At 45.3% G+C, this 60,948-nt stretch overlaps 3 protein-coding genes, 1 long non-coding RNA gene and 1 pseudogene across 6 annotated transcripts; 2 read left to right on the top strand and 3 right to left on the bottom strand.

The window, feature by feature from the left end:
* Window positions 1–883: 883 nt before the first annotated feature.
* LOC110304899 (immunity-related GTPase family M protein 3) lies at window positions 884–8,565 on the top strand. The gene is made up of 3 exons (XM_021176570.3): window positions 884–1,125; window positions 2,787–3,014; window positions 7,020–8,565. Exons 2-3 carry the CDS (start codon window positions 2,976–2,978, stop codon window positions 8,250–8,252), a joined length of 1,272 nt encoding a protein of 423 aa, XP_021032229.1. The 5' UTR covers window positions 884–1,125; window positions 2,787–2,975; the 3' UTR covers window positions 8,253–8,565.
* Window positions 8,566–19,780: 11,215 nt separating this feature from the next.
* On the bottom strand, window positions 19,781–20,411 carry LOC147001514 (high mobility group protein B3 pseudogene; annotated as a pseudogene).
* Window positions 20,412–25,315: 4,904 nt separating this feature from the next.
* Window positions 25,316–32,338, top strand: LOC110304897 (immunity-related GTPase family M protein 2-like). 3 transcript variants are annotated; one of them, XM_021176568.3, is made up of 3 exons: window positions 25,316–25,529; window positions 27,398–27,439; window positions 29,944–32,338. In XM_021176568.3, exons 2-3 carry the CDS (start codon window positions 27,425–27,427, stop codon window positions 31,285–31,287), a joined length of 1,359 nt encoding a protein of 452 aa, XP_021032227.1. In that variant the 5' UTR covers window positions 25,316–25,529; window positions 27,398–27,424; the 3' UTR covers window positions 31,288–32,338. The 3 variants fall into 3 exon arrangements, with proteins under 3 accessions (XP_021032227.1, XP_021032226.1, XP_021032228.1); XM_021176567.3 differs by having other exon boundaries at window positions 27,394–27,439; XM_021176569.3 differs by lacking the exon at window positions 27,398–27,439.
* A 4,970-nt stretch (window positions 32,339–37,308) lies between these two features.
* On the bottom strand, window positions 37,309–40,310 carry Pgbd2 (piggyBac transposable element derived 2). The gene is given in 7 exon segments (XM_085829288.1): window positions 37,309–38,256; window positions 38,259–38,708; window positions 38,711–38,825; window positions 38,828–38,880; window positions 38,883–39,081; window positions 40,098–40,156; window positions 40,246–40,310. Coding segments are annotated over 7 exon segments (1,242 nt in total). The 5' UTR covers window positions 40,265–40,310; the 3' UTR covers window positions 37,309–37,909.
* Window positions 40,311–40,354: 44 nt separating this feature from the next.
* Window positions 40,355–47,267, bottom strand: LOC147001513 (uncharacterized). The gene is made up of 3 exons (XR_015044867.1): window positions 47,179–47,267; window positions 45,919–45,970; window positions 40,355–40,469 (listed from the first exon to the last, which is right to left on the bottom strand). It is a non-coding gene; the product is annotated as an uncharacterized LOC147001513 (long non-coding RNA).
* Window positions 47,268–60,948: the final 13,681 nt, after the last annotated feature.

Below are 60,948 nucleotides of genomic sequence, written 5' to 3'. Positions count from 1 at the left end.
GGTTGCACGGGTTCCAACTCTCTGCTCCCGACCTCCGAGGCTCATGCACACCTATTGAAGGGAGGGATGGGGGGAGGGAAGGGAGTCAGGATGTTAGGGACAGTGAGTGAAAAATGAAAGACCAGGTCAGTAAATGGCCTTGGGTCGGGGGAGCCCAGGGTGCATGGCCTGGGGTGGGGGGAGCCCAGGGTGCATGGACTGTGCAGATGAGCACACACTTCCCATCAGCCACTTACCCTGCTAAGCAATTACACAGGGAAACTAGCCCATTCCCCTCTACCTGGGCACTCAGTGGTCCAGGGCAACACTGTACACAAAAAAAGGATAGGGGGAGAGAGAGAGAGAGAGAGAGAGAGAGAGAGAGAGAGAGAGAGAGAGAGAGTTTATTTTTATTTTTTGTTTTTTGCTTTGCTTTTTTTTTAAATTTTTTCCTGAACTCAAGAGAAACCGGTGGGCAGAAGGAGACCACTTAAAGGTGGCATATTCTGCCGCATACTTTGATCCTGGGTAGACGACAGAATTGGAACAGGGCAGAGAGGTTTCCTAGCAGGTGGAATTTCTGCCCCTGAGCTGAGTGGGCGGGAAGGAGCGAGTAGACAATGCGAAGCGACAGAAGCCCCAAAGAGCAGCAATGAAGGGCGAGTAGTTCTCCAAGGACCAGGCTGACTGGGTCTCAACATGGTGCCATCATTAAGAGGGGCTCCGGAAAGGACCAGGCAGCTCTGACCACAATCTGGACGGCAGGCTTCCCAGGCAGACTTCTGACCTCTATATCTGGAATCTGGCAGAGTTCCCCCTCTCTTTGAAGAAGAACTTGGCGTCTGAACTGCTAACTCCCGAAAACTAGCCATTTCCAGGAACTGAAACTGAAAGCTGTTTGGGCACCAGGCCCCGCCCCTTGGAGAGGAGGCAGGCAGGGCTCATGCCTAGAAGTTGGGGACTTTCATCTGGGCCAAGATAAGATAGAGCAGGGTCTGAGAGGGAACCTAGGAGCCCAGGCTGCCCTTCAGTTGCTCCTGCCTCTTCTAATCGCTCTTCCCCACAGGACCTTGCCCCACCTCACTTCTCTCTCTCTCTCCTGACCGTCCTGAGCCTGGATTGCAGTTTTGTAAGGCTTCTGAGCAGGTAGGTGAGGGGCTCCTGCTTGGCCTATAAACCTGCTCAGGGCAGGGGAGTCTGGGGTCAGGTGTTCCTCTGGGGCACCCTGTGCAGCAGGCACCCTCCTGCACTGTCTTCAGGACCAGAGTGCCTGGTGTCTGGCTGAATCAAGTCCTTCCAATTCACCAGAGAGAAGCAGTGTGCTTTTTTACCTGGGTATCCCTGGGTTTGTGGGTCTTCTGAGGGGGCCTAGTTAAGAGAAAACAGGTAGGATTTTACTCAAATTCTATTGGCCACTGTTTCAATGACCCCTCTGGGGCCAGAGTCCAGGATCAGAACAGCCCACAGGCAATATTGGAACATCCTGGAATTGTGTAATGTGCATCTGTTCTCCATGTGCAACACGCAGGGGCTAGAACTCTGACTTGGAAGGCTGTGTTCGTAAGGAAACTTTTTATCTAACTCTGTTGGGCATTATTTATCTGCCTTGGAGACGCTGGTTCTTCACCTCCCAGCATTTAATCTTTTGGAAGAGAGTATAATGAAATGTAACCCGACGGAACATAGTAACGTAGGTGACCAAAGGGCTGCCACATCCACTGTGTATGTGACCTTTTTTTTGTGCAGGTGTGAGACTATTGCGTTTGTGTGTGTGCATGTGGCTGCGAGTGTGTATGTGCCCGAGTGTCTGCTTGCCAGTGTGTATGTGTGTATAATCCAGAGGCTGACATCAGGGTGTCTTCCTCAGTCACTCTCCAATTTATTTCATTTTATTGAAATAGAATCTCTCAGTGAACCTCTTGGCTAGACTGACTGGCTGGCCAGCAAGCCCTCTGGGATCCTCCTCTGGATCTCCACCTCTCCAGCTAGGGTATTTTAGGCATGAGTATTGACTCTGGCTTTTATGTGGATGCCAGGGATTCAAACTCCTGCTTGTGAGGCCAGCACTTTCTTCATTGAGCCATCTCTTTCCCCCTGTCCCCAGAGTATTTAGAGAGATCTGGATCTTTATGGAGAATTGTAGTCAGCTTTAGATCAACCAGAAGAGTGACCAGGAACTGCTTTGTGTAATTTGAGACTTCTTTCTTCTCTCCTTCCTTCATTTCTTTTCTTTTTTCTTTCCTTGTCTTTCTTTTTGTTGGTTTTTTTTTTTTTTGAACAGTCCACGGAGGCTTTTTATTTATGTTTTACATCTCTATAAAAAGGTGGCACACGCCTTTAATTCCAGCACTTGGGAGGCAGAGGCAGGCGGATTTCTGAGTTCGAAGCCAGCCTGGTCTACAGAGTGAGTCCCAGGACAGCCAGGGCTACACAGAGAAATCCTGTCTCGAAAAACCAAAAAAAAAAAAAAAAAAAAAAAAAAAAAAAAAAGAATCCCGGGATTTTCCCCTCTGTGTGTTTTCGTCTTGCTTCTTCATGGTCCAGTGCGGTGAAGCCACACTGACAGGTGGGAGCAGGTTGTTCTGCCGTTTCTCTAGGTCCTTGAGCTGCACGTCAAATCTAGGGCTGATCAATCCGCACTTGTTCAGCCTGCCTTTGGGGCCCACAGTAGTCCCCAGCTCTGAGATCATCAATGAATTAAAATTTTGGCAAGCTCATGAAGAGATGGCAGAAAGAGCTCCTGGTGATTTCTGACAATACATTTTCCCCATCTGTCATCAGTTGTTGTAATATCGTTTTTCTAATAGGTTCTGAAGGAGAGTAAAGAGTGCAAAGTCTAGAACAGACCCACAGAGTTCAGGCCCACAGACAAGACCTTCATACTCCATAAAGTTGAAGAGAGAAGAAAGAAGCCGAGGACCACCAGCCCAGCCATTTCAGCTAAGACTCCAGAGCGTTCACACAGACAGCGGAGAACTGTGGAGAGAGAGAGAGAGATGGATTTAGTCACAAACTTGCCACAAAATATCTGGAAGGTGAGTAGCATGGCTTGCCTGATGCACCATCAGAAAACTGAGACTTCAGAAACTGGTCGGCCTGGCAGGGAGTTGGGTGAGGCTTCAAACACAGGTTGAGGCTCTTGGCTGAACTCCTCCATTCTGAGCTTATGTCCAGGCCCAGCCACTGTGTGAGTAGCAGCAGTCAGTGCTTTGGGGGGAGAGCTGAACTGACTTCAGGAAGGGAACAAAGGGAAGAAACATCCCAGGAGAGAGGACTGAGGAGAGAGGCCACCCGGGACAGGAGGGGAGGCCACCGAGGAAAGGAGTGAAGAGAGAAGCTAGCCCAGGAGAGAACTGGGTGGGGCCACCCCAGGGAACTAATCAACATTCAGAAGTTGTTCCCTGGAAGTTGTCCCACAGCTAGAACGGTGGCTTTTTGGTGCAGACACTGGGCTCTTCAGTGTAAGGATGGGAAAAGTATCCTTCATGGGATACAGGTACACACTACATGAATCAAAGAGATGATCTTCAGTTTGGGAGGATTTTTTGTTTGTTTGTTTTGTTTTGTTGTTTTCGAGACAGGGTTTCTCTGTGTAGCCCTGGCTGTCCTGGAACTCACTCTGTAGACCAGGCTGGCCTCGAACTCAGAAATCCACCTGCCTCTGCCTCCCAAGTGCTGCCTCGCCAAGTGTGTGTCACCACCTCCTGGCGAGTTTGGGATTTATTTATTAAGGGCTATTTTTTTTTTTTTTGAGACAGGGTCTCACGAAGTCCAAGATATGCTCAAACTTACTGTGTAGGTGAGGATGCCTTTAATTTTCTTATCCTCTTGCTTCCAACTCCTAAATTCTGGGACTACAAGTTTAAGACACATGCCCAGTTTTCTGTGGTACTAGGGACTGAACCAGCACTTCGTGTGTGCTAGTCAAACACTCTTATCAACTGAGTAACACCTCTTGGGGTGTCTCCCCTCTCCCCTCTCCCCTCTTTTGAGTTTCCATGGCCTAGGAATAGAGATTTAAGTTACCCCACATTTATGTTCTAACATGGAAGCTTCAGAAGGTTTTTATAGCTTTACACAACAACAAATCCTAAATCAAGGTAAATTTAAATACATTAGTAGATACATCAGAGAAGCAGAATGGAGGAAGCTTTTCTTTTTCTTTTTCTTTCTTTCTTTCTTTCTTTCTTTTTTTCTTTTTTTTTTTAAGAGACAGGGTTTCTCTGTGTAGCCCTGGCTGTCCTGGAACTCATTCTGTAGACCAGGTTGGTCTCGAACTCAGAGATCCACCTGCCTCTGCCTCCCGAGTGCTGGGAGCCACCACGCCCAGTGGGGGAAGCTTTTCTATTGGCCCAAGATGCCATCTGATCTTTTTTTTTTTTTTTTAAGATTTATTTATTATATGTAAGTACACTGTAGCTCTCTTCAGACACACCAGAAGAGGGTGTCAGATCTCATTACGGGTGGTTGTGAGCCACCATGTAGTCGCTGGGATTTGAACCCGGGACCTTTGGAAGAGCAGTCAGTGCTCTTACCCATTGAGCCATCTCGCCAGCCCGCCATCTGATCATTTTAATAGATAGAATTTTCCTTTTCTTAAGAAAATAAGAGATAGTTTGTTCTGGAGCCATTTTGATCATGGTTCTGGAAGACAGATTTAGGTTTCCACAAATTCTATGTTCCAACAATCCCTGTTAATGGTGGCATTGTGAAGAAGGCCTGTTGAAATAATTAATTGATAATTCCTGGCGTTATGTTCCAGAATGAAAACACACACATAACCTTTGTGTTTTGTTTTGTGCCTTACTCAGCACAATAGCTGGCCACTGCCTGACCTCCACTACTGATAGAATCTACCTCCTACAGATAATTCCAAGAATTCTGTGTTCTGTTTTGTGCTCTGGACCCACTGGTCTGGGCTGCACTCTCCCGGTTCCTTCACATGGCGTCCATGCCTCTCTCGCCTGTACTTTTCTCTGACATGTCGTCTCACCTTTCCCCGACACTCTCCCTTCTTCTTCCTCTCTCCTGATCCCAAGCCTGGGAAATTCCAAAAGCCCACCTCTATATGTCCTTCCCAGCTATTGGCTGTTGGCATTTTTATTTACCAGTCAGAACCAATTGGGGGCAAGTTCCCAGAAACCTGTAAGCAGTTTTGGGGACCCAAATTAACATTAGAGTACAAGCAGCATTAGGGCAAACCCACTACACAGGCCTGTTACTTAGGAATAGTCATGTATCTTCAATACAACCCGCTCAGTCACCTCACCCAATTCTCATTGCAACCGAGAGGCTCACAATGCTTCGATCTCATGGTAAGGATTCAGCTAACCCGTTTGCAGAATCATCTGAATTCTTATATTAGTGCCATTATGTATATTATGTAGATACACTTGTGGGCAAAACACACATACATACAAATAAATCTAAAAACCAAACAAGCAAAACGCCAGAATCATTAGGTTGTTTGGGAAGTTTGATTTGACCTGTCTGCTGAAGTGGATGGGTTACAGATATTTCCCATGTGGGTAGTTACTGGTAAATATCATTCCAAATTTCATAATCTGATTATAAATAATAATTTTATCCAGGTTGGGGAGATGGTTCAGTTAACAGAGTACACGAGGACCTGAGTTCACTCCCCAGGACCCACATGAGGAAAGCTGGGCGTAGTGGCATACATTTTTAATCCCAGTCAGCATTCAGAGGCAGAGGCAGTCAGATTACTGAGTTCCAGGACAGCCAAGGCTACACAGAGAAATCCTGTCTTGAAAAACAAACAGAATGAAAAAAAAAAAAAAAAAAGACTGTGGTCTATATAGTGAGTTCCATAGCATTCAGGGCTACATAGTAAGACCCTGTCTGGGAAAAAAACCAAACCAAACCAAACCCAACCAACAACAACAAAAAAAGCTGGGTGTGTAAGCCCAGGGCTGGGAGGTAGGGACAGTTGGGTCATAGGGGCTCCCTGGCCAACCAATCTAACCTCATCAATGAACCACAGGTTTCAGTGAAAGATCCTGTCCTAATAAACAAGGGATGGTGAGAAGGCTCAGCAGTTAAGAGCACAGGCTGTTCTTCCTGAGGACCAGGGTTCAATTCCCATGACCTTGTACTGGCTTCCAAAAGTGTCAGCTACACACAAGGCACACAAATGCACAAATAAGCAAAAACACCCACACACATAAAAAATAAAGGACAAACAAGCAAGGTGAGAGGCTCCTGAGGAGTAGCAGCCAAGGTTGACCCTTGGCCTTCACACACAAACACAAACACACACACACACACACACACACACACACACGTATACACACACCAACACACATGCGCATGCATACACAGACATTTGTTGGCACACATACAAATACACAAAATTAATCTCTTTTTTTGGAGATAGGGTTTTACTAGATAGTTCTAGTTGGCCAGGCTGGCGTTGAACTCACAGAGATCCACCTGTTTCTGCCTCTTAAGAGCTGGGACTTAAGGTGTATGCCACCACTCCCAGCTGAATATTTGATTTTCTTTTTAAGATTTATTCATTTATTTTATGTATATGAGTGCTCTATTTGCATGTATACCTGTGTGTCAGAAGAGGGCATCAGATCCCATTATAGATGATTGCGAGCCACCATGTGGTTTCTGGGAATTAAGCTCAGGACTTCTGGAAGAGCAGCCAGTGCTCTTAATCATATCCTCCACCATCTCCCCATCCCTTGAACATTTGGTTCTTAAAGGAGAACCAGAGTGGGCTTTGGTCTGGAGAGCTGTGGTCAGCCCTGCCTACCCATCTTCCCACTGAAGAGCCCAGCAGATGTCCTGCAGCTCAGATCCAAACATCTTCAGTCCCACTGCAGGGTGAGCAATGTGAAGTGCTGTGCAGCTGGAGAGCAAGCCCATCCCAAAGGAGGTGCCACTCTCTGTTCAACTGAGGGACCTTTGCTCTCTCTGGTAGCAGATCTGAAAGCCATGGCTGGGGTATGTAACATCAGTGGATTTCTGTTTCATCTTGAGTCTGACTATCTGTCTCTTCTCTTCTGCAGACTTTTACACTTTTCATAAACATGGCAAATTATCTCAAGTGCCTCATCAGCCCGTCGTCTAAATCTATGACTGCTGGTGAGTCGATTTATACCAGCCAGAACTCATCCTCTCCAGAAGTCATTGAAGAAATTGGTAAGGCAGTGGCAGAGGGAAATTTACAGAAAGTGATAGGTATAGCCAAAGATGAAATTCAGAGTAAGTCAAGATACAGAGTAAAGATCGCTGTGACTGGGGACTCTGGCAACGGCATGTCATCTTTCATCAATGCCCTTAGGCTCATTGGACATGAGGAGGAGGATTCAGCTCCCACTGGGGTGGTGAGGACCACCAAGAAACCAGCCTGCTACTTCTCTGACTCCCACTTTCCCTATGTGGAGCTGTGGGACCTGCCTGGCTTAGGGGCCACAGCCCAGAGTGTGGAGAGCTACCTGGAGGAGATGCAGATCAGCACATATGACCTTATCATCATCGTAGCTTCTGAGCAGTTCAGCTCAAATCATGTGAAGCTGGCCATAACCATGCAGAGGATGAGAAAGAGGTTCTATGTCGTCTGGACCAAGCTAGACAGGGACCTCAGCACAAGTACCTTCCCTGAACCCCAGCTACTGCAGAGTATCCAAAGGAATATCCGGGAGAATCTCCAGCAGGCTCAGGTGAGGGACCCTCCCCTATTCCTGATATCCTGTTTTAGCCCGAGTTTTCACGACTTCCCAGAGCTTAGGAAAACACTGCAAAAAGACATCTTCAGCATCAGGTACAGAGATCCCTTAGAGACCATTTCTCAAGTCTGCGACAAGTGCATCAGCAATAAGGCGTTCTCTCTGAAGGAGGATCAGAGGCTCATGAAAGACCTGGAGGCAGCTGTCAGCCCCGAGGATGACACTGCCAACCTGGAGAGGGGTCTCGAGACCTACCAGAAGCTCTTTGGTATGGATGATGGGCCACTTCAGCAGGTAGCTCGGAGTACAGGGAGACTGGAGATGGGCTCCAGGGCTCTGCAGTTCCAGGACTTGATCAAGATGGACAGGAGACTGGAGCTGATGATGTGTTTTCCCGTGAACAAGTCCCTCAGGTTTCTCGAAAGCTCATGGTGGTATGGCTTGTGGAATGCCGTCATCCGCTACTTCAGACACCAGAGACACAAGCTCATCATTGAAATAGTGGCTAAGAACACCAAGACCTCCCTGAGGAAAGCTCTAAAGGACTCTATCCTCCCTCCTGAAATTCATTGAGAAGAGTCTGGCTCACCCTCAGGTGGAATTCAGGCTGCCTCAGGGTCTTTTTGCTTAGAGCTCTAGCTAGTCACTAGAAAGGAACAACAGCTGAGGCAATAGCTTGTAATAATGCTTAATAATTTTAGAGGAAATTGCCCATCTTCCTATATTCAATAATAGCCCATGCCTTCAAAGTGCAAGTATTTGCCAGGATAATCAGCCAAGGTTTCCTAGTTCAGTACCTAGATTATTTGGCTTTCAGTCTTCATTGTGATGCATGTTTAAATAAAAATCTTTTCCCTCCTAAAAACATTAAAGTTGCCTTCATCGATCCTGTTCTCTTCTTATCTTTATCTTGGTGGCAACTCTACTGGCATAGCATAGCACTTACAAATTTGGAGGGCGAAGAGGGTGATGGTGGCTGTCTCTTAAAATCTACTGCTTGTTGGGCCTGTGTGGTTGCCTGCATTCCACAACCTGTAGTAGAGTCAGTTATCTCCTTCCACCATGGAGGGTCTAGGGACTGAACTCACGTCATCAGGTTTGGTAGCAAGCACCTTTACCCACAGAGCCATATCGCTGGACTGCTAAAGATGTCTCTGAAACATGTAATCAATCAGTGTTCATGAAGATCAGCAAGGGAGTCGAGCTCTGTGCCAGCCTAGGGAAGAGAGGCTTCCTTAAGGCCTGAGCATCAACTTCTTAGTCTATTTTCTGGTACTCCAACAAAACAACTGAGTTTAGGTAATATAAAAAGCAAATAGGGTTTATTAACTGTCTTAGTCAGGGTTTCTATTGTTGCACAAACATCATGACCAAGAAGCAAGTTGGGGAGGAAAGGGTTTATTCAGCTTACACTTCCATGTTGCTGTTCATCACCAAAGGAAGTTGGGACTGGAACTCAAGCAGGTCAGAAAGCAGGAGCTGATGCAGAGGCCATGGAGGGATATTCCTTACTGGCTTGCTTCCCTTGGCTTGCTCAGCCTGCTCTCTTATAGAACCAAGACTACCAGCCCAGACATGGTCCCACCCACAAGGGGCCCTCAATCCTTGATCACTAATTGAGAAAATGCCTTACAGTTGTATCTCATGGAGGCATTTCCTCAACTGAAGCTCCTTTCTCTGTGATAACTCCAGTTTGTGTCAAGTTGACACACAAAACCAGCCAGTACATTAACTCACAGTTCTGGAGCCTGGGAGTTCCCTGTGGAGGACCCATCATGTTAGCCTCTAGTGGTACCTTCACAATGGCAGGAGCTCATGTGGAAGAGACCAGAAGCACAAGAGATCCAGAGACCGGGCTTCTCATCTTTCAAACACCTGTCCTTAAGGGAAGCAGCTAAAGTGCTGAGAACATGATTGGCTCCTTCCCTTGTGTGTGTGTGTGTGTGTGTGTGTGTGTGTGTGTGTGTGTGTGTGTGTATGTTTCGAGACAGGGTTTCTTTGTATAGTCCTGGCTGTCCTGGAACTCACTCTGTAGATCAGGCTGGCCTTGAACTCAGAAATCTGCCTCCCAAGTGCTGGGATTGAAGGCGTGTGCCACCACTGCCTGGTGATTGGTCCCTTCTTAAAGCACTGACAACATGACCTAATTATCTCTCATGAGGGTACATGTCGTGTGTGTGTGTGCATGATACATGTGGGTGGAGGCTGTAACAGGTCTCCCAGACCTTAGCACAACCACTCCATGATGGAAGCACCATTCAGGCTGCAAAACTCAGCAGGTAGACAGTACCACCTGCCAAAATGAAGACCAAGACCTAATCCATCAAAGTCCACAGTTCTGGCAGCATCTCTAAATGCATTAACCTTGCTTTTTTCGGCTTCTGTAGTTTCCACTTCTGGCTAACTACTGTTATTGTTACCTGAAGTATGTCAACCCAGGACACAGTTTTTTGGACTTAAAAGCTCCGCCCTGAAAAAGGTTCCAGGCTATCCTGGGATCCTGAACACCCAGTGTCGTCACCATCTGGCTAACTGACTATGGAGGACATAGAGGATAGAAATAGGTTTCAGCTCTGCATCCACTGGTCCTCAGCTGGGCTGTCCTGACTCTGTTTTTCAGTTAGAAGCATTCAGAAGTTGTTTTTCTTCTTTTTGCTGCTGCTGCTGCTTTGAGACAGGGTCTTGTGTATCCTAGCTAGGATATAGCTGAGAATGAACTCAGCTTTCTGATCCATCTCTCAAATGAGGGGTTACAAGTGTGTGCTACCATGCCCAGTTCTATGCAGTTAAAAGGATGGAGCCCTGGGCTTTGTGAGTACCAGGGCAAACATCCTGCCAACTGGGCCACACCCCCAACCTCCCAGAAGCTCTTTATAGGACAGAAATATTGCTTATCAGCAAAGGGACGTGTGCTTGGGGTAGTTATAGTCTGTTTGTTTGTTTGTTTGTCATTTGAGGCAGGGTCTCACTATGTATCCCTGACTGTCCTGGAACTTGCTATATAGACCAGGCTGGCCTTGAACTAAACTAAACTAAACTAAACTAAACTAAACTAAACTAAACTAAACTAAACTGCCTCAGTTCCCTAAGTGCTGACATTAAAGGCATGCATGTACCACCCCATCCTGCCAGTAATTACATTCTTAATTACTTGACATGTGTGGTGGTCCTGGAGGGGGTTCCACTCTGGCCTCGGGGATGGGGGGCATAGGAAACACCTCAGCCTGGCAGCCCAGGTCCTCATCTGCAACCTGTTAACTGGAATCCCTCATGATTCGAGAAAACACATTCAGAGAGAGCTCATGTCCTTATCACCAACTTCTGAGAGTTTTGGCTATGTGTTTAATTCTGAACATGATGCTCTCTATGATGGGTTAGGTCTACTCTTATTTATTTATTTATTTATTTATTTATTTATTTATTCATTTTGAATGTAATACTGTTTATTTAACTTCAAAAACATTTCAGCATTCTAAACATACAAAAAAATAACAGAATGTTGCAAATTGCCTTTAGGTCCAGAGGGTTCTTGAACTTCCATTGATGCAGTAGTTCTTTGCTTTGCTGACAACAATGAGTTCTACAGTTTCTTTAAAAAGTTTCAAACCTACTGCACTTAACTAAAGAAAAGCTCCAAACACTTCTCATGCCGGCCGACCCCTCCCCCCTTTCCACAACTAAGAATGTCAGCAGAATGCTATGCCACTATATACAAACACAGGACAGCCTGAAGCTAAATGGATGCCCACTGCAGTATCAACAGGTCCAGCCTCACAGTGCACGCCCTGAGCTACGGCCCCCTCCAAAAGGCATCTTCCCCTCACAGCCTCCACGCCAAACAAGGAGCCTCAAGAATCTGGCAGGGTTGTTTTGTTCTCTTTACAAACTCTAGATATGTACAGTTGACAACTCAGGATTTCTGGCCAATAGCCATATAGTTAACACTACCTTACGAGTTGAGAACAAAATGCCAGAAACGTCTTCAGATGCCTTGTCACACCAACAGCAAAGTGCACTAAGGAGGACGCGAGAGTGCCTTTTCATTTTAAAAATGTTTGGAGCTATGTACAACTTTGATACAGTTTCAGGGTGCTCCGGACACCCACGGCTGTTGCGGCCCGACCGGCAGTCCACAACGTGAACGGTTCAACTGAGGATGGCAGCTCGAGCTGAAAAGAGAGGAAGCTAGATGGGGCGGGAGAAAGAAAGAGGCCAAGACGATTTCATGTTCAAAGCCCAATTTTACTAGTTTCGACATCCAGTTATAAAGGAAGGGGGAGGGAACCCGATTTCCTGCCAAGTAACTTGGGGTCCAGTAGCAGGATGAACACGTGTGTGGCTCCAAGCAGCAAAACGACAGGGTCCAGCAGTGGGCGTGGCAGAACGAATGAGCAGGAAACTCCACCCTTGAGCAAGCAGGTTCCAGGCTGGGGGAAGGGAGACCACATCTCCTCCCATTTGTTAACCAAAAAAGAAAAAAAAAAAAAAAGAAAAGGCTGGCCTGAGGCAGAAAAATTACCTATGCTCAATAGTTCTGCCTGAGTTCTTAGGGTTAAAGAAAAAACCTGTTTCCGTGGGATTCCCTAACTTTTCATATGGTAAACTGTATCTGGCTAAGACTGTCCTTATTATCCTAGTAAACCACTAACAGAATAGCGCTGAACTGTAGGCTCTGACTTTATAATGCTAATTAGTGCTGAATAGGTAACTTCCTGGTTGCGTTTTAAGTAGGGCGTTGGAACCCTGGCTAAGTTTGACTGAACAAATTTGAAATACGCTTTATTAAGAATAACACTGAGTTGATATTCCTCCGCAATTTTGGATGACAGGCGGGGAAACGGGGAGAAGGGGTAAGACCGGATCCTTAGTACAAGGCCAATTGGCTTTTTTATTTGGGTGGGAGGCAGTGAAGGGCTTGCCCTTTCGACAGTACTATCTCCAACCTCTCTCCCCCCCCTATTAATTAAGTTTAATAAGGCAATGCTTAACTGAGGTGATCAAATGATTTTCTCATCCGTAGATGAGTGGACCTTTAACCTTGGCTTGGGTGGACATTGACCTGATTCCTCCCGTGGGTGCTATCACGACCCACACCTGTGGCTCTTGGTACCTTTTGGGGAGGGGGAGGCAGAGCCTTAGGTATATATATATATATATATATATATATATATATAATTATTATTGTTTTTTATACCAACCTCAGAGCCTTAGGTATATATATATATATATATATATATATATATATATATAATTATTATTGTTTTTTATACCAACCTCCAATATTAAACCGAGTATGTCGCACAGGGAACTCAGAAACGATCAAGCTGGACCTTCCCCCACAGTAATCTTTTGCACCAAGCGGTAGCCATACTGTATTCGTATGATCATGAACCAGTATGCACAGCTCTGAGTACTGCGCAGCTCCTAAAGGAGAATTGTCAACCTCAGATTTAGCAAGGCCTAGACAAGAATTATGTCATTAGTAACACCACGATTTGTGGCTAAAATAGGAGCTGGAAGTCTTTCCTCCTCATCCCTGTTATTCCCATAGCCTGAGGAACTAAGGACACCTTGCAGTAACAGCAAGGGTGAAAAGCCAGAGGCCAGCTAAGGTACTAAGCCCATCTCTATCAAAATAAAATCTAATCTCTATTAATATATGAAATTTCTACTTTTTTAGCCCTCTTGGTAAATCTAAATTCTATCTCAGACTGAAAGCCATGTGCTGGAATGTCCTTGGAAGGAAGATAGTAGTTGCCACCTGTGTGCTCTTGGGAGAGGGGAAGGTACGCCTGCAGGTCCGGTGGAGAATGCAGATTGATCTGCTTGAAAAAAAGAAAGAGATCTAGACAATGAGAAAGTAGCAATGCAAATTTTCTATTTGGAGAAGTCCAGGTACTTTATTCAGATGCAAATTGTAAAGCTGAGGCTAGTCTCTGGCCTCCTGTAGGGGAGTTGGCTCAGAGGAAAACAGCGGTTTCTGGGAGCTTCCGTTCCCGGCTGAATTCTAAGCACAAGAGGAATTTTAGTCTTTAGAATGATACTTAAGGGCTGGTGAGATGGCTCAATGGGTAAGAGCACCCGACTGCTCTTCCGAAGGTCCAGAGTTCAAATCCCAGCAACCACATGGTGGCTCACAACCATCCATAATGAGATCTGACGCACTCTTCTGGTGTGCCTGAAGACAGCTACAGTGTACTTACATATAACCAATAGATAAATCTTTAAAAAAAAAAAAAAAAGAATGATACTTAAGAGAAGAGTCAGGATCTGTGTTTATCTGACGAATTAATCTCTCTGGCAGCCACCGTGCTCCATCTTCATCTCATGAAAAGACACAAACCGAGCCTCTTCACCAGATTAGAACCGGATCTGGACCCTTTTATTCGTTAGTTAGGGGGTCCTTCCATTTTACCAATGGATAAGAATTAGAAGTAACTGGATGCCAATGGCGATCTGCTGCAGACTGACCTTTAATATCAGTTTGCAAAAAGTTTAGGACAAATAAGGTGAAGGCAAGATAAGCCTTTGGTGACCTTGGGGGATATAGCTGCTCCTCTTTTGTTTTAAAAAGCCAATTCTTTAAGGTGCTATGAGCACGTTAAACTATTCCTTGTCTCATGGGGTTGTAAGGAATTCCAGTTTTATGTTTGATACCGAATTCTTTACAGAATGAAATAAAGTTTTTACTAGAATAAGATGGCCCGTTATCTGTCTTAATAAGTTTAGGCAACCCCATGGCATTAAAGGCTTGTAGGCAATGATCAATTACGTTTTTTGAAGTCTCCCCTGTATGCAGAGAAGCAAAGAGAAATCCTGAACAGGTATCAATGCAAACATGTATATATTTTAGTTTTCCAAATTCTGCATAATGGGTTATATCCATTTGCCAAATATGATTAGGCATAAGGCCTCTAGGATTGACTCCTAGATGTGGCACTGGAGATAATGTAATACATTTAGGACATTGTTTTACAATCATTCTTGCTTGCTCCTTAGTGATCTTATGTTGGAGCCTTAGGGTATGGCTAGAGAGATGAAACCTTTCATGATCACGTTGGGCCAAAGCAACAGGATCCGAAACTAAAGCTTCTCCTATTAGAGCTCTGTCAATGTGATCATTACCCTCGGCCAGAGGCCCAGGAAGACCAGAGTGAGACCGTATATGGCCAATATAAAACGGATTTTTCCGGGCAAGAATGATGTTTTGCAATTCTGAAAATAAGGATCCTGACGGCGTATTGAAGTTAAACGTACCACAGGTTTCCAATAAGGGTACTGACTGAGCAACATATAAACTGTCAGTAAAGATATTAAAAGCCTCATGTACAGACTGAAAGACCTTTAGTACTGCTGTTAATTCGGCTAGCTGAGCTGAGAGACCAGGAGTCTCTACGATAACCTGTTGATTATTAATAAGATATCCAGCTTGCCCTTTAGAGGAGCCATCAGTAAAAATCAATAGAGCATTATTTAAAGGCTGTAAAGAAGTCATCTTAGGAAATATTATATCATGTACATTTAAAAATTTTATCAATCTGTCTTGGGGGTAGTGGCTGTCTATAGTTCCGTTAAACCCTATTTGTGCAAGCAACCAATCTGTACTATGCTGTTTCAGCCAAGTGTCCTGACTTATGCTGTAAGGCTGAACAATGATATCTGACTCTTTTCCGAAATAAATCAATGCCTGCCTTCTTCCAGTGATAATCATCTGAGCCACTGTTTTGTGATATGGCAAGATATTACGTTTGGGAGAAATCCTCGAATGTATCCACATTATAGGAAATTTTTGCCATAGCAGTCCCGTAGGCACATGAGTCGTATTAAAAATTAACAGGTGCAACGGCAAGGAGTAATCTATATAAGTAACGAATTGTTCTTTAATAGACTTTTCCACTAGCTGTAAGGCCAGCAATCTTTCTGAGGTTAGGGATCTAGGGGAAGTGGGATCAGAACTCCCTTTAAGAATATCAAATAAAGGTTTCAACTCTCCTGTAGTAAGCTTTAAATAGGGGCGAAGCCAGTTAATATCACCTAACAATTTTTGAAAATCATTTAAGGTCCTTAAGTTATCTCTACGAATAACGATCTTCTGGGGAAAAACAGCTTGATCAGTGAGTCTAAAACCCAAATAACTATAAGGATCCTGAGTTTGTACCTTTTCAGAAGCAATTTGCAATCCCTTATCAGCTAGGGCTTTTTGTAAACCTTTATAACACAAAAGCAATTCTTGGGGGTCTTTTCCCGCCATCAAGACATCATCTGTGAAATGAACGATGTAAATATTTGGCCATTGTTGTCTAACAGGCTGAATTGCTTTCGCCACAAACCTTTGACATAATGTGGGACTATTAGCCATTCCCTGCGGGAGAACTGTCCATTGATATCTTTTCATGGGTTCCTTGAAATTTACAGAAGGAACACTAAAAGCAAATCTCTCACAATCCTTTGGATGCAAAGGGATGGTAAAGAAACAATCTTTTAAATCTATAACAATCTTATAATATCCCTTAGGAATGGCTACTGGGGAGGGGAGCCCCGGTTGTAAGGTTTCCATAAGTACCATGGTTTCATTAACCTTTTTTAAATCTTGTAATAGTCTCCATTTTCTAGATTTCTTTCTGATAATGAAAATGGGTGTATTCCAGGAAGAATGAGACTCCACCAAATGTCTTGCTTCTAACTGCTCCTGCACTAGTAAAGAAGCAGCCTCTATTTTCTCTTTAGGTAAAGGCCACTGATCTACTCACACCGGAATATCATTACGCCATTGAATTTTTTCGGAGTGGGATGCAGGCAAGATAGTGGTCGCTATTGAAAATACTTTAAACCTCTTATGTTAGAGTGGGGTTTAAAATCCTCAAAGGTCTTAATTCCCTTTCTCTTCTTTACTAGTCCACGACCAGGCAGGTGTCCCTGCCTGAATGTCTGCTCAGTCACCATCTCTTTAGAACTGCACAGAATAACACCCATTTGTGACAACAGATCTCTTCCCCACAGGGTCACAGGCAAATTTGACATAACATACGGCTGAATCTTTCCTGATTTCCCATCCTCATCTCTCCAGGTTAGCAATTTGGAACTACGTTTTGGGTTACTGGCGTACCCAATTCCTTGAAGGTGAGTCAAGGAAACAGTCAAGGGCCAGTTTGAGGGCCAGTCCTGCCCTCTTATAACCGTTACATCAGCCCCGGTATCTATTAATCCTTTAAAGCCTTTTCCATCAAGAGTCAATTTAAGGTTAGGTCTCTGATTAGTGATAGATTTCACCCAATTTATGCCAGAGGAGTCAAAGTTATTTTGTCTTTCCTCATTTTCAAAGAATCTATACAGTGGCTGGCGTAAAGGGATCAAAGTAAGTTGAGCAATTTTCTGATTAGCGGGTATAGTTATAACACCACGAGGGCAAGCAGCTATGATTTTAAGTTCTCCCTCATAATCATTATTTATAACACCTGGATAAATCTGCAGGCCTTCTACAATAGAACTGCTTCGTCCTAAGAGAAAGCCACAGGTTTTTATAGGCAGCGGTCCAAAGACTCCGGTAGGCAGAGTTTGGACTCCCACTTTTGGGGTTAATACTGTGTGGACAGTGGAACAGAGGTCCAGTCTTGCATTTCCTGGGTTTGACCTGACAAGCTTAAGAACTGATCTTGTTGACTGGGCAGCAGATTTATAGCCCCATAAGCTGTCTTCTTTGAGTAACTCGGGGCCTGGAGCTGACCCCTTTCCTCATTTCCCGGCACCGGGTGGCTCAAAACCCTTGGTTTATGCTTACAATCTTTTGCCCAGTGGTGGCCCTTCCCACACCGGGGACAAATTCCTGGGGAACGGCCTGTTTGTCTACCCTCGGCACCCTTGTTTTTAGGACAATTACTTTTAAAATGATCCAAACTTCCACATTTAAAGCATGCATTATTCCCTCGTTTCCTCGAGAACATTGCTTGCGCGTGGGTTTCCTGCGAGAACTCGCAGGAAGGCCCGATGTCTGTGCAAAGACGGACATATCCTGCCAAATCTGTCTGTCTCTTATGTGGTTGAATTGCAGCTTGGCAAATTGCGTTAGCATTTTCATAAGCCAGTTGCATAACGAAGGGACTACCCGTGTCTGGACTTCTAAGGATTCTACTAGCTGAAATCAATAGCCTGTCCACAAAGTCCTGATATGGTTCATCAGAACCCTGTCAAATGCTAGCTAAACTTCCACCAATATCTCCTTTAACTGGCAACCTATCCCAAGCACTGCGTGCGGCTGTCGCAATTTGCGCGTACACTGCAACGGGAAAATCAATCTGATTTGTCTGTCCCTCATATGGACCCTCTCCTAAAAGCATGTTGTAGTCTGAGTTACGAGCCTGAGGATTAGAAGCAACAGTTTTCTTACTGGTGTCTCGCCATTTAGAATCCCAAAGCAAAAAATCTCCTCCTGATAGGGTAGCCTTGGAAAGAGTCTTCCAATCTGAGGGGGTTAAGTGTGACTCCACAACTGTGTCCAGTAATGCTTGAGTAAATGGGGCTGAAGGATCATATTGCACAACAGCCGCCTTTAACTCTTTTATCAACTTGAAATCCAAGGTCTGGTAATGTCTGGCCCCAGTATCTTGCTGATCAACTACCTCGACCACAGGAAAGGCTAGCATATTAGACATATTCTGTCCTTTCCCACGAGCCTGACTCACAACTCTTTCTAGCAGCACCTGGTGAACTACAGAAGAGTTACTCTTCTCTGTTTCTGACATCTTTTTTAGTTCCCGAAGCTCATTAGTCAGCCTCTGAAGCTTAATCTCAAACTCAATCTCGCTTAGCCGTGTGTCCCTATGAGTAGCACCTCCCGAAGTGGGGACTATAGGTGAAGCGGGAGATTCACAAGAGGACCAATTCTCATTAAAGTAATGGGCAACTCCTCTATCTGAGTGATTTTTGTTAAAATTCAGTTCATCATCAGAGTTTCCACATTTATCAATTTTTGAGTTAAGAAGATCTTTTTCTGAGGAGGCCTTCTCTGATAGGCACTCCTCCTGAGACACCACAAGCTCTGCCTGGGGGCAATTTAGCCCTGGAGAAGTTGCATCTTTTATAGCATCATTTACGAGCGCCCAGAGGCCTAGGGTAAAATTATCTGTCTGAGCGATTTTCAAGGCCTCACCAACTTTCTCCCAGGTTCCACAATCTATCATTTCTTCTTCCTTGAACCATGGGCAACAGCTATCTATCTTATCTAAAAAATTTCTTACTAATTGTACTTCAAGCCTTACTCCTCTGGCCTGAAACAACTCCTGAAAACTAAAAGCAACCGCCTGATCCATGACTTTAAACCCTTTCTTCTTCCACCTAAGCAGCTTTCTAAAAAGCTGCGGCACACCACCTGTTTTCGTATCTAGTTCCGATTAACACACTGCTAACCCAAGCAGAACCAGCGTTGGGTTAGCACTGATTCAAACTTAATTCATATCCTACCGCATCCTTAGCAACACTTTACAAAATTGAAATTTTAAGCTAGCGCTAGCATGTGTACCTGTCCATTGCTCCAATGCCCGATACGAAGATCCTTTCCTGTGGAGCTCCACAGCAGCAGCCATTTCTCTTAGCATCCCTCTGCCATTCCTTAGGTCCCTGTTCGGGTGCCAAACTGTTGCGGCCCGACCGGCAGTCCGCAATGTGAATGGTTCAACTGAGGATGGCAGCTCGAGCTGAAAAGAGAGGAAGCTAGACAGGGCGGGAGAAAGAACGAGGCCAAGACGATTTCATGTTCAAAGCCCAATTTTACTAGTTTCGACATCCAGTTATAAAGGAAGGGGGAGGGAACCCGATTTCCCTCCAAGTAACTCGGGGTCCAGTAGCAGGATGAACACGTGTGTGGCTCCAAGCAGCAAAATGACAGGGTCCAGCAGTGGGCGTGGCAGAACGAATGAGCAGGAAACTCCACCCTTGAGCAAGCAGGTTCCAGGCTGGGGGAAGGGAGACCATACATGGCCACTTCATGTAAACAACTAACACTTTGAGAAACTACAATACGATCATGATCAAATTTTGTAATTAAACCTAACAAGGGCAATAGACACGACTCAAATAAGAGATGTGTCAATCACAGTGCTCTCCTACTCTAAGGTATTCACAAGGAGACAGAGCTTTTATTCATCTTCCTCCTCTTCCTCCTCTTCTTCTTCCTCGTCCTCCTCCTCTTCCTCTTCTTCCACCTTTTTCCGGGCAACTTTAGCAGGACCCTTGGCACCATCAAACTTCCCTTTAGACTTATAGTCAGCAACATCCTTCTCATACTTCTCCTTCAGCTTTGCTGCCTTGGTGACGTAGGCTGCTTTTCATTGTCACTTAAGTTATTCCACATCTCACCCAGCTTTTTTGCCACATCTCCAATGGAGATGCCAGGGTTTGTGGATTTGATCTTGGGGCGGAATTCAGAGCAGAATAAGAAAAGTCCAGACGGAGGTCTGTTGGGGGCATTTGGTCCTTCTTCTTCTTGCCTCCTTTAGCTGGTCCATAATCTTTCATCTTCCGATCATAGCGGACTTTATCTGCCTTTGCCATTTCATCAAACTTCTATTTCTCTTTGCTAGACATGGTCTTCCACCTCTCAGAGCACTTCTTGGAGAACTCGGCAAAATTGACGGGAACCTCTGGGTTTTTCTTCTTATGTTCTTCCCTGGATGTCTGCATGAAGAAGGCATAAGCAGACATCTTGCCCTTTGGTTTCTTGGGGTCACCTTTAGCCATCCTGACTGTATTCTTCGCTAGTCTGGGCAGCGCAGGGCACGACGCGTGGCTCAGACTATTTATTTATTTTTAATTATTTATTTACTTCATGTATGCGAGTACACTGTTGCTGTCTTCAGACACACCAGGAGAAGGCATCAGATCCTATTACAGATGGTTGTGAGTCACCATGTGGTTGCTGGGAACTGAACTCAGGACCTCTAGAAGAGCAATCAGTGCTCTTAACCATTGAGCCATCTCTCCAGCCCAGGTCTACTCTTTTAGACAATAACTTAAACACTCTCTCTCCCTCTCTTTCTCTGGGTGCACACAGGAAACCAGAAGAAAAGTGTTGGACCCTCTAGAGCTAGAGTTACAGACAGTTGTGAGCTGCCAGCTGTGGCTATGCAACTGAATTCTAGTCTTCTGGAAGAGCACCAAATGACATTGGTCATTGAGTCATCTCTCCAGGCTTGTGGACAGTGAACTTTTGTTTTTTTTTCTCAATTTTTCCTGAAAAGAGTGGAGGCAGTGTCTTTGAGGTCCAGAGTGTGGTAGTTTGAATATTCTTAACTGAGGGAGTGACACTATTGGGAGGTGTGACCTTGTTGGAGTAGGTGTGGTCTTGTTGGAGGAAGTGTGTCACTGTGGGGGTGGACTTTGCGGCCCTCTTCCTAGCTGCCTGGAAGACAGCAGTCTTCTGTTGGCCTTTGGAACACAATGCCAGCACCATGCCTACCTGGATGCTGCCATGCTTCCTGCCTTGACTGAACCTCTTAACCCTTAAGCTAGCTCCAATAAATATTGTTCTTTATAAGAGCTGCCTTGGTCATGGTGTCTCTTCACAGCAATGGAAATTCTAACTAAGACAATGAGTCACAAACTATGTGAGCGGACTGGAGAGAGTCTGAAGCCAGTCTGTCCCAGGACAAGTCAGGGAACACTTAGCCACCCTCTGGTCTCAGCCCTCACCATGGCATGGCCATAGCATCACTGAGAGCACCAAGAGTGGTACATATATATGTGCCCTCTGGTTTAGGGACAGGCACAGTCCAGCCTGCAGGTCTACCCTGTCTTGCTGTCCACGAGGATTACTGCAGCACAGTCCTCTTGGGCTGAAGGGGACTTCACCAGGAGGATCCCTACCTGTTCCTCATGTGTTACCAGAGCACATTTAGCAGCCTGGGCTGGGTTTGTTCCTTTCTAACTTTGTCCCTTCAGCTGTTTGGTCACATGGTCACGAAGGTCTTCCTTACTGGCATTTGCAGTGCCCCACCCCACCCCAGCAGCTGAAAGTTGACTGCTGAGGTCACCCTGTTAGCTGTCTGTTTTGTAGTATTTATGCCACTCAGCTATAACTGTTTTCTTGCCTGGCTACAGTTACCTTACTTAGTGTCAAAAGCCTTTCCGGACCTTCAAGCAACTAAGGAAAGTAATGGAGCCAGCAGCTGATGACTTTTGGCATTTTAACTGTCTCTTGCTATTCTGGGGCCAAATGGCTTCTGGCTGTTTAACTCTCTCTTGCTGTTCAGGGACCAAGAGCTGGATGGCTTCTGGCAATTTAACTCCTGCTGATAGCAGCAGGGGATTAGGAAAAAGAAACAGTTACTTGGGTTCTTACTTTCTCTCACTGCCTAGTGGAGTTGGTTAACTCTTTCTGAGCCAGTGAGAAAGGCGAAAGAAAGTAAGTCAGGCACATAGACGAAAGCACCCTGGATGAATCAGAAAAGGGCTGCCCCAAAACTTTATTATTGCTTTCAGCTTTTTGTAGCTTTTTAGACAAAAAGTTCTCTATGCAAGAAAAAGTTAGGTCACGGATAAAATGTTACACCAAAGGGGAGTTACAGAAGGATGTTGACAGTAAGTTCAAAGCAGTGTTTCATTCTTTAAGCTCATTGGAAGTTTAAAGCAACAGTTTTACATGGCCTTGCTTTATCATAGTGCACACCTGTGGCTTCATCCTGGGATCAGAACTAGAATGAATGTTTTTTCCTTGATCACCAATCTATCCCAAGTTTATTTCTCTTCTTAGTGCAATATATGAAAGCTCATTGCATTCCACATTATGCCTCCTTTAGTTACTATTCTGTGAGGAGGGGGATATTCTATTCTTGATTCTAAGTTTATTACATCTTTCTGGCAAAACAACTAAAACCATCTTCTTAAACGTTCTTCTTCAAATTATTTGAGTCAAATTAGGAACTCTATAAAGTCATTAATTCATCTGAACAGCATTAATTCATGAAAGTTTATCTTCGTGTTGATCTGCAAGAAATCTGCCCAACAGGGTGGGCTATCACCCAGGAAGTAATCACACCAGCTGTAGGCTGCGAAGATGTTCTGGTGTCCATTCACACCAAGCCAGATAAATGAGGTGTACGGCAGTGACCTCCACGAAGCAGCACATCAGTAGCAAGAAGCAATCCTGGGGTGAAGTCTCTGGGCTGTGCCTCACCAGAGCACACTCATCAGAGCTGAGTAAGATGGTGGGCCATCTCCAGGGAGCCCATTCGTCCACTGCAGCTCTTCCTGCATGGCATCCGCCAACATACGTTTTAAAAAGAATTATTATTTTATTTCTGCATACATATCTGTGTATGATATGGGGGTGAAGGTGGGGGTGGCGGATGCCTTCAGAGGAATTATTGGAATTCTAGGCAGGTGTGAGCTGCCTGACATGGTTGCTGAGCCCTGGACTCAGGTTCTCTGGAAGAGCAGGTAAGTGCTCTTCCTTCTGAGGTATTTCTCCAGCCGCCTCCAATCCCAGGTAAAGGAGTAGAGTGTGTGTGTGTGTGTGTGTGTGTGTGTGTACTCGTATCCCAGCCCTAATAATAGCACACATTAGATGCAAAAATTGGTAACATTCACTGTGAAGCATCCCCAAGTGCATGGTCACGCCCGTCTGCTGCTCCCAGACTGGACTGAGGATGTGCGATCTGTGGAGATGTTATAGAGCTCTTAGGGAGCTCACAGGCAGTAGTAACCACTGCAGTCTCCAGCCTCTGCGTTTAATATATTCTGCTGACTCGGTTGACCTACTTTGGGCCCAAGACACGCGCATAGAGGTCAACTACTCGGGTAGGTGTGAGGCAGGAGCTGCTGACCTGCATAATAAGCACGAGGGAGGATTCCAGACCCTCAGTGCTGGGCTGGGTGCTCCAGAGCCTGTGCTGTTCTGGAAAGGGGAAACCAGGTGTCCTGGCTGGTTTTGTGTGCCAATTTGACACAAGTTGGAGTTATCACAGAGAAATGAGCCCCCCTTGAGGGATGCCTCCATGAGATCCAGCTGTAATGCATTTTCTCAATTAATAATCAAGGTGGAAAGGCCCCTTGTGGGTGGTGCTATCCCTGGGCTGGTGGTCCTGGGTTCTATAAGAAAGCAAGCTGAGCAAACCAGGGGAAGCAAGCCAGTAAGTAACAACCCTTCATGGCCTCTGCATCAGCTCCTGCTTCCTGACCTGTTTGAGTTCCAGTCCTGACATCCTTTGGTGATGAACAGCAATGTGGAAGTGTAAGCTAAATAAACCCTTTCCTCCCCAACTTGCTTCTTGGTCATGATGTCTGCGCAGGAATAGAAACCCTGACTAAAAAAAACAGCAGGCATCAAGCAGGTAACAGCACCTTGGGACAGTGCAGCTGTCTTGTAGAGGCCACCCCAGGCTGAGGACTGGAGGGGAGGAGGATGTTGTGTGGCCCTGGGAAGCACTTCTCCACCTGTTGGAACATCAAGGCAGGGGTTTGGAGATGCTCAGAGCAGCCCAGACACTGAAGAGTGAGGGAAGAGGAAGTCAGGGACTGATAGAAGGTAGTCTTGCCACACATGGTCCACAGGATATCCTCGGGATCTGGCATTGATGGGTTCTTTAATGAGCTTTGCCCTGAAACCCCCAGACCTGTTCTGGCTGTGGTGTGAAATACGGACACCAGCTTAATAGTTACAGGCCTCTACTCCCAAGGTCATCAATAACGCAGGGCAAGCCAGGTACTGTGTCTCCTGAACTCTGAGGAATCACGAGTGAGAAGAGACCACACTGGAGATAGGGTAAGCTGACAGGGTAGATTAGAAGGGCTCCCTGGTAGGAGGGAGCAAGAGAACTAGTGAACAAGGGGAGCAGCTACAAGGAGCAGCCTTATGAAGGGTCTGCTGCTCTTGAGAGGTCCACTAAGAACCCTGGGAAAGAAACATTTCCGTTCCCTGGGGAAGCACACTGGGATCCTCAGAGGAAGCCACTGACAATAAGCCTAGATCAGTGCCGACCCTGACTTAGGGAGGGTAAGTCTGGAGCTGAGTTAGATCTTGGTACACATGGCTGGAAAAGATACCAAGACCAGAGCTGAGCTCCTGTCTGAACTTCTTCAAGGTCTCACCAAATATAATGAAACTAACCTAGTAACCAATCAAAATTGTACTAATGTCACTGCTTTGCCCCCTACTGATCATAGTAGAGGTTACCTAACACTTCTGAAAATTTCCCTTGCATGAAAGCCCCTTAGGCTGCCGCCACTTTGATGAATGGTTGACCTCAGAATGCTGGTAATTTCTGCAGAATACACTGTCTTTTCTTTTACATACTATTTGAGTCAGGGGTCTTCCTTCGGCGATCCTCAAACCCTATCACTCCCATAGTGCTGGAACGCACTGGGTCTGAAGATGTGCGTCTCCCAGGGTTAGGTGCTATCATCTGAGCAAGAGGGGCTCTGGGAAGGGAGGTAACAGGGTCAGTCCAGGCAGCTCTGACCGAAGTCTGAATGGCAGGGTTCCCAGGCAGACTTCTGACCTCCACACCTGGCCAGCCACCGACAGAGTTCCTCCCCCCTCTGAAGAAGAACATGGCCTCTGAGTGCTAAATCCTGAAAACTAGCCATTTCCAGGAACTGAAACTGAAAGCTGTTTGGGCACCAGGCCCCACCCCTTGGAGAGGAGGCAGGCAGAGCTCACGCCTAAAAGTTGGGGACTTACATCTGGGCCAAGATAGATAGAGCAGGGTCTGAGAGGGAACCTAGGAGCTCAGGCTGCCCTTCAGTTGCTCCTGCCTCTTCTAATCGCTCTTCCCCACAGGACCTTGCCCCACCACACTTCTCTCTCTCTCTCCTGACCGTCCTGAGCCTGGATTGCAGTTTTGTAAGGCTTCTGAGCAGGTAGGTGAGGGGCTCCTGGTTGGCCTATAAACCTGCTCAGAGCAGGGGAGTCTGGGGTCAGGTGTTCCTCTGGGGCACCCTGTGCAGCAGGCACCCTCCTGCACTGTCTTCAGGACCAGAGTGCCTGGTGTCTGGCTGAATCAAGTCCTTCCAATTCACCAGAGAGAAGCAGTGTGCTTCTTTTTTACCTGGGTATCCCTGGGTTTGTGGGTCTTCTGAGGGGGCCTAGTTAAGAGAAAACAGGTGGGATTTTACTCAGTCTCTCAGTTATTGGCCAGAGTCCAGGATCAAAACCTCTCCTGGGCAATATCTGGATGTCCCGGGGCTATGTAAACACAGTGGTTCTTTATTCGGAGGAGATAGAGACTGGGACTTGAAAGATGGAGTTTCTAAGGAAACTTTTTGTATAGTTCTCAGTTCAATTATTTTAAAAGATATTTATTTAGTGTGTGTGTCTGTGTGTATGTGACAATCAGAGGACAACTTGCAGAGCTGATTCTCTCCTTCCACAATTGAACTCACATCATCAGGTTTGGTGGCAAGTGTGTTTACTTGGTAAGCCGTCTCACGGGGCCCTTTTAAAACAACCAAACCAAATCAAACCAAACCAACCAACCAAAACCAAAATCTAAAAACCCAAAACACCAAAAAATAAAGAAATTAAAATAAAATTAAATTAAAAAAATTAAAACCAAGACAAAACCAGTTCAAATATTTCATCTGCTTTAGAAAATCTGGCACACCACAGGCACCCACCCAGCTCAGTCCTTCATAGATAATTATGGTGGGGGCGGGGGGGGATGCTTTAAACACCACCTACCAAAAGCATGCTGGGTCCAAGGCTGTTCCCACTGACCATGGGGTGGATTACCACCCTTTCCTGGAATCAGTAGTACCCGGAAATTCCCTATGTCCCCACAATGGTGAAGTGATAAAGAACAAGGTAGGATTGAGGGTCCAACAGGGTCTGTGTTCACAAAAGTTTTTGACCACAACTAGTTTAGGCTGTTTCCCACATCTCTGGAAGCCCCTCTCGTGGAGCCTCAGAGTTGCTGGATGAGGAAAGAACTGTGTGGAGTACTTGATAGGCAATCTCTTCCTAAGTGTGAGTTTTCAATGTTTGCATAGTTGAGCTCGGTGAGGTGGCTCACACTTGTAAAGCATTGGACTTAGGAACTGGGGGCAGAAGATTCAGTTTAAGTTTCCATAGTGAGTTTTAGATTAGCATGGGCTAATTTTACTCATATATTAGACTCTGATTTACATTTTAAAATGCTTGTGATTAATTAGTCTATAATACTTGCATAAAAGAATAGGTCGTGGGCCAGTGAGCTGGCTTAGTGGGTAAAAGTGATTGTTGCCATGCCTGAAAACCCAAGTTTGACCCCAAGGACCCACGTGGTCGATGGAGAGGACCAACACCCACAAGTTGCATGTTAACTGTTACAAGTGCGCCCGGCGTGCTTGACACACCTCCAACACATTTAAATAAGTCAATATATATACATGGATGTATATATAAAATATACATTTAATAGCATTTAAATAAATATTTCAGATAAATAGTAATAAATTAATGACAAATAAGATTTTAATAAATATTTAAATAGCAAGGTTGCCTCATGGCACGTTCACATACGGATAAGGTCAGTCTTCATTACCTTTCTCTTTGCTGTGACAAAACTCCTGGGAGGAAGCAACTTAAAGGAAGAAGGGTTTAATTTGGCTCATGGCTAGAAAGGATGCAGCCCTCTACCGTAGGGAAGGTGTGGCCTCAGGGGTGTGATTCATCTGAGCATCCAGAGTCTGGGCAGAGAGAGGCAGATGCTGGCACTTAGGTTTATTTTATCTTTATCTTTTTAAGCCAGTTCTGGAGTCCAGCCCACAAGTTGGCGATGCCTACATCCAGGGTGAGTCTTGCCTCCTCAGGTAATCCTCTCTGGAAATATGCTGACACATATACTTCACCGTGTGCCTCACTGATACCCTGGGCATGTTGTGATGCAATCAAGCTGACAACTGAAACTGACCGACACAGATGCTTACATGAGCCCACTCCCCCTACTACCCTTAGGTTTTAGTTTGTTTCACTTAAAGAATAAAATTTCCGTGGGTTATCAGGAGCTTTTTTAGTAAAGTTGTACAATTGGAATAAATATAATAAAGCACAAGTCTCTGGGAAGGGTGGCACACACCATTAGTCCCAGCCCTCAGGAGGTAGAGGCAGGTGGATTTTTGTGAGCCTGGGCGCAGAGTAAGTTCCAAAACAGCTATGGCTATGTAAAAAAGACTCATAAAAAAAAACAAAAACAAAAGTAAAAATAAAACAAAACATTTTTCAGTCAATTGAATCCAGTAGAGTAACATGCAACCTTGGTGAATCATGGTACAACACTTGAGAGTGTGCGTGTGAACACATGTGTTCATGCATGAACACGTGTGTGTGTGTGTGTGTGTGTGTGTGTGTGTGTGGTGGGGGTGAGCATGCCCCTGGGTTCTATGAAGCACACCTCTTTCTGTGAGTACATTAGATTTCTGAGTCGTGGCTCACGTGGTCTGGCTCTCCTCCCTGCCCTAGCTGTCCCTCTCCTGTGAGTTTCCTTGTTGGCGTGGTGTCCCTTCAGAAGCCAGGAGGGTCTGCTCCTCATTCCCAAGGATGTCTGACCCATGTGCCAAGGGGTAAACCAGAGGCAGCACAGGTATAAACTGGATAGGGCCCTCAAATAGGGAAGTGTGAGGCCACTTGAACTCTGGGCCAAACTCTGATGGCTTATAAAGCCTTGTCTGTGCCATGTTCCCAAGGCTGTCCACACAAACAGCCCTACAGGACTCCTCTTCCTGATATTTTGTCAGAGGGATGAGAAAAGCAACTGACCTGGTCATCTGCAGAAAACTAGGGACTTGGGAAGCTGTCCACACTTCACCAAGCCAGCACCACTGGAGGCTCAGGAGGAGCTGGCAGCCCACTCTTGTCACATGGAGACTGAAGCCAGGCCCCCAGGGTTGAGGAGCTGAGGAGGAGCAGGAGAAGGAGCAGTGGGGAGGAGCAGTGCTGGGCTGAAGACAGGACAGCCCATCCTGGAAGGCAAGCAAGGGAGGTAGAGGATGGGACTATGGAGGGCAAAAAACTATACCATAAGACTTAAAGGTGTCCGAGAAGCACCTTCTAGGCAAAGGAGCCTTGGATTTCTCGGATGGACACCAGGGCACAATTCTAGTAATTTCTTGGGGCCCCATGAGTAAATCTGGCAGGGACCTCCTTTGGGATGGGGGATGGGGGATGGGGGTTTCTGTTGTTGTTGGGCTCTTTTTGTTTGGTTGGTTTTTTTTTGTCTTTGTTTTTGAGACAGGGTTTCACTGTGTAGCCCTGGCTGTCCTGGAACTCACTCTGTAGACCAGGCTAGCCTCCAATTCAGAGATCTGCCCACTTCTGCCTCCCAAGTGCTGGGATTAAAGGTGTGCACCACCACCACCTGGCTGGCAGGGCGTTCCTTAAAGGACAGAAGATCTATGTGAGACTCAGGAAAAATTTCAAATATATGGTGCTGAGTTTCAAATGCATTAAAATTTTGAGGGAAAGAACCAGGGCACTCACTCGTAGGTGGCGCTGCATCCACCTTCTGATGTGCAGCCCTGCATTCCTTATGCCATTTGTCTTAGTTAGGGTTTTACTGCTGTGAACAGCACCACGACCAAGGCAAGTCTTAAAAATGACATTTAATTGGGGCTGGCTTACAGATTCAGAGGTCCAGTCCATTATCATGAAGATGGGAGCATGGCAGCATCCAGGCAGACATGGTGCAGGAGGAGCTGAGAGTTCTACATCTTCATCTGAAGGCTGCTAGCAGAATACTGGCTTCCAGGCAGCTAGGATGTGGGTTTTAGAGTCCACACCCACAGGGATACACCTACTCTAACAGGGCCACATACCCTCTAATAGTGCCACTCCCTGCACAGAGCACATACAAACCATCACACCATTACTGAATGTCACTGGGGAAGGGAAGAACAGTTTTCAGAGTGCAACTAGAACAAACAGCCACTGATGGAGAAGGGATGTGTGAACCGAAGACTTGCTGGGTCCTCAGGGTGGGAGCTGACATAGGCTGTTCCCTGCTCTGCATACACTTCCTCTGGGTAGCCCAGGCAACCTGGAGCATGGACATTTGTACCCAGTGAGAGACTGGCCTGACATTCCAGTGTTCAGCTTTGGGGTTTAATGTTGCCATAACAGCTATAGAGCTAGTTTTGCCTTCCAAGAAAGCGCGCATGCACAGGAGGGCTCAGCTAGCTCTGTAATGAGCAGGTCTTGGTGTAGGGTAGGCTGTGGATCTGAAAGCCTGGATAAGGAACAGTGCTTCCTGGGGGTGCCTGTGTTCACAGCCACCCCAACTCCCTTTCAATGTAATTGCAGGTTGCCCCATTGCTCAACAACATGGAAGAGGCGGTTGAGTCACCTGAGGATAAACAATTTGAATACTTCTCAGATGCTGTATTCATTCCCAAAGACAGCAATACTTTATCTGTAAAAGACATTAAGAGAATTGAGACTGCCGTGAAAGAAGGGAAGGTAGTGGAAGTGGTTTCTATAGTTAAAGAGATCATACATAACGTTTCCAGAAACAAAATAAAGATCGCTGTGACTGGGGACTCTGGCAACGGCATGTCATCTTTCATCAATGCCCTCAGGCTCATTGGACACGAAGAGAAAGATTCAGCTCCCACTGGGGTGGTGAGGACCACCAAGAAACCAGCCTGCTACTTCTTTGACTCCCACTCTCCCTATGTGGAGCTGTGGGACATGCCTGGCTTAGGGGCCACAGCCCAGAGTGTGGAGAGCTACCTGGAGGAGATGCAGATCAGCACATATGACCTTATCATCATCGTAGCTTCTGAGCAGTTCAGCTCAAATCATGTGAAGCTGGCCATAACCATGCAGAGGATGAGAAAGAGGTTCTATGTCGTCTGGACCAAGCTAGACAGGGACCTCAGCACAAGTACCTTCCCTGAACCTCAGCTACTGCAGAATATCCAAAGGAATATCCAGGAGAATCTCCAGAAGGAGAAAGTGAAGGAGCCCCCCATGTTCCTGGTATCTGTCTTTAAGCCTGAATCACATGACTTCCCAAAGCTTAGGGAGACACTACAAAAAGACCTCCCTGTCATCCAGTACTATGGCCTCGTCGACACCCTTTACCAAGTCTGTGAGAAAGCTGTTAATGAGAGAGTAGAGTCCATTAAAAAGAGTATAGATGAAGATAACCTACACACAGAGTTTGGGATCTCGTATCCGGATAACGCGATAGAGATTCGGAAAGCCTTCCATAAAACCTTTGGTGTGGATGACAAATCTCTCCACCAGGTTGATCTGGAAATGGAAAATACAACGCTAGTTGGGAATTTCAACGCTAGTATGGAGTCCCAGGAGACCCAGAGGTACCAACAAGATGACTGGGTGCTGGCTTGGTTGTATCGCACTGGAACCCGGTTAGGCTCTATGGGTTTTGACAAAGTGAAGTGCTGCTTTAGCTCTCATTACAATCGATGCAAACAACAGAAAGATGCACTTGATGAAACTGCTGCCAAAGCTAAGGAAGTTCTGTTAAAAATCCTGAGACACTCCATTTCCTCATCCTTAGGAAGGTTTAGACAACTGAAGTCTTCTCCCCAGCCCTGTACCCCATGTGTACCCCCAGTTGAGATAACACCCCCCTCCCCCACACCAAGGGATCCAAGTTCCTTGAGATTACTAGGCTGACTTTCTTAATGGGTATCCCTCTCGTGAGACACCATAATGGGTATTGCTAACTGAATTACCTGGGATCCGACTATAGGACAAGTTTCCCTGCTCTAATTGCTCGGAATGCCACGTTTGACACATGCTCACCTTAGCGCCTACGATGAGGGGCCTCTTGGTCTATTCCTGTCTCTTTTGTCTCTTTTCGTCCTTGACTCTGGAGATGGAGTATCCCTTAAGGAATGGGGAAGAGCTTGTCTTTGGCTATTGTCTGAAAAACATGGCCAGCAGAGGCCTGTTCTCCAACCCCTCCTCTGATCTGTAAAGAGGAGAGAGGCATTAACTCTGGCATTACTAGTAATAGGATTCACACAGTGCTGAAGAGAAGGATTCTCAGCACCCTACACTACCCTTGATGGTGTCAATGGTATCATGATTAGTCCTGGTCCTTCACACTCTGGGCTCTCAGTCTTATACTGGACTTCAACTTCTTCAGCAGCTCCTAATTCTGCAGGCTGCACCTCCATCCAGACACACACGGACTCACCTTCCACCTGCTTGTTCTTTGGTTAATGTGGTTCCATGGAAGTCACAGGAGAGGTCTGCAAAGAAACCGCAGAGGTTTTGTCTGTCGTCTTTATGACATTCATATGTACTCAGAAATAATTCCTGAGGTCAAGGTTATGGTATAGATGCTGCTCCGGAATGTCGACTGTAAATAAGAAAGTGTGTTTGCTCTTTAAAAGCTGGCCTGAGGTTGTATGTGTTGGTCACAGGGTATCTCACCTGGCCCCAGCATTGAGGAAACTGTGATCTCACTGTTGGCCAGGCTGGAGAAGCAGGGTGTGAATTCTCTCCGTGTCTTAGGTCATAGACATAGATTTTTCTCTTTGCTGGTTGTATGTACATACCTATCTATATACAGATACAGAAGTATATGTACACAGATATTATATATTCATCACACTCATTTATTATGCATTGTATGTAACACACATGTAGTGTTGATCTTTGTGATGGAATAAATAATCACAGTATATTAAATAAATAGATGTATTATTTTTGTTCTTTATTTTTTGATAACTTCATGCATGAACACTGTATTCACATCACCTCACCCTTCTCTTCCCCCACAAAACTCTTCCTGCCCCCACATGTTTTTAATGTTGGATTTTAAAAAAGATTTTATAAAACATATATGATATAAACATTTATTATATATATATATATATATATATATATATATATATATATACACACACACACACACACACACAGGGTGGGGGTAGAAGAAAGGGAGGGGGAGAGGGAGAGATTTTTTTTTTAATATTTCACTTGTAACATCAAAAGTGTCAGAACCTGTTTCCACAGCCATGGGGTTCCCCTGCACAGTGGCCTTCCCTTCCTGCATTGAATCCTAGGGAAAAACTGACAGGTCAGTCGGAAGGCAGGAGGCTCAGCTAGTCCAATGTGGACATCTTTGGGTCCACCCTCAGGCGGTACCTGCCTGGAAAAGACTGCTATAACTTAATATGAATAGGCAGCTCCTTTCAGTACACTGCTCCAAACAGTCTATAGAGAGGACAGTGTGAAAGAATCTGATTGTCCCGGAGCCAGGAGGCTGCTGAGCGACAGACTGGCTTTCACTGGAGAGCTTGGGAAGAAGATTCTACTACTATCCAGTACCTGATTACGGAGTAGGTATTTCTGCAGAATTGACTGGGAAAGCTCAGGCTCAAGAGGTAAACAGCATTCACAAAGCCCCTCTCCATGTCTCAGATACAACTTTCATGACCCGTGCTGGGGTGGGTTTTTCAGTGATGTAGCTTCTGAGAGACCTTGCGTCTGTAAGTAACCCTTTGCCTATGTCCCTGCAACCCCAATAAACCCACTGGTTCAGTACACAAGACTTGGGTGGGATTGCTTCTCTGGGCACCACTGTCTGGGATGAACAGACATTTGTCCAGGTCTCCCTAGGAACAGTCACACAATGCTGGTTCTCACTCATGGCCATGCAATGAGCATTCACCATGGTAGGGAAGCATAAACGAGCAGTTTGAAGCATAACTGACTGTAAGAATATAATATTGGAACCCTGCTGCTGCTCAGGCCGCAGCACCTGCCGCTGCTCCTTCTCACAGACACTGACAGGTGTCCTGCGAACAGACTCCCAGATGCCAGAGTGTCTGTCTCACATGCTGAAGTGAGGTGGCCTCAATAAAAGCTCACATCTCACCTCCCACCCACTTCCTTGACTTCTAGAAATCAGACATCCTGGCTCCATTCATGTGCAGGGAAACCTACCAGATCCTCGGAAAGGAGTAAGAGACCCCACCCCACCCCCTGCTTCTGCCACCCACACAGGCCCTGATTTCTTCCCAACAGTGTTCCAGCCTCGCTGTTGTCTGTCCGTCCATTGGGGTTAATAACTCTTCTTTTTGTTTTTTGGGTTTTTTTTTTTTTTTGAGTTTTTCGAGACAGGGTTTCTCTGTATAGCCCTGGCTATCCTGGAACTCACTTTGTAGAGCAGGCTGGCCTCGAACTCAGAAATCCACCTGCCTCTGCCTCCCGAGTGCTGGGATTAAAGGCGTGCACCACCACAAACTTTTTACCCTTAACAGTCCATCTCCGTCAATTACTTTCTTGAGTCCCCATCTGAAAAATTTCACTAATAAGGCATAGCATGTTCTCACTGACAGATCCGGGGTGAGCTTTCAAATATTGTGAGCCAGTTCTTCTTTGCAACCACCTTTGTGGGAACTAAAAGGGGGCAGGGGAAGAAGGGGGAGGGAGGATAGCCCACGTCCGGCCAGAGTTCCTCCTATGTTCTGGGCAGGCAGACTCGGGTCAATCCTTAACTCAGCAATTCGCAAGCTCTGGCTTCTGTTTGTTGCACATACGATTTTTCTAAGAGTCCTAGTGTTTTTACTAAGGGTTGTTTGTTTGTTTGTTTTGGCTTAGTTTTACTAGTATAAGATTTTATGCATTCTCTATCTTCTTTCCGGAGTCTAATTTTTACTTGCTATCCATACATATCCAAAGGAGACCAGGACCCACTCTCAAATGTTGTACAAAACTCATTTCATAATTTCAGTAGCTTTTTCCTTTCTTGAGGTCCCAATACTGACTCTGCTTCATTTTCTTAATTTATTTCTAGACATAATTTCTTTCTTTCTTTCTTTCTTTCTTTCTTTCTTTCTTTCTTTCTTTCTTTCTTTCTTTTCTTTCTCTCTCTCTCTCTCTCTCTCTCTCTCTCTCTCTCTCCCTTCCTTCCTTCCTTCCTTCCTTCCTTCCTTCCTTCCTTCCTTCCTTCCTTCCTTCCTTCCCTCCCTCCCTCCCTCCCTCCCTGCTTGCTTTCTTTCTTTCTTTCTTTCTTTCTTTCTTTCTTTCTTTCTTTCTTTCTTTCAGATTTATTTATTATTATATGTAAGTACACTGTAGCTGTCTTCAGACACACCAGACAAGGGCGTCAGATCTCATTATGGGTGGTTGTGAGCCACCATGTGGTAGCTGGGATTTGAACTCAGGACCTTCGAAAGAGCAGCCAGTGCTCTTAGCTGCTGAGCCATCTCTCCAGCCCTAGACATAATTTCTTCAAACTTTCTTTGCAAGTCAAACATTAATATGAAACTACCATTGTGCAGTTATTACATTGTTCCAAAAATGAGAATGCACAGCCTGCACCTGGGCCACTAGGACTGTGCTGTGCCTCCCCCCGCCCCTCATGCCTCATAAGAACCATTATATCAAGGAACTTCTAGTTTCACAGAATTCACCAGAGCAGGAGAAAAAAAAATAGGAAAGTCAGATATAATAGAATAATTATGCACACCAAGGCCAATTGAAAAGTAGTCACACACAAATGAAATCTATACAACCATTGTCCAGTGCTAAGGTCAGGAGAAATGGGAACCAACTTTTTACAAATGAGCTGCCTGCGGGCTTCTGAGAGGTCACCATCCAGGCCTGCTGCGGGTAGCTCCTTATTTCTGATGGCAGGTCACCTGTAAGGATGTGTCTCCTATTTCTCAGGGTCCCAGGCACCATACATGTCATGGTATGCAGTCCCCAGAATTTAGGGATTCGGGGTCCTGGGATTCCAATGCTGAATTGGTGTGTGGATTCCATGAAGGGCACTGTATGGGCAGACAGCTACAAAAAAGCATCCCCAGCCTGTGTCTGAAAACAGCCTACAGAAAACCTAGGACAGAGATGGGGAGGAAGCAGGGAGGCATGTACCTGCTCCCCCTAGTGGTAGGATCGGCAACCTGCAGAAGGAACGCTCCGTGATCTTTCTGGGCTCTGCTCATTTTCATCTGGGAAAGCTGATATAAACAATTCCATTTACAGCTGGGTATCTTTCCACTCTTGTCTCTCAACAGCACACCTCCCCCAAGTATGGCTGATTAATCATCCCTTTCTCTGACCCCTGGTGGCAGGTGACCCGCGGAGCGTGGAGGAGGAGTGGCTGAATGGAGTCTGTTTAAACAAAACAAAAACCATTCTGGCCACATTTGAACAACAAAAGGCAAAGTTTAGTAAGAGTGACTCCTTAATACAAAGGTCCGTGCCACAAACCTGGCTACCTTGCAAAGAGATCATAATAATTATTGTTTCTTTATCAACCAAAAGCATGCATGTGTAAATGATCATGTCTTATAAGTATGCTTTGCAATTGGCTCATTTTTGGGTATTTATAAATAAGTATATATCAAGGCTGGAGAGGTGGCTCAGTGGTTAGGAGCACATACTAGTCTTCCTGAGGACCCAGAAAAAGTAGTTCATAACCAGCACCACAGAATCCAACGCTTTCTTTTGGCCTCCACAGGTATACACACACACACACACACACACACACACACACACACACACACAGAGAGAGAGAGAGAGAGAGAGAGAGAGAGAGAACTTAAAACATCATCATCATCATCATCAACAACAACAACAAAAACAGTTTGGCCCAGTAATATGGCTTAGAGGTTAAAGGTCTTGCCACACAAGTTTCCCAACCTGGGTTCAATCCTCAGAGCTCACATGACAGTGGATAAAAAGAATTGATTCCACAAAGTTGCTGTCTGCCCTCTACACTTGCCATGGCTTGCATGTGTCCACAGACACACTTCCCAACCCCCCCCAAAACCCCCACAAGTTAATAAAAAGTTATTTGTATAACCAGTTTAATATGTCCCTTACATTAAATCTTAATTTTAAACATATTTTGAGATGAGGGTGAATAAAGCAAGGCTGTATTTACAGACACAGTGAACAAGAGTGACGTGCCTTGTGCTTCTCCATTTGTATGGTTGGTGACTCTAGAGTCCTCTTTTGTGCCTTAATCTGCTTTTAAGAATATAACAGATATCCAGGCATGGTAGTACATGCCTTTCTTTAATCCCAACACTTGGGAGGCTGCTGTGGGAGGATCTCCATGATGCCCTGGCCAACCTGCTCAACATAGCAAGCTGAATCTGCCTGTGTCCTTGTGGTTTGAAATTCGGGCTGTGCATCCATGTTGTACTGCAGCATACCACGTTGGGGGCAGGGACAGTTTGGAAGAGATGGATTGTGATGTCGTCACAAGGGAAGTATCTTGTGAGGAGACACTTTACCCTACCTCCACCCGTGCCTACACATTTATAGGGAGGGTTTGAACAGTGGACTTTGAGGCCATCTTTACTTCTGCAGTGACTCTAAGACTCTGTTGGGAGGAGGTTCTATCTCTCTTCCACCCCATACACTTTATTGACTTTTATCACCATAGACTGAATCTCTGCTTTATCCTCTCAATATATCCTGATGGATTTTGAGCAGCCATTATTAGGTTGTCCAGAAAGGGAGAGCAGATTTCCATTTCCCCACGATGCTGTAAGAGCTCACCACCTTTTTTTTTTTTTTTTTTTTTTTTTTTTTTTTTTTTTTTTGGTTTTTCGAGACAGGGTTTTTCTGTATAGCCTTGGCTGTCCTGGAACTCACTTTGTAGACCAGGCTGGCCTCGAACTCAGAAATCCGCCTGCCTCTGCCTCCCAAGTGCTGGGATTAAAGGCGTGCGCCACCACGCCCGGTGTAGAGCTCACCACCTTTTGTGCCCATCACCCACTGCCTTTTACATAGCAAGTGCGGTCAGTAAAGAAGGGGTCAGCAACTGCTGCTCTTTGCCGTTCGTTGCCAGCAGACAGCATATCCCCACACCCCTACTATCATTTCTCATCTCCGTTTCCTTGGAGAACACTGCAGTTTTGGGCGAGTATGAGATAGCTAAGGTTCTGAAGCTTTCGTTAGATGCTAGGACATTTAACTTACAGTACAGATCATGCGTACAATGCAAAAATATCTCACTTTCCACTACTCATGAAAGGCGTTGGCTATCTTTACCCAGACTCAAGTACTTACTACAGGAAAATTTTATAAATTTAAATAAATAAGGGTATAAAATATAAGTCTACAAACATAGACGATTACTAACATATATACTAATTTACATGGCATGTAGGCATAATAGAATACAATGAAAAAGAAAACTGTGATGGGGCCTGGGAGAGAATACAAAACCAAGTCTTCAGTGATAGGTGTCAAAGTGCCACAAAGAAAACCCACAAGTGTTCCCGGTGATGTCACTATCGCCAGAAGAAGCAGGTCTCAGGCCTCACAGGATGTGGTACTCCCGGAAGCACTTGGCATGGATACCTTTCTGGCACTTCTCACAGCGGGTGTTCATCTGTGAGTGGCAGAGGGCACACAGGATCCTCTTGTCCTAATGGACAATCCAGTGTCCAATCATATCTAAGCGGCTCTCAGTTTCCACCCGCCAGCTCCGCCTCCCCTGTGAGGATGTGTCTGCATTGTTCTCCAGATGCGCCTGGGCCATGTGTCTGCGGAAGGCAAGCAGGTCCCCCTGCCTGTCCTGGCAGCACATCCTGTACAGTTGCTACACATTGTTGAGGGCTGCGTCGATGATGTAGCCAGTCAAGCTCAGGTACCACTTCTTGCCTGGATCTTCACCTTGTACTTGGCAATGTTCTGATCCATTCAGTCAACTCCTCTGGCCTTTTCCTGATAGAGCTTCACCAGGGATGGTTGGTGGACCCGTGCCTGAGCGTTGGCTGCTCCCGGGTGGTGGCTGGGCAGTCTGACTGGCTCTACGCCCACCGCGTTGGAGCAGATGTTTACCACGTGGCACACAATGATCTCCTGGCTTTCCTCCACTCTGTAGTGAAAAGAGAACTTTCTCGTTTTCCTCAGTTCTTTGGGATCCTTGAGGGGACAGCGCTCGATCCTGTACTCACAGACAGTCCCTGTGCCCTTCACCCCTTTTCCCCTCATATTGGACATCAGTTTGACACTTGTAAAGACCTTGTGGTACAGGAGGCAGCTATGCTCCTGAAGTGCATCTACAAATCTGACCACCATACTGGCCCCATCTAAGCCTCTGTCTGGCTTGGTGAAGGTTCAAACCACACCAGGTAGCCTCTGCAGGTCGGCCCACACCAGATCTTGTAGCCCAGCCCTACTGGCTTCCCTGAGTGCAGATGCTTGGACACCGCCCCCCCCCCCCCAAACCCCCTCCCCAGTGCTCAAAGTACTCACAGATAGATTCGCCAAAACTGTAGAACTCTCCAGGAGAGCATGCTTCTGGAAGTGACAGTTCATACGGACGAGGAGGGGCCTGAACTTGGCAAACCTATCGCTTTCATCATCGAGGCCACTGTTACCCATAAAACGCAGGTAGGAGAAGATCAGCTCAAACCTGTCCCTTCTGATAGCATCAGCCACAAGGCGATGATGAGAGTCATCAAAACATCCCAAAACATCAGCCTCCTTGGATAGAAGATGTACCCACTTAAAATCAAGATGCCCAAAACACACTTCAGTTCCTAAGTCATGAGATTTAGGGTGAGCATAACGGTTGGTTTCATGAACAATGTAACTGGTTGTCCCGTCACCAAAAAACAGTTCAAAGAGGCCCACAAGACTCAGCTCTTTGGTTTTGAGGTCCTCTATATGAGGATCTGAGACTTCCCAGCTAACCAAAGTCTGGATGGGTGTCTCTCTTGGTCCAAAGACACTGAGGCTTGCCTGCTACCTGCTGCTTTTTCTTGGCTGGCTGCAGCTCTGAGTCCTCCTCCTCCTCCTCCTCCTCCCCCTCCTCCTCCCCCTCCTCCTCCCCCCTCCCCCCCCCTCCTCTTCCTCCGGGTCTGAGTTCCCAGACACAACACAACTAATGCACGCAGCACCCATTCAGGCAGCTAGGCACCATTCTGCTCACTGTCTTCTCCCCCAGAATTCTCATTAGCAAAGTCCCCAGAGGCATTGTCAAGGGGTGCAAGGAAAATCTCCTCCCTGTTGCTGCCAAACTCGCCCTCCTCCAGAGCGCTCAGGACCTGGAGCAGTTTAGGGGACCTTACTGTCCAGTGTGCTCCTCTCCTGGCAGGGACAGCAATGACAGAACAGTCAGGGAGAGACCGCTCAGCTGGGAGAGTCTCAGGGTGTGGGCCCATCAGGTGTAGCATCACCAGTGTGAGTCTTTCACATACACAGAGCGGGGGTGGAATGCTCGTGGACCAGGGGGAAAGCACTTGGCCTCTTTGTCGTGAAAGATGAGGGAAGTTAAGCCTTGCTTGACATCAGTACTCACACTGGGGCCAGTGCCCACTTTCCTCCACCACCCTCCCCAGATGCCTCATCTCTTCTCTGCTCTCTCCCTTCCTCCTCTATGTTTTGTGAATAAACTGCTTAGTGAGGCCCGACAGGATGAAGGGATTAAGAAAAATCCCCAACTAGGGCTTTCAAGCATGGAATAAATGTTCCCATGAAGCATCGTGTCAGTCTCTTACCGTGAGTCTGCAGCCATGACAACCGGGGAAGATGAGGATGCTCTCCTCAGGGTCTAAGCCTGTAAGACCTTAAAAGTCAGTGTTTTAGTAATAAAAAGCAATAAGCTCTTTACCCCTTAAAGGGACATTTTTTTTGCTTAAGACTCACTAAGGAGAAGGAAATGCATGGGACACACACAAGAAACAGTATCAACGGACTCATCTCAGCGCAGGAACAAACACCCACCTGAATCAGTGTCGCTTGTTGGCACCGTTATGGACATTTGGGGTTAGAGAAGTCTTTGCTGGCAGGGAATGGGGACAGAGTCAGCCCTGTGCATTGTCCCTGGCTTCTGCCCACGAGGTAGCTGTAGAATATCTCATCTTCCTTAACTGTTGAAATAAAAATAAAACAATTCCAGGAGCCATAAACAGGGCTCGCTAAGTATAGGTTACACAGGCCTGGCAGCTTGAGTGCGGTCCCTGGAATGCAGGAGAAGGTGGAAGGAGAGAACTGGCTACACAAAGCTGTTGGGATGAAGGAGCAAAATCCCCTCTGATGTTCCATGACGAGGGAACTGTTCTGCCTCAGAACTGCCCAATCTGGCAACCACAGGCCACAGCGGCTGCTGGGCACTTGAAAAATGTCTGGAGAAGCTCTGAATTTAAATAGCCACATATGGTTAATGTATGAGACAATGAGGTTCTAAATATATTAAGACCTAATTGTGAGGGCTCAGCAGTTAAGAACAATCGTTGCTCCTCCAGAGGACCTGAGTTGGGTCCCAGTACCCATGTCAGGCAGCCCACAACTGCCTGTAACTTTAGCTCCAGGGAATCTGATGCCCCCTCTGGCTTCTGTAGCACTTTAGAACACACACTTTAAAAACTTTAAAAAACAAATCATGAAAAAGCCAACATTTTAAACTACTCACTTTTAAGTATTTTATTTTGTGAGGCAAAGCCTCATGTAATCTAAGGTTGAATTTGAGGTCACTTTGTAACTGAGAGGTGAACTTCTGATCCCCCTGCCTGTACCTCCCAGTGCTTGCCACACTGTTGTTTTTTTTTTAAAAATAAACTTTTTGTTTGTTTTTTATTTTTTTGAGACAAGGTCTGTCCACATAAGCCTGGCTGTCTTGGAATTCACAATGTAGACCAGACTGGTCTGGAACTCACAGTGAAATGCTTGTCTTTGCTTCCTGAGTGCTGGGATTAAAGGCTACCACACCGGGAAAAAATTTAAGCTTTTAAAGAATGAATGAAAACCAGTATAGGGAAGTTTTTCTTGAAGAATGTAAAATTAAGAAAAATTAAATGTAAGCTGGATGGGATGGTGTGTGCTTTTAATTTCAGCACTTAGGAGGCAGAGGCAGGTCGAACTTTATGAGTTCAAGGTCAGCCTGGTCTACAGAGTAAGTTCTAGGACAGCCAGGGCTACACAGAGAAACCCTGTCTTGAAAAACAAAACAACAAACAAACAAACAACCCCACCACCACCAAAAAAAGTTCTTGGCTTTCCTACAAATCAGCAGTAGGCAGCCTCTTAACCTCTAAGATATCCCCAATGATCCCCACCCTCCTGGGGTCCACACCTGGTGTGATCCTCTTCCTGTGAGCCGGGAGCACAGGGGACCTACTTCTGACAATCAGAATAGGGTCATTACAGTGATGTATCAACTCTGAGAAGAGCTACAGAGAAACTGGCCTTCTCTACTGCCTCTGTCTCTGCCACGGACCACCCCAGTCAGGTATGAAGGTCCCTGGAATGAGGGTCCTTGAAGCTAGGTGGGTAAGGATTTGGCGGTGACAAACAGAAACAAACAGAGGCAGTTTGAATCTGAGTGTATTCTGCAGCTCTCAAGCAGGGGATTTTATACATTTAAAAACAAACAAACAAAAAAAACAAACCAAACATTCTATCTCTTAGCAACTATATCCAGTGAAACAAACATGGATACCAACAAAAATCATTTGGCAGAGTAAAGCACAAAAATCATCCAAGCATTACAACTCTGAAACTATGCATTCAGTGACTCACAAACAGAACAGGTAACATCATTATAAATCATCAAAATATAACTATTCTGAAAGGATGCATTCAGTGGGGGCTGTCGTCCAAGGCCAGTGGAGATTTCCAGGAGCAGGTTAATAAATCTTTAAAGGTCAGTGCTCTTAACCGCTGAAATAACGCTCCAGTCCCATGGTCAATTATTATTTAACATCTAGTGCCTGATTTTTAAAAAAATAATCTTCAATGTATAAATTTAAACTATTTTAATTCTTTCTAATTAAGGCTTTCTTTACCATATACCAAAATTCACCTCCGATTACAGAAGAATCAAGAGTATGCAGGAGGAAAAAAATCCCAGCGACTATTAAGAAACACCATTACCACCACAATAGGAAAATGGACAAAAAGATTTATGGGGACAAAAGAAACATAAGTGTGAAAACATCTAATTTCCCCACCACTCAGAAAATGAAAATGAAAACCAGAAGCTATCATTTCACGGGTAGAAAAATCTGGAAAAATAAATAGAAAAGGCAAAGGCAGCCACGACCAGGACCGGAAGCGGACAGTGAGAAGCTGAGGTAAGAGGTGGCAAGGCCACTGAAGAGTGTGCAGGCTGTGCCTGCAAACTGAACATTGTACACAGGCCTGAGCCACGTGTTTAAGGCTGGGGTTTCCAACCTGGCTTAGGAGACAGACAAGTCTTTGAGTGTGTTGGGGGCGGGTCCTGAGTTGTGGGAGCCAGGAAACTGTATTGTTGATTCCAGGGTGCCAGCATATCCTACACTAACCACTAGAGGGCAGTAACACGCTAACGACAGCTGTGCAGATCCAGAGGTTTCTCTCCCTCATCAGCCAGCCTTCTTTAGAGACTCCTGACCTAGAAGGGAGAACACCTCTATGCTCAGAAACACTCATGTCAGTAACAGGAAGCCAGGAGCCCCAATGGCTCACAGAATGGATGTAATGGATACAATAGCCCCATAAGTCACTAATGATTCCAAAAATACACCATAGAGGGATGTGATATAATCCTAGCACTTGGGAGGCTGAGGCAGGAGGATCATCCTGAGTTCAAGGCTAGCTTGGGGTACATAGTAAGTTCAAAAAACAAAAAGCAAACAACAAACAACCTGTTTCCTTTCATAAGGACCAAACATTAAACAAAATCAGAATCACATTCCCTGGAAATACACACAGATCCACAGTGAAACTATCATGAAAATGATTAGACAGAACTTCAGAACAGAGCCTCTAAGAGATAGGTGCAATTATGGCAGCTCCGTGGGCACTAGTCTTTGGATCAGGATCAGGTTCTTCTGAAAGGACATTTCCTTAGGGGGTAGGAGGGGACACACGCCCACTGTACACCTGTGGCAGGCAGGTCAACTTTGGGGACACAGCTCTGTCCTCCTTCCATGTGGATCCTGGGTTTCAGTCTTGATGGCAAGTGCTGTCTGTCACCGAGCCACCTCAATGGCACAGAAGTTCTATTTATGTTCTGGGACCCTTTCGACTGTTCCTGCTTCGTATTCAGTCATGCACTTCTTATACAGGGCCCAGCACAGGGACACCTACGAAGAAACCTGTGTGACCACACTGAGTCAACTACTGCCCAGTGGGAAAACTGCTTCCTTATACAACAGGGGGAAAGGCACACCAGCCCACTGAGAGATTTCTCAGAGGTAGAAGATGACAAACATTTAAAGAGTCATCTCCTTGCTTGACAGTCTATAGCCTCTGAAGAGGAAATCTCCTTAAAGTGCACAGGAGAGTATATGCCTGAGTTACTGGAAGTCCTACTAGATAGCGTTCTGACAGACTCCTGCCTCTGCTGCTGCCTCTGCTTCACCTGACCTTACCCTCAGACTTCCTCAGGGCTTGTGGAAAGGCCCTCATGTGACTAAAGCACTCACACCGGTCCCTACTGGCCTCTGCTAATCTGAGTATGTTGGTGGGGCTCAGGCCTCTCCTGTATTCACTTTCCTAAGCAAGTGTCAGGTCTGTAAGAAAGACCTTGGTCTTTCAACTTTGCTCCCTGTGCCTCTGCATTCAGCCTGGTGACAATGTGGAATATGGAGCCACCAGTGAGAAGCTGTGCAACGTTGACACGTCCTTTACTTTATCTGGGCAAATGGGATCACTTTGGTCCCCAATCTCACTGGGCTTTGGAAACAGGGAGTCTATTTCTAATGAAGGACATTGGGCCTGGCTTCCCATGTAGGCGACTGCTTTAGTTTTCAATGCCTTCCTTGTGATGGGAGAAGTCAGATGTGCTCTAAATGCTGAGTTTGCCTCAACTCTTTGGCATCACACCCCGAGGCAGACCTAAGGTTCTTTATAATCTCAGAAGGCACAGGTTTGCTTTGAGACACTAGTTGATGAAGAGATGCTTTGGGATGCGTTTGGTAAATGTTAGACATCTGGCCCTCTCCCCACTTCTGTTCACACTTGGGACAAAGAGTGTGTGTGCCTTCTATTCATTGGCTCATGTCTTTTCCTTTGCTGTGCCCAAGGCGGGCCTCATTCACTTACTAACATGCCGCTCAACAAGCCCCAACCGGCCACTCTGTCACATCCTATCTGAGACACCTGCCCAGGCACAGTTGAATTGGGAGAGGGAGAGAGAGAGAGAGAGAGAGAGAGAGAGAGAGAGAGAGAGAGAGAGAGAGAGAGAGAGAGAGAGAGACTCTGTGAGTCTGGCAGTGACACTTGGCCTGGCCTTATAAATGTGTTTGTTCGAGAAGGATTTTGGACAATGTCACAAAAGGTTGTCCCGGATGGACGCCCAGAGTGAATGGGAAGAGTGCCTTAAAAGGCTTGTGGTGTTGGTGGGGATGGAAGGGACAGGTCAAATCCTGCAAAGTGAAGGTCACAGCACGAAGGGGCAGGAGAAGATGGCAAGCAAGGAAGAGGACAGACCGGTTTCAAGACCTAGGAGCCATGCTGAATGAGCAAGGCTTGAAACTTGCAGCCTCCAGGACCTCTCTGGAGACTCCTGAGGAAAGGGGAACCAGCAACTGTGCTATTTAATGCGTAAACATCTCCAAGGAGATGGGGCATCTCAACATAATAAGATCTACAACAAAGAATCCTTAGGAGGAGTCGGGATCTAGACAAGGCCTCTACAAGTCTGCTACTCTGTTACATAAGATGGTAATTTAGTGGAGGCCTTGAAGTAAACTAGTTTTGCAATTTTTTCTTTAAATTCGAAAATAAACTGGGCGGTGGTGGCGCACGCCTTTAATCCCAGCTTCAGGAGGCAGAAGCAGGTGAATCTGAGTTCGAGGCCAGCCTGGTCTACAGAGTGAGTTCCAGGACAGCCAGGGCTACACAGAGGAACCCTGTCTCGAAAAACAAACAAAACAAACAAAACAAACAAACAAACAAACACCAAAAGCAAAAAAACCAGACCAAACAAATAAAACAAAAATGTGAAAATAATTTAAAATGTTACTTTAGGTTAGGGCTGGGACTATAGATTAAGTGGTAGAATGTCTGTCCATGGTGTACAAAGCCTTGTGTTCCAGTCCCCATACTGAGTAAGCCAGGCTTGGAGGCAAATGTCTGTAATCCCAGAATTTAGAAGGTGGGAGTAGAAGGATCAGAAGTTCAAGGTCACTCTCTGCCAGATTGGTGCCCTCATAAACACGAGTCACGTGCAGCCCATCAAGCTGACTAAGGTAACCAAGGTGTTGGGCAGGGACAGTGCAAGTGGAATTTATGGATGACATCAGCCTCTCTGTCGGAAACATCAAAGGCCCCATTGGAGACTGAGATGAGTTCACCCTATTGGAGTCAGGAAGAGAACTCAGAGGTAGCGCTCACCTTGGTGCTGGGTCCTGGATATCCACCACTTAGCCCATGGGATGACCTACAACTGTTAAATAAAGCATTTGTATTAACTTTTTTTTTTTTTTAAAGGAATTTAAGGTCACCCTGAGCTACATAATGAGTCTGAGGCCAGCCTGGGATCCACACACAGAAAAATAACAAAAAAATACTTTTAAATTATTTTATACCATTAATTATAATTTTCATTATCAATTACATTTTATGCATAAAAATATGACCGAATTGAAAAATATGACAGAGTTAAAAATATTACAGAAAAACAAAAGTGTAAAACCCTAGCAGAAGTACCAGGGCTTCAAATATGGCTATTATAAGTATTCAGAAGTTCACTGAGATGTGTAGACTTTAGAACTGGACTAGTGTTTGTTGAGTGGCTACCTTAACCTGGCTGTGTGATTTTGTGTGTGTGTGTTTATTACATTAAAGGGATTTTATTTATAAAAGAGTATTTTATAGATACAAATGTCTCAACCCTAAGCCATGTTCAAGAGGGCTCAAGAGCGCTTCGGTTGACATAAGAACTTTCCCTTTTTTAAAAAGTTCTGTATCAAAGAAAATAATTGGTACCTCCAGTCCTTAGGAGGACTAGGCTGGAGAACTGAGGAGAGTTCCAGGACAGTCTGGACTCATAAGTGATGCTCAATCTCAAGACAATAACAACAAAACAAGGAGGTGTCGGAGAAAGCTAAGACCATCAGCTAATAAACCAAGCCCGATGTGCCTGGTCTCGCCCTTAGGGAACGAAATTTAAGACCTGCTCTCCATTCATCACCCTGGCCAAAGCTCCATCCTCCTTTCAGACCCAGACCCATCCCTACCCCGCCCACTTCAGACAGTACACCAGCCTGATCCCGCCAAACTGCCACACCCCTAACCAAGTCAAAACACTCCTGGCCCCGCCCACAAACCAATTCATCCCAGTCAGACTCCGCCCCGAGTCAGGCGTCTCCACCCCACCTCAGCCAGCCCCGCCCATACCACCTCTGCTTGATTGTTCAGACTCAGTGGCCCCACCATAGACCTCACCGTCAACCTCACCGTCAACCTCGCTCCTCCCCCGCCCAGTTGGCCCCGCCCGGTCCTCGCAGTGTCCCCTGGTGACATACGGAGATCATCGTTTGCTGGTCCATTGTCCTGGTCCGGGTCCTGTCAGTCCACCATCCACGCACAAGCAATGACCACAAACGATATGGACGCTACTAGGGAACACTTAAGGCCCCGCTGCTGCCATACCAAAGTCAGAAGCGTGCCTGGAGAGACAACCGGGCGACGCCCACCTGGGCAGCTCAGACCTTAGCGCTGTAGAGGCATCAACCTCAGGGCCTGCCTCTACGCCACGCCCTGACTAGGCCACGCCCCCAGGTAGCCTCGCCCCCTACCCTAGAGATCACGGATCACTGAGAACACAGGCCTCACCTGAATTTTTGATCTTAGCCATTCTGACTGGTGTGAGGTGGAATCTCAGGGTTGTTTTGATTTGCATTTCCCTGATGATTAAGGATGTTGAACAAAATGTTCAGGTGCTTCTCAGCCATTCGGTATACCTCAGTTGAGAATTCTTTGTTTAGCTCTGTACCCCATTTTTTAATATGGTTATTTGATTTTCTGGCGTCCATCTTCTTGAGTTCTTTATATATATTGAATATTAGTCCCCTATCTGATTTAGGATTGGTAAAGATCCTTTTCCAATCTGTTGGTGGCCTTTTTGTCTTATTGACAGTGTCTTTTGCCTTATAGAAGCTTTGCAATTTTATGAGGTCCCATTTGTCAATTCTTGATCTTACAGCACAAGTCATTGCTGTTCTATTCAGGAATTTCCCCCCTGTGCCCATATCTTCCAGGCTTTCCCCCACTTTCTCCTCTATAAGTTTCAGTGTCTCTGGTTTTATGTGGAGTTCCTTGATCCACTTAGACTTGACCTTAGTACAAGGAGATAGGAATGGATCAATTCGCATTCTTCTACATGATAACCGCCAGTTGTACCAGCACCATTTGTTGAAAATGCTGTCTTTTTTCCACTGGATGGTTTTAGCTCCCTTTGTCAAAGATCAAGTGACCATAGGTGTGTGGGTTCATTGAAAAAGAGGGACACTCCTCCATTGTTGATGGGATTGCAAGCTGGTACAACCACTTTGGAAATCAGTCTGGTGGTTCCTCAGGAAATTAGACATAGTACTACTGGAAGATCCAGCAATTCCTCTCCTAGGCATATACCCAGAAGGTGTTCCAACTTGTAATAAGGACATATGCTCCACTATGTTCATAGCAGCCTTATTTATAATAGCCAAAAGCTGGAAAGAACCCAGATGTCCCTCAACAGAGGAATGGGTACAGAAAATGTGGTACATTTACACAATGGAGTACTACTCAGCAATTAGAAACAATGAATTCATGAAATTCTTAGGCAAATGGATACATCTGGAGGATATCATCCTGAGTGAGGTAACCCAATCACAAAAGAAGTCATTAGATATGCACTCACTGATAAGTGAATATTAGCCCAGAAACTTAGAATATCCAAGATACAATTGGCAAAACACATGAAACTCAAGAAGAAGGAATACCAAAGTATGGATACTTAGCTACTTCTTAGAATGGAGAACAAAATACCCATGGAAGGAGTTACAGAGACAAAGTTCAGAGCTGAGACGGAAGGAAAGACCATCAAGAGACCACCCCACCCGGAGATCCATCCCATATACAACCACCAAAGCCAGACACTATTGCATATGCCAGCAAGATTTTGCTGACAGGACAATGATATAGCTATCTCTTGTGAGGCTATGCCAATGCCTGGCAAATACAGAAGTGGATGCTCACTGTCATCTATTGGATGGAACACAGGGCCCCTAATGAAGGAGCTAGAGAAAGTACCCAGGGAGCTAAAGGGGTCTGCAACCCTATAGGGGGAACAACACTATGAACTACCCAGTACCCCTCCCCCCCAGAGCAGTGTCTCTAGCTGCATATGTAGCAGAGGATGTTCCCTGGGTTGACAGAAAAAATGCAGTGAGAGTTAGTTTCAGACAGCTGTGAGGCCCCATATTTCATCTGGCGACTTGGTTGGCTTGTTTAAAATACTGTGGTCATGTAGGATGCGGAGCACCCCACGATTCTAAGGCCTATAGTTATAGTAAGAAAATGTGTCCTTGTCCTTGAAAATCAAAAGTCCAACCTCAGCCCCTGCTGCATCGGAGTAGCTGCTCTGGTAAGGACTTTATCCCACTGAATCCTACTTCTCACCCATGAGATATATAGAAGAGGACCTCAGAACTTTGTCTAAAGTTTTGGTTTAGACTCCAAACCAAAAAACCAAAAGAGGATCCAGCCTATATTAACATGAATAAGAGGGCCAATGGTGATGGCTTGGTGTTGCATAACTAGAGTTTAGGGGACAAAAACCTGAGTTCTGTAGTCTTGACTGGTTAAGCTTAGCCACTTACCCCCATAAACCAACTAAAGACAACTAAATGCTATAATGTCGGAAGGCCGAGGGACGTGATTTCTCCAATAGAGCTACATTTGGCAGTGGGACAGACACAGGGTTCAGTGACCCTGAGTCCATTTTAAGTTTTTGATTTTAATTTAAAAAATTTTTATTTTGTGTACATCACTCTTTTCCTTACATGTATGTATGTATGTATGTATGTATGTATGTATGTATGTATATGAACCACACTGGTGGTTAACCCCCCACCCCCAAATTACCAATTTGCTCACAACACAGTATCACTGCCCAATTGCTCCTCAACTGTTCATTTTTTATTGTGCGGGGCCTCAGCCCTTCCAACAGGATCTAGGGCACCTGGGCTCCTCTCCAAGGGACTGCATTTCCCTCTAAGCTGACTCCCTCTCCTGAAGGTGAGAGTCTCTCTCTCCACTCCTCCCTATAGTCCTCCTTCTCTGACTCTCCTTCAACTGCGTTTCCTCCCTGCCATATTTCCTGTTGTGGGCAAGGGTAGTTTGGATTTGGCGACAAGGCAGGAGAACAAGCAAAGGTAGGATTGCCGAGGAGAAAGCCGGAAGCTGCCTCGTACTCTGAATACCAGTGAGACCAGGGCTGGGGTGGGGGTTGGGGGCAGGGAATTTGTATGTATGTATGTAGTACATATGGATGTATATATGACGTGAAGGCAAAAGTAAAAGGGTGACAGTGGGGACTAATGGGAAGGGGAGGAGTGAGAAACAGCATAGTAGGGGTTCTGGGAAGGACACTACATGCTTGTATGGAAAATCCAAATCCTAAAAATTCAAAAGATAACAAAGTATTGGTGAAGATATGAAGAAAAAAGAACCTTTACAGTGGTTGGTGAGACTGTGAATTAGAAGTCATTGTGGAAATGATATGGAGGGCGCCTTCAAAGATTAAAAATATGACTAGCATACGATCCAGCACAAATCGGAAGGAAATGAGCTCTGTGTATAGGAGCGCATCTGCACGACCATGCTCAGTACAGTGTTATCCTTGAAGCCAAGAAATGGGAACGGTCAGCATCCATCAACCAACCAAGAGTTAAGGAAAATGTGGCACACAGGGGCCAGGAGATGGCTCAGTCGTAAGAGTACTTGTTCTGGAGTTATGCAGAGTAGAGTCATTCCTAGGACACCTGTATCTTCAGCTCCCAGGGGAGTGGAAGACTGGGGGTGTGCCAGGGCTTGCTGGCTTACAGCCTATCAAAGATGTGAGTCCAGTTCAGGGCCTGCCTTATAGGAACACTCAGACCATGATCGAAGAGGGCTCTGATGTGCTCTTCCAGCCTCCACGTGTTGGGGGCACCTGCACGAAAGCATTCATATGCACACACACTTTAAAAGAAGAGGGCCGGGCAGTGGTGGCGCACGCCTTTAATCTCAGCACTTGGGAAGCAGAGGCAGGTGGATTTCTGAGTTTGAGGCCAGCCTGATCTACAGAGTGAGTTCCAGGACAGCCAGAGCTACACAGAGAAACCCTGTTTCTAAAAACCAAGAGAGAGAGAGAGAGAGAGAGAGAGAGAGAGAGAGAGAGAGAGAGAGAGAGAGAGAGAGAGAGAGAGAGAGAGAGAGAGAGAGAATGTGTGGTATATATACACGATGGTGTGCAATTCAGCGTCTTAAAGACTGAAATTGTCAATTGTGTCAAAATGGATGGACCCAGAGGATAGACTACCAAGAGAAGTGAGCCAGGCACAGAAAGATAGACACTTCACAGTGCCACTTGCATGAAGAATCTTTAAAAGGCTGAACTCATAAACGTGGAGTCAAATGTTGGTTGCCACGGATGGAGATGTGTGGAGGCCTGATCGCCTGAGGAGGGATTGGTCAAGGGGTGGAAGGCTTCAGACAAGATAGACATGACATGTTCTGACCTATTGTACAGTCTGGTGGCTTCAGTCTATTATGTATATGGTGCACTTAAAATTTGCTAGGAGAACATCTTAGTCTGCTTTGTTTCTGTCCGCATTACCACATAGTGGGTAAATAGTGATGAAATCGAGTCTGTTAGGGCCCACAGTTCTAGCTCCAGGCTGAGGATGCCTCATCTGGTGATGGCAAGACTAAGCTTTCCATGGTGAGAGTCAGGGAATGCACAAGAGATCCAGCCGGACTGGCTTTGATGTCAGACACTCTCCTGAGGATCCATTTACTCATTAATCAGCTAATTGCACGAATGGATATTACTTAGGGCCAAACCCTAATCACCTCTTAGAAGCTCACTTTGTCTCCTTTAATATCCAGTAATGATGGTGAGATTTTAGAGCTTCTGGGGTGACTCATTCAAACACAAGCGGAGGACAGAACTTAAATGTTCCTGACACAAAAACCTGATTCATGGACAGATGTGTATGGTGATTGATTTAACACCCAAAGATGGTGATAGCATCAAGTCAGCCTTACCCAGCCTTTGAACATGGCCCAAATACAAACCTTTAAAGCATTGGGAGGTAAGCTTTTTTAAAAAGTGAATTTGAAAAGAACTCACTTGTATGGTACTCAAGCAAAATCCTTGTAGATAGATGATCACGTTGCAATGTTAAAAGTCCAGACGCCCCTCAGTTAATTCATGACATATCTACATATCTGAAAGATGCAGTTAGTATGTGAAATTTTGTCACCAGAACTTTAAAAAAGCTAAATTACTAAGTCAAATGTACTCCCTAACTAGGGAGCTATGATGGTTGATGACTCATGACCTTACTCCTTATGACCCAGCCTGGTTTTGTTTTGTTTTGAAAATTTATTTATTTTATGTATATGAGTACAGTGGTACTGTCTTCAGACACACCAGAAGAGGTCATCAGATCCCATTACAGATGGTTGTGAGCCACCATGTGGTTGCTGGGAATTGAACTCAGGATCTCTGGAAGAGCAGTCAGCCCTCTAAACTGCTGAGCCATCTCTCCTGCCTGTTTTTGCATAGCAGCTAGGACCACCAGCCAGGAGTGACTACTGCCCACAGTGGGTTAGCCTCTCCACGTCAATCAAGAAAATGTTGCACAGGCTTGCCCATGGACCAATTCAGAACATTTTCCCCAGTTGAAACTATCTCTCAAAATTACTGTAGGGGCTGTAGAGCTGGCTCAGCAGTTAAGAGCAACTGTTGCTCTTGCAGAGACCCAGGTTCTAGTCCCGGAGGCAGCTCATAACCATCTAGAAGTCCAGGGGATAGCCTCTTCTGACCTCCCCAGGCACTGGGCACAGATATATATCAGGCAAAACATTTATACACAGAAAATAAATCAAGATGACTCTAGCTTTTATCAAGTTGACATGAAACTAGCCAGCACATCTCTTGTGCACAAGCCTCCTCCACATGAATATGCATAAATAAAATATTTCAAAAGCAAATTTTATATGTGTATATGTCCATGCAAATGTGTACATTCAATTGAATAAATATGAACTTTAGAGGATTTATCAAAAAAATCATACTGTACCCATGAAAGTTAATTGAAAATAAACAAGGATATAAATCAATAAAGTTATGTAATGTTTAGCTGCAAAACACCCTCATGGGATGCAGAGTTCTGCTTTCTTTGAGACTGTCATGATTGGCTGCTGTTTAGAAAGTATATTCCTCTTCTCATAAGTTCCTGGTTGACTGTTGACTGCCTTCATTATCATAGACTGTAAACACCAATTAAAAGTTTCCCATAAAACCCCCAGGGAGGATCCCAAGGGGCGTGGGTTAATGAGGTCTTGTTCTAAGGCTCCCTCTGCCCCTGCCAAATGCTCCGGGTTCCCAGAAAACCAAGCTGAGCTCCACAGCCCCACCCATTTGTAAGAGCCAGCAAGTGGCAAGAGGCCAGGATACGCTTGTGGGAAGCTGGTCATTTTTTTAGCTGCATAAATGGGTCTCCTTTGGCATGGAAACTAGATCCCCCCAATCCCTCATCTGTCCAGGTGCCTAAGGGTCTTTCCTAAGGTGGCTGCACTTTATTATTTAATACCTGAGTTGGGTTTTACTTGAATTCAGTGAGATAATGCTTTCAATAGAGCAGGAAGATCCCCTGAAGGGGCCCAGAAAGTAATGAGTCCCTTGGTGCTAAATCAACAATCATTCTCACTTGTCAATGAGGCCAGAGGGTAATTAACCCCAGAGGCAAAGACTCACTCAAGTGATCCCACTAGGACTGATCACAGGTGGTAGTTTTTCTATTAGTGGACACACAATTATCAGGCTTGCCATAGTACTAGTGGTAATTCACTCATGGCTTCTGTTCAAACCTACCTTCTGTTTCTATGCTAATTTCAGGCAATCCGCCTGAAGAAACTGGGACTTGCTGTCTTCATCCCTTTCCCACTTCAGAGATGAAGCAAGTTGGTGCAAATGTTTTCAGCCATGTCTTTGACAACCTTTGGTGGCACAAGATTCCATAAGGGAGGTAGTAGTCTCCAGGTTACATACACACAGACAGGCTTTGCCTTGAGTGAGGAAAGCCTTGTATTTCAACAGCACACTGGACCACAGGCCAGTTGTAATAGCCGTGTGTGCCAACCACCACCGCCATGTGTGGCAGGACTGAGATGGCTTCTTTTGCTTCCCTTTAAACTTGAGTTGCCACGCTTTCAGGGAGCCAGAGCTCTGAATGCTAAGGCCAGGAAGGGAGCTGGTTTTTGCCTCCTTTTTTTTTTATCAAACATGTAAAGAATGAGCTGGGGTGGAAGCAGAGGCGAAGCAGGATTGTTTTTACCAGGCACTGTCCCTCCAAGTGGTGGGGGGTGGGGGATGGGAAGAATTTGCCCAAATTTTTTCCAAGACTAATTTGAAGGGAGTTTCTGGATGAGACTGGGTTTAGGCATGAAAATGATCATGGCTTTGTTGTGTAGCAGTCTCCTCAAAACTGAAGCATTCTACCCAGAAAGGAGCTTCTTAAGGCTAGGGAAGTTCTAAAGAGAGAACCACTGAGACTTGAGGAGTAAACAACTCACAAGTCTCAGGAAATCCCTGAAGGTGATGATATTCATGAGTCCCAGGACTCATGAATCCTCAGGAGGATTGCTGTAGAGCAGAGACTCTCCCACCTTGTTAGGCTGCCTTCAAGTCCTGCAGAGAGCACCAGGGTTTATGAGTAGTCATGCATGTTGGGTGCGGGGGTGGGGGGTGGGGGGGCTTTCAGTAATGCAACTGTCTTTGAGTCATCTACACTCTTGTAAGTAACCCCTCACCCATCCTCCTGCTGATAACCCCAGTAAACACACTGGTTCATCAAGTTGGACTTTGGTTGATATTGCTATTTTGATTTGTTGTTGGAGTAAGTGTTCATTCACATCTCCACAGGAATAGTGTCACAGAGCAATCTTGTTGAAGATGGTATCTGTTTTGTAAGGGTGATGTAACCAATGGATGTGAATTCGGTAGCTTAAAAGAAAGAAGATTTGAAACAATTCGCAGTACTATCCATCAGAAGTCCAACAGTAGGCTAGAGTCAGAGAGTGTCGATTGGCTGTGTTCTGTTTTACTGGAGACCCTAGGACACAGCACACTTCCTTGCCTTGTGTTAACAGCTACCCTTACCCATCAGGCTCCTACTTGGTTCATCCTCCACCTGCAAAGCCAGCCGTGTGGGGCTGAGTCACTGTTACACCCCCGTGCCAGGTGCTCTTCTGTTTCCTTCCACTTGTGAGGACCCAGTGATTACAACTGGCACAACCCATGGCTTTGCACACCATATCTTTAAGTTCTACTGATAAGAAGCCTCTTTCTTTGTGTAACCTTAATCCTCCTTAGCGTATTATGAAACACAGTCACAGGTTCTGGGGATTAGAATGAGGACATGTTTGGGGAGCCATTATTCTGGCCATCACAGGTGCCACAGTGTGTCAGTGGCCTTGGGACCAGTTAGAATTTTTAACTATGGATTTGAGCTCACTCACCTTGCCTGCATTTTTAAGGGAGCACAAGAGCATGCTTTACATTTTATGTGCCTAACTTCTCACAAATGGTGAAAATGGTCATTCCGTGGCTGCCCAAAGCCCAAGAAGCCAAAAGGCAGTCTGCAGTCTCAGAGCCTGCATTAACATGGGTGGGGCAGCAGGAATACTTACAAAGTCATTAGTGAGTAAGTGTGACTAAGGCCTATGATTACACTTAAATGGTGTGGAGGAGACTCTAGGCTACAAATACAATGCAAACAGGCAAGGGGATAAGCCAGCCTTGTAATTACTGAGGCTTGTTCTGTAAAGTTTTTATAGAATAGTTTTTCAGTTATAAATGTAATACCCATTCATTATAAAAATACACCCATACATATAATACATATGTGTATATTATGCCAAACAATTACATATGTTTATAAAAATTTATATGTATATGTATGCATATACATATGTATCAGAGGTCTAACAGATATGTGTAGACTGAAGTCAGGTGGCAGCTAAGGTGAAGTAACTCATTATTTTTACTTACAATGGCATCCTTAATAAACTCCTAGTGGATGAGTCAATTTTTTTTTTTAGGTTTCTTATATAAATAGGATTAAAATTTTTTTTTTCATTTTTGCATCGCCTGACTATTTTCTTAGGAAAAATGTCTAGAAGTATAATTTCTGGGTAGGAGACAGTACGGGTTTTTTTCTTTTCTTTTCTTTTCTTTTCTTTTCTTTTCTTTTCTTTTCTTTTCTTTTCTTTTCTCTTCTTTCTTTCTTTCTTTCTTTCTTTCTTTCTTTCTTTCTTTCTTTCTTTCTTTCTTTCTTTCTTTTTTTTTTTTGACTTGAAGGTTAAGCCAAATGGCTTCAACCTGAAAATTCAGTAGTTAACAGAGCATTGTCCTTTTAATTTACTTTTTTCCCCATGTGGATACAACTATATTTGAATACAGGTTCCTATTGCATACATTTGACATCTGGACTTTGCCTAGGAGAGACGGTATGTGGTGTTTGTCTTTCTGAATCTGGCTTAATCCTTTTAACATGCTAATCTCCACTTACATCCATTTTCCCATGATTGACATGATCTCATTCTTGTGTAAAGCTAAATAAACCATTGTGTGTATACGATATTAAAAAAAAAGTCTCTCTGTTGAGAGACACCTGGGTTGTTGTGTAACTAAGCTGTTGTGGGTAACACTGGAGTGAGCACGCATGTGCAGGTCTCTGAATGTGGCTGACATGTACCCTGGAGAGGAGCTGGTCCACACAGTGCTTCCATGTTTAGGCCTGCTTGCCTTCCTTCCTTCCTTCCTTCCTTCCTTCCTTCCTTCCTTCCTTCCTTCTTCCTTCCGTCCTTTCTTTCCTTCTTTTCTTTCTTTCTTTCTTTCTTTCTTTCTTTCTTTCTTTCTTTCTTTCTTTCTTTCTTTCTTTCTTTCTTTCTTTCTTTCTTCCTTTCTTTCTTTGGAATCTCCAAATTTATTTCCTTAGTGGCTGTACTAATTTACATTTGTACCAGCACAAAGATGCTTCCCCTCCCCTAAATCTCTCTGTCTGTCTTTTCTCTTTCTCTCTTTTTAAAAAGAGTTATTTAGCTAGACATTGTTGTACAAGTCTTTAATCCCAGCACTCAGTAGGTAGAGACAGGCAGATCTTTGTGAGTCCAGGGGCTTTTCTCATGTATTTATTGGTCATTTGAAGATTGTTCTTTTTTAAAAGAAAAGATTCAAGATGGGGCTGGAGAGATGACTCAGCGGTTATGAGCACTGACTACTCTTCTAGAGGTCCTGAGTTCAATTCCCAGCAACAAAATGGTGGCTCACAACCATCTGTAATGGGATCTGATGCCCTCTTCTAGTGTGTCTGAAGACAGCTACAGTGTACTCATATAAATAAAACAAATCTCAAAAACCAGCCAACCAACCAAACAAACAAACAAAAGTTCAAGATTCTTGGTCTTTGGGAAAATGTAAGTCAAAACTACCCTGAAGTATTTGAATTTCTTCTATTGTCAGCCATGCGTTCAACTCATTTGTCTCTTCGTTATTATGATTTGGTTTCTTTGTTGTTTGTGTTTTGAGTATTAATGCCCTGTCAGGTTTGTAGTTTGTGAGGATTTGCTCCCACCCTGAGGCTGCCTCTTCAGTCTGGTGATTGTCTCCTTTGCTGTTCAAAAGCTTCTTAATCTCATGCAATTCCACTGTCAATTCTTGGAGTTATTTCCCAAGTTAATGGAGTCCTTTTCAAAGTGTCTAACTGTGTTTTTCTGTTTTTTTTTTTTTTTTTTTGAGACAGGGTTTCTCTGTGTAGCCCTGGCTGTCCTGGAACTCACTCTGCAGACCAGGCTGGCCTCGAACTAGGAGATCCGCCTGCCTCTGCCTCCCGAGTGCTGGGATTAAAGGCGTGCGCCACCATGCCCAGCTAAAAACCCTAGTTCTTGCGTTAAAGTCCTTTCCCTTCCCTTCCCTTCCCTTCCCTTCCCTTCCCTTCCCTTCCCTTCCCTTCCCTTCCCTTCCCTTCCCTTCCCTTCCCTTCCCTTCCCTTCCCTTCCCTTCCCTTCCCTTCCCTCCCCTCCCCTCCCCTCCCCTCCCCTCCCCTCCCCTTCCCTTCCCTTCCCTTCCCTTCCCTTCCCTTCCCTTCCCTCCCCTCCCCTCCCCTCCCCTCCCCTCCCCTCTCCTCCCCTCCCCCTCCCCTCCCCTCCCCTCCCCTCCCCTCCCCTCCCCTTCCCCTCCCCTCTCGCTCCCCTCCCCTTCCCCTCCCCCTCCCCTCTCCCTTCCTCTTTTCTCCTCCTCTCTTCTCCTTTCCTTTCCTTCCTTCTTTCCTTCCTCCCTCCCTTTTCCCTTCCTTCTCTCCATACTTTTCTTTTCTTTTCGTTTCTCTCTTTCTCTTCTTTTTTCTTTCTCTTTTCTTTCTTTCTTTCTTTCTTTCTTTCTTTCTTTCTTTCTTTCTTTCTTTCTTTCTCTTCCTTTCTCCCTTTGTTTCTTTCTCTCTCTCTCTTTCTTTTTTTCTTCCTTTTTTTATGAGACAAGGTCTTGCTATGTACTTTCTCCCTCCCTCCCTCTTCCTCCCCTTCCCCCTCCCCTCACTCTCCCTTCCCCTCCCCCTCCTCCTTCTTCCTTTCTTTCCTCTTTCTTTCTTTCTTTCTTTCTTTCTCACTTTTTTGTGAGACGAGGTCTTGTTATGTACTTCCTCCCTCCCTCCCCTTCCCCCTCCCTCCCTCCTCCTCCCTCCCCCCTCCCCCTCCCTCCCTCTCTCTCCTTTCCCCTCCTCTCTCCCTCCCCTTCCTCTTTCTTTCTTTCTTTCTTTCTTTCTTTCTTTCTTTCTTTCTTTCTTTCTTTCTTTCTTTCTTTCTTTCTTTCTTTCTTTCTTCTTCCTTCCTTCCTTCCTTCCTTCCTTCCTTCCTTCCTTCCTTCCTTCTTTCTTTCTTTCTTTCTTTCTTTCTTTCTTTCCTTCTACCTTTTTTATGAGACAAGGTCTTGCTATGTAAACCAGGCTGGCGTTGAATTCACAGGAATCTGCCTCTGCCTCTTGAATGCTGAAACTAAGGGCCTGATCATTATGGCTGGCTCGTTGTCTTTGGTCTATTTTCCACTGAGTTTTGTATAGGGCTAGAGACAGGAATTGGGCTTCACTCTTCTAACCCAAACTACACTCTTCTGGATGTGGTTTCCCATATTCATAGAACCATTCATTAAAAAAAGAGTTACATCTACAATGTCTGTTTTTAACATCTCCAACCCACCCCCACCCCCACCCACCCCCACCCACCCCCACCAAGCTGGAGGATGCAAGCCCTTTGGCCTCTGTTCATTGCAGTGGCCTGCATGCCTGTGGCCTGTGCCAGCACCACACCGGCTTTGTTCTGTGGCCCTCAAGTATAGTTTCCGGCCTGATTTGACTTCTGCAGCATCTCTTTTTGCCTGGATGCTTCTGCTAGTTCGAGTCTTTCTTCCTTCCATGCCCACTAGGACTGTTTTTATTTGTCTGATGAGTGTCTTTGGGATTTTGATTGGTATTGCACTGAATTTGCAGATTGTGTCTGATAATATAGCTCATTTCCTTGGTATTAACTCTGCCAGGTTATGTGTGTGGAAGGTCTTTCCATTTCTGTGCCTTCTTTAACTTCTTTTTTCATGTTTTACCGAAACATTTCACTGTAGAGGGTTTTCCCTTCTTGGCTTGGTTTATTCCTACATTGTGAATGGAATTTTGCCAGATTTCTTTCTCAGTATGTTTCTTGTTGGAATGTAGGCAAGCTTCTGGCTCTGGCTCTTGATCCTGTTGCATTCTTGAAAGTATGGAAGTTCAGTTAAAAGAACTTATTTATTTTATAAAATTATATCTTGTTTTGTTTGTTTGTTTGGTTTTGTTTTTTGTTTTTTGAGACAAGGTTTCTCTGTGTAGCCCTGGCTGTCCTGGAACTCACTTTGTTTACCAGGCTGGCCTTGAACTCAGAAATCCGCCTGCCTCTGCCTCCCAAGTGCTGGGATTAAAGGCGTGTGCCACCACTGCCCAGCATGAAATTATATTTTAAAGGCAGCCTTTCTAGACTAACAGTAGAGGTTTGCCTGTTTTTGTTGTTGTTGTTTGCTTCTTTGAGACAGGATTTCTGTGTAGCCTTGTCTGTCCTGCAATAAGGCCAGAATGGACATAAGTATCAGCAAAAGTTTGAAAGTATGTTGTTTTATTTGTTGAAAAACAATCAGAAGTTTATAGATTAATCTAGAATTGAACACAATAAAAGTTAATAGCATTTGTTTAAAAAAAGAGAAAGTATAAGTCCTAAGGGTTTTCTGTTGGAGTCTTTTAAGTTCATAGTCACATTGTCTGAAATAGGGAAAATTTGACTTCTTTCTTATTTGTGTTTTTTATTTTGCTTTATTGTTCTGGCTACAATATTTAGCATTATGTCTTATAAAAATTGGGAGAAGGGATAGCTTTGACTCACTCTTTAAAAAAAAAGTTAACTAACTAAATTATTAATTAATTTAGGTGGAATTTCACTATGTTATGCTTTTATATGTGGGAGAAGGGAGGATTATATATATGGGAGAATTAGAGGAAATGTGATGTTTGCTTTTCTGAGACTGCATTTGCTTAATGTTGCCTCTGCATTCCTGGAACAATAGAACTTCACCTTTCCTGTTGAAGAAAAACCTCCAGTGTGTAGAAGCACACACCTCGGTTTCTTTATCTGTTCCTGCGTTGGCAAATACCCATTCTCACCCTTACTTTTTTTTTAATTTTTAATATTTTTATTACATATTTTCCTCAATTACATTTCCAATGCTATCCCAAAAGTCCCCCATAGCGCCCCCCACTTCCCTACCCACCCATTCCCATTCTTTTGGCCCTGGCATTCCCCTATATTGGGGCATATAAAGTTTGCAAGTCCAATGGGCCTCTCTTTCCATTGATGGCCGACTAGGTCATCTTTCGATACATATGCAGCTAGAGACAAGAGCTCCGGGGTTCTGGTTAGTACATCATGTTGTTCCAACAATAGGGTTGCAGATCCCTTTAACTCCTTGGGTACTTTCTCTAGCTTCTCCATTGGGAGCCCTGTGATACATCCAATAGCTGACTGTGAACATCCACTCCTGTGTTTGCTAGGCCCCGGCATCGTCTCACAAGAGACAGCTATATTTGGGTCCTTTCA

This window comes from Mus caroli, unplaced genomic scaffold, assembly GCF_978045245.1.
Source record: "Mus caroli unplaced genomic scaffold, Mus_caroli_1 scaffold_13, whole genome shotgun sequence".
Taxonomy (NCBI): Eukaryota; Metazoa; Chordata; class Mammalia; order Rodentia; family Muridae; genus Mus; species Mus caroli.
This window is presented reverse-complemented; position numbering and strand designations above follow the sequence as displayed.

Excerpts from the sequence above, each read along its gene's own strand:
- LOC110304899 (XM_021176570.3), top strand. The coding sequence starts at position 2,976 with ATGGATTTAGTCACAAACTTGCCACAAAATATCTGGAAG. Across the intron at positions 3,015-7,019 it reads TGCCACAAAATATCTGGAAG|ACTTTTACACTTTTCATAAA; the intron begins GTGAGTAGCATG and ends TCTCTTCTGCAG.